This window comes from Muscardinus avellanarius (genome assembly GCF_963383645.1).
Source record: "Muscardinus avellanarius genome assembly, chromosome: 1".
Lineage (NCBI taxonomy): Eukaryota > Metazoa > Chordata > Mammalia > Rodentia > Gliridae > Muscardinus > Muscardinus avellanarius.
Genome location: NC_137786.1, coordinates 234,085,980 through 234,146,590, shown reverse-complemented (window position 1 = coordinate 234,146,590; position 60,611 = coordinate 234,085,980). Strand labels below are relative to the sequence as shown.

General features: G+C 58.2%; 7 protein-coding genes across 10 annotated transcripts; 3 read left to right on the top strand and 4 right to left on the bottom strand.

Annotated features, from left to right (window-relative positions):
* Positions 1 to 736: 736 nt before the first annotated feature.
* Positions 737 to 4,512, top strand: CORO1B (coronin 1B; the record flags this gene model as incomplete). Its single annotated transcript, XM_080713652.1, has 10 exons — positions 737 to 937; positions 1,288 to 1,410; positions 1,514 to 1,643; positions 1,833 to 2,014; positions 2,115 to 2,234; positions 2,649 to 2,753; positions 2,827 to 2,972; positions 3,220 to 3,277; positions 3,981 to 4,250; positions 4,387 to 4,512. The coding sequence occupies 10 exons, from the start codon at positions 737 to 739 to the stop codon at positions 4,510 to 4,512; spliced, it is 1,461 nt and encodes a 486-aa protein (XP_080569778.1).
* A 744-nt stretch (positions 4,513 to 5,256) lies between these two features.
* PTPRCAP (protein tyrosine phosphatase receptor type C associated protein) lies at positions 5,257 to 7,708 on the top strand (the record flags this gene model as incomplete). The annotated part of the gene is made up of 3 exons (XM_080693519.1): positions 5,257 to 5,296; positions 6,684 to 6,721; positions 7,103 to 7,708. 3 exons carry the CDS (start codon positions 5,257 to 5,259, stop codon positions 7,706 to 7,708), a joined length of 684 nt encoding a protein of 227 aa, XP_080549645.1.
* A 515-nt stretch (positions 7,709 to 8,223) lies between these two features.
* Positions 8,224 to 14,609, bottom strand: RPS6KB2 (ribosomal protein S6 kinase B2; the record flags this gene model as incomplete). The annotated part of the gene is made up of 15 exons (XM_080709677.1): positions 8,224 to 8,419; positions 8,672 to 8,784; positions 8,871 to 8,978; positions 9,064 to 9,141; positions 9,343 to 9,405; positions 10,079 to 10,186; positions 10,293 to 10,383; positions 10,459 to 10,549; positions 10,647 to 10,747; positions 10,836 to 10,893; positions 12,953 to 13,100; positions 13,655 to 13,723; positions 13,986 to 14,106; positions 14,206 to 14,246; positions 14,526 to 14,609. The coding sequence occupies 15 exons, from the start codon at positions 14,607 to 14,609 to the stop codon at positions 8,224 to 8,226; spliced, it is 1,470 nt and encodes a 489-aa protein (XP_080565803.1).
* Positions 14,610 to 16,677: 2,068 nt separating this feature from the next.
* Positions 16,678 to 22,164, bottom strand: CARNS1 (carnosine synthase 1; the record flags this gene model as incomplete). Of its 2 annotated transcripts, XM_080712274.1 has the most annotated exons (8): positions 21,900 to 22,164; positions 21,136 to 21,225; positions 20,393 to 20,880; positions 19,996 to 20,170; positions 19,819 to 19,904; positions 18,891 to 19,122; positions 18,526 to 18,806; positions 16,678 to 17,904 (listed from the first exon to the last, which is right to left on the bottom strand). In XM_080712274.1, the coding sequence occupies exons 3-8, from the start codon at positions 20,873 to 20,875 to the stop codon at positions 16,678 to 16,680; spliced, it is 2,484 nt and encodes an 827-aa protein (XP_080568400.1). In that variant the 5' UTR covers positions 20,876 to 20,880; positions 21,136 to 21,225; positions 21,900 to 22,164. The 2 variants fall into 2 exon arrangements, with proteins under 2 accessions (XP_080568400.1, XP_080568401.1); XM_080712275.1 differs by lacking the exon at positions 21,136 to 21,225.
* A 13,021-nt stretch (positions 22,165 to 35,185) lies between these two features.
* On the bottom strand, positions 35,186 to 41,866 carry TBC1D10C (TBC1 domain family member 10C; the record flags this gene model as incomplete). Its single annotated transcript, XM_080712485.1, has 9 exons — positions 41,654 to 41,866; positions 40,620 to 40,719; positions 40,312 to 40,419; positions 40,118 to 40,224; positions 39,819 to 39,933; positions 38,982 to 39,047; positions 38,671 to 38,860; positions 35,843 to 35,997; positions 35,186 to 35,533 (listed from the first exon to the last, which is right to left on the bottom strand). Exons 1-9 carry the CDS (start codon positions 41,803 to 41,805, stop codon positions 35,186 to 35,188), a joined length of 1,341 nt encoding a protein of 446 aa, XP_080568611.1. The 5' UTR covers positions 41,806 to 41,866.
* Positions 41,867 to 44,379: 2,513 nt separating this feature from the next.
* PPP1CA (protein phosphatase 1 catalytic subunit alpha) lies at positions 44,380 to 46,949 on the top strand (the record flags this gene model as incomplete). 3 transcript variants are annotated; one of them, XM_080705617.1, is made up of 7 exons in its annotated part: positions 44,380 to 44,434; positions 44,894 to 45,025; positions 45,178 to 45,408; positions 45,888 to 45,992; positions 46,327 to 46,550; positions 46,635 to 46,769; positions 46,839 to 46,949. In XM_080705617.1, 7 exons carry the CDS (start codon positions 44,380 to 44,382, stop codon positions 46,947 to 46,949), a joined length of 993 nt encoding a protein of 330 aa, XP_080561743.1. The 3 variants fall into 3 exon arrangements, with proteins under 3 accessions (XP_080561743.1, XP_080561742.1, XP_080561744.1); XM_080705616.1 differs by having other exon boundaries at positions 44,380 to 44,467; XM_080705618.1 differs by lacking the exon at positions 44,894 to 45,025.
* Positions 46,950 to 47,853: 904 nt separating this feature from the next.
* Positions 47,854 to 54,400, bottom strand: RAD9A (RAD9 checkpoint clamp component A; the record flags this gene model as incomplete). Its single annotated transcript, XM_080718664.1, has 11 exons — positions 47,854 to 47,949; positions 48,020 to 48,221; positions 48,948 to 49,085; positions 49,162 to 49,226; positions 49,294 to 49,403; positions 49,490 to 49,599; positions 52,303 to 52,402; positions 52,485 to 52,599; positions 53,716 to 53,844; positions 54,214 to 54,284; positions 54,367 to 54,400. 11 exons carry the CDS (start codon positions 54,398 to 54,400, stop codon positions 47,854 to 47,856), a joined length of 1,170 nt encoding a protein of 389 aa, XP_080574790.1.
* Between the last annotated feature and the right edge of the window lie 6,211 nt (positions 54,401 to 60,611).

Here is a 60,611-nt window from a genome sequence, read left to right as displayed (position 1 = left end):
ACTTCCTGATTCCCGCTTCCTGCTTCCCAGAGGCCGGGATCCCGAGCTGCCCGAGCTGCCGAGGCCGCCGCCGCAGCCCCCGGTGAGCGGTGACGGTGAGCGCGGCCGGGCGGGGTGCACGCGGGTCCAGGAGCCCTCCCCCCCGCCCCCCCTCGGCCCGGCTCCTCCGGGCCGCGCCCCTCGCCCCTCCTGGGTCGGGTCCCTGGGTGCGGGCTTCCTGGTTGAGCGTGGACCGCGCTCCGAGGCCACCGCTCTGGGGTGCTGGGCCGCTGGCAGCGCCGTCGCCATCCCCGCCGCGCCCCCCCGCACATTCCCTGGGACCCAGAAATGGGGCCTAGCCCGGCCCCTCCGTGCAGAGAACTTTCCAGCCTCCGCTCTCCTCCCTCCCCATCGCCCAGCCTCCAAATCCCTGGGAACCTTCGCGACCTACAGAGAAGCCAAGCGGTCTCCTTTGCGATCTCCCCCCAACACACACACACCCCCAAAGCCAGGGAGAGCCCTGCCAAGCCCCTCAGGGTTCCCCCGTGGTGAGCGCCAGGGATCAGTGCCTTTCGCCCTTCAGAGCCCCCCCCCCCCGCAGGGGAGGCAGCCAGGTCTGCACCCCGGGGGAACTGCAGCCGTGACCCGGTTCTGTAACTGGGGAAACTGAGACCCCGTGCGGAGTCTCCACTTCCCCTCTGGGAAGCCTGGGGCGGTTGAGATGGAGCGGTGATCCAGTCCTCTCTGCTCGGCAGACATGTCTTTCCGCAAAGTAGTGCGGCAGAGCAAATTTCGGCATGTGTTCGGGCAGCCGGTTAAGAATGACCAGTGCTATGAGGACATCCGAGTGTCCCGAGTCACCTGGGACAGCACCTTCTGTGCAGTCAACCCCAAGTTCCTGGCGGTGATTGTGGAGGCCAGTGGCGGGGGTGCCTTCCTGGTGCTCCCCCTGAACAAGGTGAGCCCTTCAGGGATGGAAGCAGGGCTGCGGGGTGACCGGAGGGACCTGGGCCACACCTGTGGGCTCTTCTACACACCTGGCAGCCCCGCAGTGCCCAGCCCCTTTCAGGGGCAGGTGTTATAATCCAGGTTTATTACCCTGAGGGAGGTGTTGGGGCGGGCGGATACAATGTTTGCTGCCACTGAGTAGGGGCAGGAGGCAGCAGCCATTTCCTGCTCACCTGGTAGGGGCACCCCCACATCTGGGCCCCCAGTGAGCGGGGCTAGGACCCCAGTTCCCTCTGCCGAGGGGACGAAGGCTCCGAGAGGGAGGGAGCCCAGGGGTTGACCGCCCTCTCCTACCGGCAGACTGGCCGCATCGACAAGGCCTACCCGACAGTGTGTGGGCACACGGGACCTGTCCTGGACATCGACTGGTGTCCGCACAATGACGAAGTCATCGCCAGTGGCTCGGAGGACTGTACAGTCATGGTGAGGCTCTTGACTGTCGAGGCCCGGGCCTGGGTGTGGCTCAAGGCTGTTGTAGCCAGGGGTAAGCAGAGGCCTCAGCCCAGCGTCCGCCTCCCTACCACAGGTGTGGCAGATCCCAGAGAACGGGCTGGCCTCCCCACTGACGGAGCCGGTGGTGGTGCTGGAAGGGCATACCAAGCGCGTGGGCATCGTCACCTGGCACCCCACAGCCCGAAATGTGCTGCTCAGTGCAGGTCTGGACCCCCCACGGCCCTCGCCATCCATAGCTCTGGCACCTGCTAGCAGCCTCCCTCTCTCAGGCCCATCTGACAGATGGGGAAGCGGAGGCCTGCAGAGGTCAAGACCTAGCTCAGTCCCAGGGGAGTGGGCTGACGACCCCTACTGCCTGCCTGGGCCTCAGCTGATGGCGCTCCATCCTCCAGGCTGTGACAATGTGGTGCTCATCTGGAACGTGGGCACCGCAGAGGAGCTGTACCGCCTGGACACGCTGCACCCCGACCTCATCTATAACGTCAGCTGGAACCGCAACGGCAGCCTTTTCTGCACGGCATGCAAGGACAAGACCGTGCGCATCATCGACCCCCGCCGGGGCACGCTGGTGGCAGTACGTGGACCAGGGCAGGAACAGGGGTGGGAGGCAGAGATGGCAGGGACAGACCCAGGGACTTGATGGGCATGACACTGGCCACCTGCCCATCCCACAGGAGCGGGAGAAAGCCCATGAGGGGGCCCGGCCCATGCGGGCCATCTTCCTGGCCGACGGCAAGGTGTTCACGACAGGCTTCAGCCGCATGAGTGAGCGGCAGCTGGCGCTCTGGGACCCGGTGAGTGGCTGAGGAGTCTGGCTTGAGGTGGAGCAGAATGGTGCCCTGGGCCTGCAAGCAGGGATCACCCTGGTCAGACCTGTGGTTCCCAGGTCCTCAGTTTGGTCCACAGCACCACACTTCTGCACAGTGACCACCAGGGGGCCCCATTGAGGCAGCGGTGGCGCTACCTGGTCCCGTTCGCCCCATGATGGGGGCTTTCTCAGTACCTGCTTCCTATCCTGAGAGTTACCTTAAGGCCTGCAGAAGGCTGGGAATATGGGCCCCTGGGACTGGAGAGCAGCCAAGAGGCGTGGTGGGGCACGCCATATAGACAAAGGCGTGGAGGTGGGCGAGAACCCTCCAGCATTTTGGGGTGGCGCTGGCTCAAGACGGGGGGCTTGTGGTTTGACCTGACTGTCCTCCATGTGCCAGGAAAACCTCGAGGAGCCCATGGCCCTGCAGGAGTTAGACTCGAGCAATGGGGCCCTGCTGCCCTTCTACGACCCCGACACCAGCGTGGTCTACGTCTGTGGCAAGGTGGGGCTGGGCACAGCTGGTGGGGCTGGGGAAGGAGTGTGGCCCGGTGCTTGAACCCTTCCTGTCCCCACAGGGCGACTCTAGCATCCGGTACTTTGAGATCACAGACGAGCCCCCCTACATTCACTTTCTCAACACGTTCACCAGCAAGGAGCCCCAGAGGGGCATGGGGAGCATGCCCAAGAGGGGCCTGGAGGTCAGCAAGTGCGAGATCGCCCGGTAAGAGGGGCGCCAAGGCAGCCGTCTGCAGGTGGGACTCGTCTGCAGGTGGGACTCGGGATGGGCAGCCTGAGAGCGGGGCTCAGCGGGGAGCCTGCAGGACTTGAGCCAGGGAGGCTGTGGGGCACAAGGCAGCCTGCCGGGGCCTCTGGTGGGAGGGTCTGGGTGAGGACTGGAAGTGGAGGGTGGGTGGGGCCAGCTGATGGGGGCTTCGCATCCATGGCGCCTGCCTCCCTCCCTCTCTCAGGTTCTACAAACTGCACGAGCGCAAGTGTGAGCCCATTGTTATGACTGTGCCGAGGAAGGTGAGCCCACCTTCCCCCTTCCCCCTGCTTCCTTCACTAGTGGGCAGGCGGCGCAGGGGTGACGGGTGGAGCCCGTGATGGGGGTGGTCAGTGAGCTGGACAGATGCCAGCATGCCTGAGGCCCTGCCTGGGATGAGCCCCGGAGACAGGCCAGGCAGTCGGGGAAAAGCGGCACCGTAGTGAGCCTCCTGCAGAAGGCAGGAGCGCTGGGGGGCGGGTCAGGCATGGGCATGGGCTGGGGCCAGACAGAGGGGCAGGTCTCCCACGAGATGGGCCAGGCCACACGTGGCTTGGCCTCAGAGGCCTGGCCAAGAGCCCTGGACACACACCCATTATTCTGCAGCCAGCATGTACTGAGCAGGCAGTCCGGTGCCAGGCACACCGTGGAGCAGGGCTGGAGGGAGGCTGAAGCTGCCCGCCCAGGAGCTCACAGCCCAGGGTGTGCAGATGTGGCCCCCAGAGCCACGAGGCTGGCCCTGGAGCTTGTGGGGCAGACTGGTGATTGGAAGTCCGAAAGATTCGGAGTGAGCAGTTGGCCACGTCCAGGGGAAGTGAAAGGCGGATCTGAGCTGTGAACAGCCCCCCAGGGCAGTCCATTGGAGGATGGGCTGGCAGGGAAGGCCAGAGGCCAGGAGAGTGACGAGGGGCTGCCAGGGCTCTGGTGAGAGGCCCTGGCTGACCCTGACCTCCCCATCTGCCGTAGTCCGACCTCTTCCAGGACGATCTGTACCCAGACACGGCTGGGCCGGAGGCGGCCCTGGAGGCAGAGGAGTGGGTGAGCGGGCAGGACGCCGGCCCCATCCTCATCTCCCTGCGAGAGGCCTACGTGCCCAGCAAACAGCGGGACCTGAAGGTCAGCCGGCGCAACGTGTTGTCTGACAGCCGGCCTGCCAGCTCCACTCGCCCAGGGGCCTCCCTGTCTGCCACCACCATCGCCGACACCGTCCCCAGCAGCGGCCTCAAGGGGGCCGGGGTATGTTCCCCCAGCCAGGGGGCGTATTGGGGAACCCCTGGTGTTGTCCAGGTTGCTGGGTGTCCTGGGCCCTTTGGCGCCTCTGCCTGGTGGAAGTTTGGGGCAGGCTGTGGCTGAGTCCCTGGTGTCCCCACAGGAGGCCGGGAAGCTAGAGGAGGTGATGCAGGAGCTGCGGGCGCTACGCGCACTGGTCAAAGAACAGGGAGAACGCATCAGCCGCCTGGAGGAGCAGCTCGGCCGCATGGAGAACGGGGACGCCTAGGACCACCGCCAGACTCGGCTCTGCTCACCTCCTCCCTCACCCCCTCTCGCTCAGCTTCTGCCCACAGGTCACACGGGCCTCTGGGCACATCAGGGGCCAGTTCACACCCTGCCCGGCCCCAGGCTGGCACCACCGCCTGGCTTCTGTCATGGTTACTGCAGAGGGTTTTTGTACCAAGGCAAGCTTGCTTATACTCTGAGGGACCATCTGCCCGCCTGCCCAGCCCTCTCTCCCGCCCCGGGGAAGTGCAGGGAAGGGCTCTATATTTTCATTCCAAATAAATTCTCTTTCTAAAAGCCAGGGTTGGCCTGTTGCTGCTGGGGCGGCACTGGGGTAGGGGGAGCCTGGAGGGTGGGGACAGGTGAGGCATGGGGGTCATGGAGTGAGGAAGGCCTGGGGCCAGGAGCAGCTCCTCAGTCATCACTCCCTGCGCTGTCAGGCAGAGAAACTGAGGCAGAAGACTTGTGGACACATCCAGGGTTGCATCCTGCTCAGTTGGGTGCCTGCCCCCTCCCTCTGGAGGCCTGGCCACAGGCCCTGCAGCCCCAGCCCCATCCAGAGAGGCCTGCTGGGATTCAGTGTGGGGCAGGGGTCCAGAGAGGCTGTGCACCGCCAGGAGCATGTGGCAGGCCGCAGTGGGCGGGGTATCGTGGACAGGAAGCGGAAGCACCGGTAGCCCCCAGCTACATCGCGGGCTCCGGAGCTCATTCCTCGCTCCACAGAGCCAGAGCCACCGGCCGACCAATGGTGAGCACCAGCCCGCTGGGCTCCTGGGCCATAGGAGGTGGGGGCTGGAATGTTGGGACCCTAAGAGCTAAAGAAGGACCCCCCAAATTGGGACCTGGGGCAGAGGCAAGACCTAGGAGATGCATGAGGCAGAAACTAGGCCTCTTCTCAGAGCTGGGATCTTTGAGACCCAGGTTACAGTCTCCAGGGCCTCATTCCAGGCCCTGCCCCACTTTTGAGACCCTTGGAGCCAAGTGTGGTGGCCCGGGGCCTGTAATTCTAGTACCTGACAGGCTAAGATGGGAAGATTGCAGGTTTGAGGACAGCCTCAGCAAACAGTGAGACTCTCATCAACCTAGCAAGACCCTGTTTTCAAAAAAAAAAAAAAAAAAATAGGGCTGGGAGTGTAGCTTGGAGGTAGAATGCTCCTAGGTTCAATCCCCAGTGCTACATGCATACAAAAAAAAAAAAAGAAAAGAAAAATAAGCCGGGCGTGGTGGCGCACGCTTGTAATCCCAGCATTCGGGAGGCTGAAACTGGAGGATCGCGGTCCGCAGGCAGCCTCAGTTACTTAGTGAGGCCCTCCGCAACTTAAGTGAGACCCTGTTTCAAAATAAAGAATAAAAATAGGGCAGGGGGTGTGGCTCAGAGGTCAAATGCCCCTGGGTTCCATCCCAGGCCCGCAAAAACAAAACAAAACAAAACAAAAAAAGCCCTTGGGATGCTGGGTGCTGGCAGTACATACTTGGCATCCCAGTACTTGGGAGGCTGAGATAGGAGGATCACAGTTTTGATGCTGGCCTCAGCAACTTAACAAGACCGTTTCAAAGTTAAAAATAAAAGGCTGAGGATGTAGGTCAGTGGTAGAGTGCCCCTGGGTACAATCCCCTGTACTCCCTCCCCCCTCCAAAGTGCTCTTGGTAGACTGTCACCTGGTCCTTTCCCAAGTTCAGCTTGGGCATGGCTCCTGCTCAAATCCCTGGAACCTAGGGGGCTGAAGGAAGGCTTGCACTCGGCACCCCTCCCCCATCGCCACACCCCCCACCTGCCTTGTTCCAACCGCAAGCTTCCTCTGTCAGCTGCGCCCGCCGCCCCCAGCCCAGGCCCTGCATGCTTGAGGCCCTCAGGGAGCTGAACGGAAACCTTGCAGCTGGGGCACCCCCATGGCTGGGAGGGAGGAAAGAGGGGCCTCTGGGACCCCCACCCTGGGCCCTAGCCAAGCAGAAGATGAACAGTTGCTCCTGGGTTGGTGGTCCAGACCCCTCCACTCCCACCTCCAGAAGGGCCAGCACCTGCGCCAGCCTCGAAGACCCCTCCATATCTCCCCCGCTCACCCTCTTCCCCAAGGCAGTTTTGATAAGTTCAGCCAACAGTTACTGAGCACCTACTATGTGTCAGGGTTTGGTTTTAGGTGTTTTTACCCCAAATTCCCTGTCTCCCCGCAGGAATTATCCTCTCCTCCAGGAATTATCCTGGAGGGGAGGTAAGGCAGTGGGAAAGATAAGTAGGGCTCTTTCCTGTGTAGCAGGAGGGCTGGAGAGTGTGGGTGGGTGGGCCACGGTCACACACTGGGCTAGCGAGGCCCAAGTGGTATGGGGGAAGGAAAGGCCCAAGCCTGTAGCTTTCAGGGCGGGGTGTCCCCTGCAGAGGGAGTGGCCAGGGCAAAGGCTCCAGGCAGGCACAGGCTTAGACCAAGAGGCTGGGCTGGATTAGGCCAGGCGCTTTACCAAATGTGGGCTTGGGCTTTTCTGCTTGTCTCCCCATTTTGCCTGAGAGGCAACTAAGGACCTTTGCAGAGAGAACAGGAACCGGTCTTGGTCACCTGCTCCCCGTCCTGGATGCCAAGCTCCCCTGTCTCCCACAGGCCCTGCCCCGTGCCCTCGGGCTCGGGTTGCTCCTGACCCTGCCAGGGGCCCTGGGCCTCGGGGGCGACGCGGACGAGAGCGTGGGCTCCAGCTCCATCACCGTGGTCTTGCTGCTGTTGCTGCTGCTGCTCCTGGCCACCGGCCTGGCCCTCGCCTGGCGCCGTCTCAGCCGTGACTCGGGGGGCTATTACCACCCGGCCCGCCTGGGGGCCGCGCTGTGGGGCCGCACCCGCCGGCTCCTCTGGGCCAGCCCCCCAGGCCGCTGGCTGCGAGCCCGCACTGAGCTGGGGTCCCCAGATGACCCAGAGCAGCAGGAGGGCGAGCAGGATGTGGAAGACGAGCATGTCATGGATGGTGGCTTGGGGGAGGCCGAGCCCCGGGAAGAAGAGCAGCCGGGTGGAGCGGTGCCCGACCCGGGGCAGGCTGGGGACACCCAGGACAGTGACACTGAAGAGGGCCTGGGCCTCAGCTCCCAGGGGCCGCTGGGCTCGGGGGACAGCGCGGAGGCCCTGCTGAGCGACCTGCACGCCTTTTCAGGCAGTGCAGCCTGGGATGACGGCACTGGGGCAGCGGGCAGCCAGGGCCTCCACGTCACAGCGCTATAGGACCGGCCTCCGCGTCCCATCCTGCCACGGCCTCCACTCTGCCTCTGCTTCCCAAACTGCCATGGTGGATCGCAGCTGCCCCAACCTGCCGTCAGCCCACCCTGTGAGGGGTACTTCAGACTGTCACGCCACTGCTTCCCAAGCCTGTGCAGCCCCCACCCCTCCAGAAGGCCACCTGCCCCTGGCACGGAGCAGCCATGTGAAATAAAACCTCTCCTGCCCTGTGGATCATGGTGCTGTCACGTCCCCTCCTCTCTAGGACTCTGGGCACAAACCCACCCGTCCCTGGAGTCCAACAGAGGCCAGTGGTGGCATGATTCTGTCCTTTAATTCTTCAGGGCACAGCTGATGTGGGGGTCCTCCTGCCAGTGGTCCTTGCTGTGGCCCTCCACATACATGATTCTGGGGTGCATCCACCCCCCAAAGAATGCTCACTCCTGCCCACGAGGCATACCCCGGGCTGGCTGCATGTACAGCCTGAGATGGCCCACACTGCCCTCACCCTGCCCATCTTCCTAGCGCCCAGGGCGCCCGCGGCCCCTCTTGGACTTCTTGGTGCCTGAGGGGGGCCGGATAGGGAGGGGAGCAGTGCTCAAGGGTGGCGGCGGCGGCGGCGGCGGCGGAGGCAGGAGCGGAGGTAGAGGTGGCTCCATGGGTTCTGCTGGGCCAGGGCTGGGTCGGAACCCCTCAAAGGGGGAGAACTTGAGGGGACTGCGGGGGAAACCGAGGCAAGAGTCAGAGGCTTCCGGGCTCTACTGGGGACACTGGCAGTAGGTCACGGAAGGTCAGGCTGGAGGCTCCACGAGCTGCCCCGCGGGCTGCCTCGTCACCGGTGCACGGGGACTAGGCCCCGTGTCCGTGGCAGACGAGGGGCCCGGGGCTCGCACTGGCTAAGGACCCAGCCAAGGCAGCTCCGGCTAGCTGGCCGCCAGCGTACTCGGGACCCCGCCCCATCATGCGTACCTGATGGGTGTCCGGGGGCTGCTATTGAGGCGCCTGGGGGAGCGCAGCTTGGGCTGGAAGGAGAAGCCCTCCTTGATGCTGTCCAGAACCGAGGGCGCCACGTACGTGAAGCCCTGGGGAGAGGCCGGGTGGCACTCGGTGTCTACCGCTCCTTAGCGGCGATCCCTGCCTGGTCCCCGGGCTCCCCGTCCCGCCTCACCAAGAAGGCCTGATTGGCACTTTCACTCAGGGCCGTGTCGTCTGGACTGTCCACTGGCGTCTGCCATGTGAAGCGGGTGTCAAACTGGCTCACATCTTCCTCTGACTGCTGCGGGCAGGGGTGGGGGTGGGGGTCAGGGCAGCCCATGGTGGGGCCCTCCACCCGCCACAGGACCCAGGGGACCCGTGCTCACCAGGCTGGGCCTGAAAGGAGGGTCCACGCGGCGGGCCAGGAGGTCGTCCCAGTTGATGTGCCGGAAGAAAGGGTGCCTCTGAGGGCAGAAAGCACCCCCAAACATGCCTGCCCAAGCAGTTCGCCCTGCCGACCTCCCTCCGTAACCTACTCAGAACCCTCGTTTGGGTCCCAGGCTCACCTGTACATCAGCCGCATTCCCGGGACAACCCCAAGCAGTTCGCCCTGCGGGGCTCCCTCCGTAACCTACTCAGAACCCTCGTTTGGGTCCCAGGCTCACCTGTACATCAGCCGCATCCCCAGGACCACCCCCAATCCGCTGGCTGGGATTCCGCTTCAGAAACTGTAGGAGTAGGGCAGAGCGTGAGGGTCTGGAGAGGCTCGGCTCTCGGGCTGGCTGGGGAAGGGCAAGGGGGGACAGGGATGGAAACGCCTGGGGAGCATGGCCTCTACCTATGCAGCCCATCAGACTTTCAGGGCTGGGTCTGATGGCACCTTTGCAAAGGCTCCTAGGTTGTTGGTGTCACCCCAGGAAGGATCCAGGCTGAAATTCTGGCGGCACCCTGCCCTCCCTTTTATGCCCAACTCGGGCTTCCTCAAAGGAGAGGGGCTCGCCAGGAATGCTTTGCCAGGGCCAGCAGCTGGTCTTTTTTTTTTTTTTTTTTTTTGGTGGTACTGGGGTTCCTGGAAGCCCTTCTACCTCTGGGCTACACTCCCAGACCTATTTTATTTTTGGAAACAGGGTCTCTTATGCCAGCGCGGCTGGCTTCGAACCTGCGCCATCCTCCTGTCTCCGCCTCCCAAGCACGGGGATTACAAGCGAGCGCCCGGCAGCGGCTGGTCTTCAGCGCTGAGGCCTGGCCCAGGGTCTTGGACCTCAAAGTGAGGCTCCATTTCCTCCCACAGGCACGCTACACGGCAGAGGTGGCTCTGGCTCCTCCGTAGCCCAGGGATACCAAAGGGTGTGCAGAGTGGCCAGACTGGGAGGGGATGACCCTGGCAGGAGGGAGCCCCACCTTTTTGACAAGGTCTCTGGCATCTGGGGTGAGGTAGGGCGGCAGCACCAGCTTCCCCCTGATGATCTTGTCCATAGTTTTCTTCCGGTTCTCTGCGGTGAAGGGTGGCTGGAGGAGGCGGAAGGTGAGGGGGCCTGCGGGCCTCCCACCAGGGCCCGCCCAGCCTGGGAGGGGGACCCCACACCCACCCTCCTCCCTAGGAGGCTGGACTTGCCGATCCAGTGAGCATGTCGTACATCAGGGCCCCCAGGCTCCACCAGTCCACTACCCGGTTGTGGCCACTGCGCACCAGGATCTCGGGGGCCCTGGTGGAACTGTCAGTTAGGCCAGGTCCTCTCTGGCCGTCCTTCCGACCCCGGGGCCGGCCAGGCGCCACTTACATGTACTCGATGGTGCCACAGAAGGTGTGAGTGACAGCGCCATCATGAATGGACTCCTTGCAAAGACCGAAGTCTGTCAGTTTGATGTGGCCTGCAGAGGAAGGTTTGGCAAGGCGCTCAGGACCCCGCCCCGCCGCCCCGGCCCGGCCCTGCACTGCGCGTGCGTGCAGCCCGGCACATGCGCACACCCTGGCCGCTGAGCATGATGTTCTCGGGCTTGAGGTCCCGGTAGATGACGCCTTGGGCGTGGAGATGGCCCAGGGCCAGTGTGATCTCTGCCAGGTAGAAGCTGCAAAGACAAGAGAGGGGGGAGGTGCGGTGAGGAGGGCGGGACGCGGCCGGGCAACCCATGGAAAAGGGGCAGACTTCACACCCACCAGGCAGTGTCTTCCAGGAAAATGCCCTCCCGCTCCAGATGCGTGAAGAGCTCGCCACCTGCGACACAAACACATCAGCAGCCGTATGCGGGGACCCGGCCCCGCTGCTCTGTCGGCGTCTCCGTTTCTTCTTGGGAAAAGCGGGGCTCATAAATCCCGCCCTACCTGCCTCCCAGAGCTGCCGTGGGGATTCAATCAATTCAGCAAACATCTACCGACGCCTACTCGGTGCCTGGCCCTGTGCTGGGTGAAGCTGGGGGCAGAGATGAGGAGACCCAGCCATTGCCCTCAGGACGCTCAGTCTGATGGGGAGACAGACATGCGCACACCGCTCTAGGATGCCAGGCTGAGGCGGCAGCTCCGAGCGCTTGGCCGGAAGGACCTCCCGGCACACACAGGGCAGATGAGGGTGACCCCAATGCCAGAGGCAGATGCACAGCGCAGGGAGCCTTTCCCAAGTGCTGAGATGGAAGGAGGGGTGCGGAGCATGCAGGCAGAGGCTGGCAGGGTTCAACTGGTAAAAGCTAGTTGGGCGGTGGCGCACGCTTGTAACCCTAGTACTGGGGAGGCTGAAGGAGGAGGATTGAAGGTTCAATACCAGCCTCAACAACTTAGTGATGCCCTCTGCAATTTAGTGAGACCCTGTTTCAAACAAACAAACAAAAAAAAAAAAAAAAATAGACCGGTCCGGGCGTGGTGGCGAACGCCTGTAATCACAGAGCTTGGGAGGCTGAGACAGGAGGATCGCACAGGTTCGAAGCCAGCCTCAGCTACTTAGTGAGGCTCTCAGCAACTTAGTGGGACCCTGTTTCCAAATAAAATATAAAATAGGTCTGGGAGTATAGCCCGGAGGTAGAAAGCCCCTGGGTTCCATTCCCCAGTACCACCAAAAATAAAAAAAAAATACACTGGGCGTGATGGTGCACACTTGTAATCCCTGTACTTGGGAGGCTGAGACAAGAGGATCACACGTACTTAAGCTACTTAAGTGAGGCCCTCTGCAACTTAGTGGGACCCAGTTTCAAAATAAGGAATAAAAACACTGGGCGTGCTGGGCGTGTGGCACGCCTATAATCCTAGCATTTAGGAGGCTGAGACAGGAGGATCTCAGTTCTGGATAGCCTCAGTTACTACTCAGTGAGGCCCTTTGCAACTCAGTGAGACCCTGTTTCAAAATAAAGACCCGAAACTAGGGCTGGGTGTAGCTTGGAGATAGAATGCTTCTGGGTTCCATCCCCAGTACTGGGGGGAAAAAAAAAAGCGCACGCTTGTAATCCCAGAATTTGGGTGGCTGAGACAGGAGGATCACAGGTTCATGGACAGCCTCAGCTAATTAGTGAGGACCTTTGCAACTCAGTGAGACTCTGTTTCAAAATAAAGAATAAAAAATAGACCTGGGACGGTAGCTCAGAAGTAGAATAACCCTGGGTTCCACCCCCAGTGCTGCAATAAAAATAATAATAACAACAACAAGGAATAAAATATAGGGGGGCGGTGTAGCCCAGAGGTAGAATGCCCCTAGGTTCAATCTCCAGTAGCACCAAAAAAAAAAAAAAAAAACAGGACAGGCCTAGACACCAAATCATGGTGTGTGTGTGTGTGTGTGTGTGTGTGTGTAGGGACAGGCCAAGGAAGCCATGCTCCTTCCCATGTGTCTGGGAAGCTGCAGTATGTCCTAGGAAGATGCCAAAAAGCAGGTGATCTGGGGCTTTAAGTCCAGTTAAAAACCAACTGTGCTCCCTCCCCCCACACCTGAGCCCCAGCTGGGGTAAACGCTGACACCGCAGAGGATGTATCTAGATGGAGCCCTGCCAGGCTGCAGGGCTCACGGGGGAGAGGACAGCACAAAAGGGGAGCAGAAATGAACAAAACCACCCTCTGGACTTGTTCACAAACTCCCATCATCCCCCTCCACTCCCAACACAGGCGAGGTACACACCGGGCACTGGACAGACGTTTGCTGAATGAATGGATGGATGAAGGGACAGACGGACAGATGGATCGATGGACAGGTGGGGGGACACCTAGCCATCCTCCACAACCATGCCACTCGGGGTTCCCCGAGCCCCCAGCACTTCCCGAGCTGGCCCCCAGCCCAGCCCAGCCCACACACCTACCGCTGAGACACTCCAGGATGAGGTAGAGTTTGCCGCCCGTCTGGAAGGCATAGGCCAGCTCCACAATGAAGGGGTGCTTCACGGACTCCAGAATGTTTCGCTCTGCCCGGGTGTGCGCCGTATCCTTGGCATTGCGCACAATTTTGGCCTAGAGATGGATGCAGTGATCGGTGGGGGTGGGGCAGAACTCCTTCAGCCCCCCAGCCATTACCCTTCTCCGCTTTTGCCTTAGGTCCTGTTTGAGTGTTTTGCAGTAGAAACCTCAACACAGAACATAACTGCAAATATATGATTGGGAAAAAGAGGAGCCAGCCAGGCGTGGTGGCGCACGCCTGTAATCCCAGCATTTGGGAGGCTGAGACCAGAGGATCCCTGTTTCAGACAGCCTCAGCTACTTAGCGAGGTTGCAAATTAGTGAGACTTTGTTTCAAAATAAAAATTAGTGAGACTTTGTTTCAAAATAAATAATAGGGCTGGGGTGTAGCTCGGATGTAGGATGCCTGTGGTTTCCATCTCCAGTACCACAAACAAAAAAGAGATAAACCTTCAAGTGGGGAAACAATATACAGGCAGCAGATAATAAACCTTCAAATGCTGAAGACAGGGACTATCTCCATCACGTCCACTTCGGTTTTCCCCAAACCTGGCCTAGTGAGCTGGGAATGGCAGCCACTCAGTACCTGCTGGCGGCCAGTGACTCACCTTCCTCAGGACTTTCATAGCATATATTTTGCCCAAGTTCGTGCCTTGCACCTTTCGTACCTGGAACACCTGTAGGGCAGGGGAGACAGGATCAACTTCCCTCCCTGCATCCTATCTTCAAGAAGCCCCACCCTGAAGCTTGGCTTTAGGACCAAAAGGCCTAGGCTCACCCAAGGGTGGGGTAAAGATCTCCACTCTGATTGTGGGAGGACCTGCCCTCCGCTCCTGTATGTTTCTAGCTCGGAATCCCATCAGAGGCTCTGATGATTCACAAGTCTAATCTGTGTGGAGAGTCAGCTGACCCTGGCTGGGCCATGAGGAGGGTCCCTACCTTGCCATAGCCCCCCTTGCCCAGCACTCGCAACAGTTCAAAGCAATGGGGCCCAATGCGCTCAGGGCCCTGGTTCACGCTGGTCTCGGTCAGCTCCACCTCTTCATAGTGTTCCACAGGCCTATGGACACAAGAAGTTAGCCCTTGACCCCCCCCCCTCCGTGTTCCCCAAATCCCCTTCCCTGCTCCGTTCCCCCCCCCCAGCAAGACCCTCACTCACTCCAGGCCAGCAGCCCTCAACTCGGCAAGGGGACACACGTCCTGTGAGAGACCGAGGGGTAAGACCAAGGGAGGTGCGAGGACACCTCCTCCCACCCCGGGCAGGGCTGCCTGGCCCACGAGAGAAGAGGACGGGCAAGGGCTGGGGAGGAGAGGAGAATCCGGGCCAGGGGCTGCGGGCCGCGAGAGGTCAGGGTGAGTGTGGGGCTCAGCTTAAGAGGGGCGCGATCCGAGAAGGACCGCAGTTTGCAGGGGTCGGAGCCCACCCGGGGGGTGGGGAGCCGTGGTTCTGGCCCAGTGGCGACCAGATGGAGCACTCACCGCAGGGCTGAACTCCGGCTCGCCCTCGCCCTCGCCCTCACTGCCCTCCTCTGTCTCCAAGTCCAGATCGAACACGGCCGCCATGGCCGCGCCGGCCCCGCGGGACCCTTGGCCCTAACCTGGCGGCACTCTGACTGACAGTCCGGCCCGGGACTTTACGTGATCACTCCGCGACCGCGACGGCGCGCTTACATGACGAACAGTAGCTTGGCCCTCTGTCGGGCAAACAGCTTGGCCTGGCGGGGAGGAAAGGTGGCGCCCGCCGCAAGGCCTCACGGGAGTTGTAGTTCCGGGAGCGGGGCCGGCTCTCCAGCCTGCCGAGCGGGTCGTACTTCTTGGGACCCTGTCTTCCCAGCACCGTTCCCGCGTCCGCAGCAGACGGGAGCGTCCCGAAGGTACCCACTGGGCCCTGGGGAGAGTTCAAGTTTGGATGGATAAGCTCAAAAGTGCACGCAGGTGAGACTGTAAGTACAACCCTGCACTCTGTTGGAACCCTGCACTGCCAGAGTGGCTGGGTAGAGAGGCAGGTGTGCGTCTCGCCGTTCACAAACGGAGGGGGATGCATTAGGGGCTCCTAACTTGTCTCTGGCTCCAAGTACTGCAGGTTACCTTTATTGGGTGACCAGTTCACAGCTAGGCCCTGTTGCCAGGGTCCTGCCCTAAAGGGCCTGGGGCTCCTCGATACAGGCTCTTGTTACTTTGATCATGTTTAGCAATTAGGCCGGCGGGTACAGAACGGACACTCAGTAGAACTTAGTTGAAAAGATGAACTGACACCAAGCCTGGCCTGTGACTTTCAATCGGGCATGTATTGGGGTTGGATGGGGCTCTGTCCGGGATGAGTGTGGGGCAGACCAGGCCTCGGTGTGATTGTTGGGGCTGTTTGAATGTACAGAGGAGAGGTTGGGTCTGAACTCAGACGGAAAGAACTTGGGGGTTTCCACGCTAGCCGAGGGTTATATGGTTGGATGTGGCTTCTGGTTGTCATATCACCAAAGCGATCCTTGGGTTTGGGCCCCGATGTCGGTATAGGGCATGGGCCAAAGGTCGGCCCAGAGGTCCAGCCAGTGGGATGGGTTTCTCTCAGCCCCAAATACTGCAGAACCCCCTACTTACACCCTCCTTTCCCCTTCCTACCCTCTCTACCACCGCCTTGCTGAGCCTGGGAGGAGTCGTCCAGGAGAGAGAACCCAGGCCAAACTCCAGATGTTTCACTCGTCCATAAGCCTTTATTCAGGAGGGAGCTTGGGGAGCCGTCCACAGCTCATGTGCTGGGCAGAGCCGGTTCTCCAAGCATCTTCCTTGAATGAGGGAATTTAGGTGCCATCTGCCAATGCTGGTTAGGTGTGCACTGGCGCTTGGTGGAGAAGGCGCATGGTGCAGGGGAAGGAAATATTTGTGAGTCTCAGAGCTGCTTATGAATGAGAGTCGAGAAGGGCAGGGGTCTGGAAGCCCACTGGGCATGTAAGACTAGTAAACGCAGAAGCCTGGCTCTTGTATCAATATCCACCGTGGCGTGCCCTTGCGGACAAGGGTTTTTTTTTCTCTCTGAACCTGAGTCCTCGTCTGTAGGATGGGAGCCAGAGTCTGCCTGGAGGTGTGAGGGGAGAGAAGCACTGCTCACCGCAGGCCACCTGCTTCTACCGCTGACCACAGGCCAACTGAGACAGAGGCACTGCCAGAAGTTTTCAGAAGGCTCTAGAACTATCCTGGAATTTGGCTAAAGGAAAGCCAAGGGGCTTTTAATTCAGGTTGTCTTGGGATCTGTCCATAGCTAGAGGCCCAGCCAGGTTCCCTTCTCCTAGAGGGCGGGAGAGGAGGGCCCATTCCCAGCTGCGGTGGGCGGTGGCAGTGTGCGCCTGTGCCTGCTATTACTTCTCCAGGGCTAGAGTCCTGGGGCAGTTGTGGGTTGGACTGAGACCTCTGGGAGGGCAAGAGGGCCCAACAGCCCCCTAGAAATTAGTATGGCCTCTGAGCCCAGCAGGCTTTGGTGTCAAAACGGCCCTGCCACTCTGGGACAGACCTGAGGCATGATTAGGGGCCATGCCAAGGGGTGGGGGGAGGGGGGAAAGGGAGAGGCAGGGCGAGCACCGGGAGTGGAGGGCACCACGACCCCTCCCCAGTACTTCCTCCCTGCCCCCTGGCCCCAGTGCTATTTGAAGTGAGACAGGAAGTGGGCAACTGGGTAGTTGGGCCCATCAATGCCCAGGCCCTGGCAGAGCCCCAGCAGGCGGAGGCGGGCTTCAGCGGGGCTGGGCCCAGCGCACGCCACGCTGCAGTAGGGCTCCTCATACTCCCCAGGTACCAGGGCCTCTTCCAGCAGATTGAGGCGCAGCAGCCCCTGATCATGCAGGGCCTGCAGAGTCTCTCGGCTGGCAGTGGAGCTCAGTGCCTGCAGGTGCTGGGACACCAGGCACATGACGCCCACCAGGTGGCCACGAGCACGTGGGTGGGTAGGCAGGGCGGGCCGCAGGCCGCAGGCCACCATAGCAGCGGCCAGCAGCAGATCCACGCCGTACAGCTCCAAAATCCAGTCACGCAGGTAGAAACCGCCCATGCGGGGGTTGATCTCGATGAGCCGAGGCCCCGCCCCAGTCAGTTTGAGCTCCACATTGAAGACCCCATCCAGCAGCCCGCAGCCCAGGCAGCAGCGGAAGGCTGCCTGCACTATCTGAGCCTCCTGCTCCGGCGCCAGCCCAGTAGGCATGCAGGCCGCTGTCTCCGTGAAGCCAGGCAGCCTTGTGGGGCCGTTGTCAGAGACGAAGGCAGCCAGCAGCTGCCCACCGAACAATACCAGGTCTACGTCATGCTCAGTACCCTCGACAAATTCCATCAGCAGCATGGCGTTGCCCCAGCCCAGGCCGATGCCTGGATGGTCAGCCTCTCCCTGCAAGTCACGGGCAATCCGGGAAAAGTGCTCATGGCACTGTGGCGCATCCTCTACCAGCCGCACGCCCACTGCACCTGCGCCGAACTCCAGCTTCATCACACCTGGCAGGGGTACCTGGTGGACGGCCCTCTCCACGTCAGCCTCACTCTCCAGTGGGCAGCAGGCCACGGCGTGGAGAGAGGGTGCGGGCCAGGGCGGGCCGTGGCGGCGCAACAGGTGCAGCTGGGTGCGGCTCTTCCGTTTGGCCAGGCCCATGGCTGCAGGGGGGCTGCAGCGCAGACCCAACTCCTGGCAGAGCAGGGCTGTGAGCACCAGGCAGTCATCCCAGTAGGAGAAGCAGCCGTCCAGTTGCAGGCCACGCGCCCGTACCAGCTCCGCCAGCAGCCGTGCATTCTCCTCGTCCTTCTGGTGCTCCGTCACATCGAAGTGGATAAAGGTCTGCACCAGCTGGGATGCAAAGTGGTTGGGGTCCGACTCCACTAGGTGCAGCTGCGGAAACCACGGGAGGGAGGACGCCCAGGTCAGCAGGTACTGAGTGCGGAGGGGAGAGGGTGGGCTCAGGGCCTCCCGTATTCCGGGCACCTTAGGGCACCACGGAAACAGGCCGCGGAGGAGGGAGAGGAGGTGGCCATCTGCACCGGAACACTCGCCTCAGGAGCGGGTGGCATTCCAGTCGGATAACACTACAGGAGGTGGGAAGCGGAGAGGCAGCGGAGGCTGGTTGCCCAGGGCGCGATGCGTCGTAGGGAGAGGAGAGGAGGCCCCCGTGGTAGACTAAGGCCTTCTCTAGTTCTTGTGTATTCAACGGGGTTAAGAATGTCTACCCACCCAGCAGGCTCTAGATTCTGTATTATGAGGCCATGGCTGTGCACCTGACTTGAGACCTCTAAGTTCCTCCCCAGCACCTCCGCGGGCTCCGGGAGCCCAGTGGCAGGAAGGAGCTCAGCGCCCTAATTGCTGCCAGGGAGCCGGCCCTGCGCAGCCCCGGTGTCTAGCAAGGGAGACGCCCCGGTGCTATTGGCCCCGCCCCAAAGGCCAGCTCCTCCCCTCACCCAAGGCCCCGCCTCCACGGTTTTACTCGCGCCCGGCCCCGCCCCAAGCCCCGCCCACCTTGAGCCCGTAGTCGCGGGCCGCCTCCCACACGAACTTCTTGCTGACCCCGCCCGCACCGACCAGCAGGAGCTGCTTGCCCTGCATGAGGACGCGTGCGGAGCGTCGCAGCATGGTCTCCACGAACGGCGCGGCCGCCGCCTCCTCGGCCGCCGGCCCCAGGCGCCGCGCAGCCCACATCCCCTCGAGCGCGCCGCACGCCTCCAGGCACAGGCCGCAGTTCAGCTCCAAGACCACCGGGGTCAGCTCGCGGCCGACCACTGTCAAGGCGAAGTCCACGCCTAGGCCGGAGAGAGGGCGCAGGCTCAGCCTGGAAGGCCTCGGCCCTAGGGCGTCCCCAGTCCTCCGGGGCTGCCCGCACTTACCGAGGAAATCAGTGTGGACCTGGCGCCCACCACGCTGCTCGGCGCTCAGGCCGGCCTCCAGGGCCAGCACAGCGGCCAGCGCAGCCTCAGCGGCCACCTTGACGCGCTGCCGCACGACCGCCACCTGCGTCGCCTCGCTCAGGCCGCACTGGGCCAGGGCCACCTCCAGCGTCCTCGGCAGGGAGTTCTGGTGCCGAAGAGGCCGGTCCCCGCGCCCCAAACCGCACACCACCTAGGCAGGGCACAGTTCAGGGGGCCAGCCCCGGAGGAACCTCCCAAGACTGCCCCTCCCTTTGCCCCATGCGTCTCTCCCCTGCACCCCTCACTGGGCTTTGAAGAAGCCCCATCTTCCAAACAAGACAAAATTGCAAGACTGCCCTCCCTCCCACTGTGTCTGGTCCCCAGGCCCTTCCAGAGACGCATCACCCAGGCTTCAAGGCCCAGTGGGGGTCCCTGTTCCCTGAGGGCATCAAGCATGCTTGCTGCAGGACCTGCAGCCACCCCGGTGTGCTCCAGCCCCAGTGGGCTCACTGGAAGCCTCTCTTTCACCGGGGCCCTGTTGCAGTGGGGTTTAATGTCTCCCTCCTAGATTGGCCAGGGCTGGGTCCCCAGGCCTTCTTGAGCTCCCCAGCTTGGAGAACCTTTGTATAGGAGGATTTCAGGTACTGAAAGTTTATCAGAGACCCTAGGTCAGCCTCTTCTGCGGGCAAGAGCACTCTGGGAAAGAAATCAGCCCCTGGGGTCCTGGGTCCCAGCCTGGAGCTCAGCATAGGGGCAGAGGGTCGAAGGTGAAAGAAAAGTGTCATCAGCCCCAGGAATCCCAAGAGGTGGCCAAGATCCCCCCAAAGATTCTGTCCTCACTGCCCACCGGCCCTCATCAGGTGAGTAGGGCTGGCAGGGTCACGACCTGGACCGGGGCCACGCCCACCTTGCTCAGCAGGGGCCTGTCACCCTGAGTGCGACACACCACAGCACAGATCCGCACAGCCAGCTCAGGGCCGGGTGAGGGACCGCCTGGGGGGAGATGGAGAGGTCTAAGCCCAGCACGGAGTGCCCAGGAGGCCGCACCACACTCCCACCCCTGGCTGGCACGGGTGGCTCTCACCTGGGAAGGGCAGCTGAGCAGGTGGACACATGGCTTCCACCAGGACACCTTCCTCCTCCTCCAGCTTCTCCAGCAACGCCAGCACCGTGTCCACCACGGCGCCTGGATCTGCCCGTGAGTGCAGACGCAGTGCCCCTCGCCCCCGCCAGCGCCAACCACTGGGATTCACAGCCACCTGCAGCAGGGAGCGGAAAGGGACATCCTCGCCACCACCCATGGACCTGCCAACGGGCTGCCTGGACCACAGATGCCCATGAGTAAAGTGAGCTAAGAGGGGCACTGCACCATGGGGCAAGGGGCTAAAAGCTGGGGACAACTTTCCAGCAGGACTCGGTAATCACACACAGGTCCTCCACCCTGCATCTGCACAGACCTCGGGTAGGCAGGAGCCTCTTACCCGCAGGGCATCTCCCAGGGCCTCGGACTGCAGAAAGGCCCCGACTTCCTCCTTCACCAGGGTTTCCTGGCCCTCTTTCCCAGTCAGCTCCACTAGCCGTATTCCCGGGCTAGCATCCCCTCCCCTCAGCAGCCCAGGAGGCTTGTAGGTGAACGCCAGGGTAGCTGGCACGGCCACACCGCCCTGCTGGGACAGCAGCCGCCTCATCAGCAGCCGGTCCTCCAGCAGCCGGGCCAGCTCCGCCGAGGCTCCTGTGGGGCAAGTCAGGTTTCGGGCCAGCTCGGCTGCCTCCTGACCCCGGCCAGGCCCCAGCCCAAGGCCTGCCAGGAAGTAGGTGGCACGCCGAGGGGGAACAAAGTCATCCAGGAACGTCAGGCCTCCTGGGTGGAAGCTCACAGCCTTGGAGACCAGCAGGGCCGCCTCCCCCGGCTGCCCGGCCGCCGGCACCTTTGCCAGCCACGCAGGGGACAGGCAGAGGAGCATGTTTCCTGTAGGCAGAGGGAGGCAGCGGCTGGCTGGGGAAGGCTTAATGCCCCAGTGCCCTCCGCCTCCAGCCGGGGCCCCGGAGTCCTTGGGGGGGGGGGCTGTCAGTCCCAGAACCCACCCCTACTCCGGAGCACGCCAGCTCGGTCCCGTGGAATGCACGCAGTTGCCAAGGTTGGAGGGTATTTTGGGATGTGGCTGGGCCAGGGCGGGGCTGCCCTTTCTGGAGGAGGGGGCGGGGAACTGGGGCGCACACTCACCAGGGCTCTGCACCCCACCCTCCAGCAGCACAGAGAGAAAGGTGCTGGGGGATCCCAGAATGCACAGGGTCACCTCTGCCCCGGGGCAGCCTTGGGGGAAGACAACACACCCAAGCTCACCAGGGCTCCCTTGCTGCCTCCGTCCCCTTCCCCCTCGCCCTCAGCCCCCTCCTGCCCAGGGAGCAGATGACAAGATGACAGGGGACAGAAGGGAGCTGCCTGCTAGCCTGTGAGGCTGGCTCCCTTATCCCTGCAGCTAGTCCAGGTGGCAACACAGGCTGGGTGACCAGCGCCTGGGTCTAGGCTAACATTTCAGTTTCTTCGTTAGTTTCTCCGGGCCTGTTTCCCAGCCTGCCCAATGGGCCTAACTCTGATTCTCATCTGTGCTAGCTGTGAACTCTCTGTCCACATGAAATCATCTGTGGCCACCTGATACAGGAAACAGATAAAAGCGGGGAGGGGTCAGAGGGTCCTGAGTGCTCAGCTGCCTCCTGGGCATCTCCCAGGACATTTCTCTAGAAGCTTCGGCTCCACTGACCACAGTTTACAAGTCCCAGGCCTGGACCCCTGTGAGCAGGGACCCCTGTGCAGAGCCCCAACCTCTGGCCTGCCTGGTGCCAGCTGCCTTTGCCATACCTGCCTGCCCTGAGCCACCCAGCTTGGCCTCCCTGCCTTCAGAGGGCACTGGAGCCCGGGGAAGTGGGAGTGACTGGGCTGAGGGCCCCTCCCTGAGGTGTGCCCCCCTCCGTGGAGCCCTCAGGCACCTGTGCGGGGCACCTGGCTGCGGTCCTGGGTCTCCGGAAGGCCAGCTTGCTGCAGACAACTCTGCAGGAGGCTGTAGTAGTAGACAGTCCAGGCCTGGGCCTCGGCCCCCTCGGGGGAGCCTTTGCAGTCCAGGCCCACGTCCCGGCGCCAGGAGCCAGGGAAGCAGCCTGTGGGTGGCAGGCCAGAGCCCCAGCCCCATGGGCTCTCCTCGCCATCCGGGTCCTTGGAGCCCAGGGGGCAGTCCCACTGGGGACCCAGTGGATCCAGAGAGAACTGGGGGGGGGGGAGCACAGTAAGTCACCCAACAGCATAAGCCCCCCAACTTGGGTCCATTCAAGGGGCCAGGAGAGGAAGGAGCTGGGTTGTGGGTGAAGGCCTGCCCAGGGGATTGTGCTTTGTAAACTGAGTTATGGAGCCCTAGGGCAGGAGAGCAGGGGACAGGGTCCCACTGTTTGGACCACCCCCCATCCTACACCAGGGTCTGCCCTGGCCTAGTCAACAGAGGCAAAAGAGTTTTTCGTCTTTTTTGTTTATCAAGGCAAGCCCAGATCCCCGAACAGTTGCCTGGCGTGCGGAAACTGTGCCATAAATGTTTGCTGACTGAAGAATCCATGACAAGTGGGCCCAGCAATCACTCTGGGGCTCCCGTTTCTTTCTCTCCAAGCCCCGGTGACCCAACTGCTGGCACGGAGTCTGCCATGGGGAGCCTCTCTCTGGCCATCCCTAGGCCGGCCTTGAAGACCTGTGCCCAGCCCTGGGCGAGGCTCTGGGAGCGGAGGCTGGTGCTTTTGTTTTTAGGTGTTTGCAATCCTGGCGCCGCTTTCGCTGCAGCAATCCAACACTCCTGCCTCTCTTTGAGGCTGGCTGACTCCCACGTGGGGCATTAGTCTTTGTAGTGCCCTAGCCTGGACAGGTGTGGCAGCTGGGCCTGGTGTGGGGGGATGAGCTGGGCCACCTTGGGCAAGGTCTCTCTGGGCCTGGTGGGTGCCCGCCCTGTCCCACCCCTGAAGTGCCAATGGGCCGTGGACTGGGAAAATCACTTGGTGGTTGGAGACAGTGGCTGCAGCCAGGACATCAGAGATCTGGGCCCCAGAGCTGGGCTTGAATCCCAGAGGACGGGGCCAAGCTCTGGGCCTCTGTGCCCTCTCCTAGAAGGGGAGGCACCTGAAAACCCAGACTGTGGGCTCACTGTGTGCCCCCAAATGTCAAGTCGTGCTAGGAACATGGGTGTTCCGCAGATGCTACGATATGAATGAATGTCAGGGGGCTGATAGCGCCCACCTCCCGGGGCTGACCGGGGACAGGTAGGTGCCTGGCACAGGGCAGAAGTCAGCGGGTAGAGCCGGTTATGGGTCTGAGCTGTTCACACGGGGCACCCTCAGGGTTAGGCCTCCGGGGACCGGTCACTGCCCTCTGGGCCCTCCCTCTGCCCAGGGCCTTGGGCTTTTGGGGAAGGGACCGCAGAAAACTCACCATCTCACTGGTGGAGAGGCTGAGACTGAGGGCAGAGCCAGAGGGACAGAGAAAGCAGGCAGTCAGGGTGGCCGGCCTTGGGAGCAGACCCCTGCCCTCCTGCCCCTGCCCGGAGATGGCTAGGCTGCTCCACCCCCGCCCCAAGAAGGAGGGATTACTGTGGTAGGCACCCCAGGGGTCCTGCACCCCTGAGCTCAGGCATACCAGCCGCGCTGGGGGTCCTGACTCCGCCCCTTCAGGGGGGCGCCCAGGATCCCCGCGAGGGTCCCAGATTAGTATCGGTCCCGATCCCGCCGCCCCTGCCCGCAGCCCCCCTCCCGGGCTCCCACCGGCAGGCCGGAGCCGGGGTACCTGCGGGCGAACAGGCGAGCGGGAGAGCTGGGAGGCGCGGTTGGAGCGGCGACGCGGCTTCGGGATGGGGCGGTGGCGCTTTATATAGCGCACCAGGGCGGGCCCAGTGCAGGGCGAGGGCAGCCCCGCCCCTCCGCCCAGGCCCCGCCCCCTCCCTGCCGCCCGGGCGGGGGGCTGCAGAGCCGGTCAATCCTACCTGCCCGCGGAGGCCGGGGGAGGCAGCCCGAGGGACAGCAGGGGATCCTGACAGATAGACTGTTTTTTTTGTTTGTTTTTTGTTTGTTTGTTTTTTGCGGTACTGGGGATGGAACCCAGCGTCATTCTACCTACAAGCTATACGCCCAGCCCTATTTTTTATGCTTTTTTTTTGGGGGGGGGGTGATACTGGGGTTCCTGGAAACCCTTCTACCTCCGGGCTACACACTCAGACCTATTTTATATTTTTATTTGGAAACAGGATCTATTAAGCCAGCGAGGCTGGCTTCGAACCTGCGCGATCCTCCTGTCTCCGCCTCCCAAGCGCCGGGATTACAATTGTGCGCCACCACGCCTGACTTATGCTTTATTTTGAAACAGGGTCACACTGAGTTGCAAAGGGCCTCGCTTAGTAGTAGCTGAGGCTGTCTGCCAACCGCCATCCTCCTGTCTCAGCCTCCCAAATGCAGGGATTACAAGCGTGTGCCACCACGCCTGGCTTACAGATAGACTTTTGGCAGAGGGCCAGGAGCAATGGACAGGGACTGTCCGAGGGTCACGGGTGCAGGGCTGCGCTGAAGGAGAGACAGAGACCCAGAATGCAGGAGAGGAGGAAAGAGAGGAGGGGCAGGTGGGGCGAGCCCAGCGAAAAAGGCTGGTACTAAAGCCACAGGGGCGCAGGACGTGAGCTGGGCCCCAGCCTGGCCCTGTAGACAGAGACCTGAGCACCCCAGCACCCCAGCTGTCAATCAGCCAGGAGCGCTGCACCCTACTGCAGACTCCTTGAAAGGCCGCCTTGGGCCAGGCCCTTGGCACACCTGTGGGGTCCCCTATTCACCTCTCCTCCCCCGTGTCAGGCTGGACACTCGGGAAGATGCCCCCTGGAGAACAGTCCCAGATCCCAGGCAGCTCTGCCCTGCCAGGGGCCAGAGAGAAAGGCAGAGTGGTGGTCAGGAGGGAAGGGGCAGCCAGACACAGGGGTTCCCCTTCCCTGACACTGAAGAGGAGCGTCTGTAAGGTCTGTTCTGCCTTCAGCAGGTGACCGCAGTTATATCCACAGGCTCCCCATGACACATGCACTTACCTCGAGGCGCATGCCTCGCTCACGGTGGGTTCCAGTCCTAGCCGTGGCTGGGGACCTGGGCACCTCCCTCTTCTGTCAGGTTCCTCCTGCTTAAAATGGGTCCAGTTCTCCCTAGCATGGTGGCGCACGCTTTTAATCCCAGTGCTTGGGAGGCTGAGACAGGAGTATTGCACAGGTTCGAAGCCAGCTTCTGCTACTGAGTGAGGCTCTCAGCAACTCAATGAGACCCTGTTTGTAATAAAGTATAAAATAGGTCTGGGAGTATAGCCCAGAGGTAGAAAAGCTCCTGGGTTCCACCCCCTGTACCACCACAAAATAAATAAAAATAAATAAAATCCCTACTACTCAAAGGGGGTAAAAATGTTTAAAACATTAAATATAAAAATAAGAGAATAAAATAGGGCTGGGAGCAGCAGCTCAGAGGTAAAATGGCCCATAGGATTGAGCCAGGGTCCGCTGTTGTCTGCAGCTTTTCTACCTCACAGGGCGTTCAGACCCCAATCCCCGGTTGCTGCTAGAGCATTGGAGGCTGGGGGAGCGTACTGAGGGGTCAGCAACACTTGTGGGGACAGAGGTGGCAGCTTTTGCAACTCCCTGTAACTCATACACGGCAGCCTATGAGGACCTGCCCTGTCTACCACAGAGGGACTCACTCAGGTTCCCCTAGCCTGGCCCACATTTCCCACCAAACTTCCTAGAGCTGGCGTGGCTCCCCCAGCTCTAGGCCCACTTGTGGTCCTCCCTGTCACTGCCCTGACTCTAGGATGGGGTAGCACCCCAGAGGTGCTTCACACACTGCCTGACCTCCCCAGTTATCCCGCAACGGGGCAAGGGAGGCTCATGGATACCATCCAAAGAGCTTTGACACTTAATGGGTTGTTGCCTCTGGGAACTAGGGTTTCTCATCTTCAAAAGGGGATTTTCAGCTGGCTGTGGTCCTGCATACCTGTAATCCCAGTACTTGGGAGGCTGAGACAGGAGGATCGTAGGTTTGCGGCCAGCCTCAGGAATTTAGTGAGACCCTGTTTCAAAAATTTTTAAATGATAATAAAAGCCGGGCGTGGTGGCGCATGCTTGTAATCCCAGCATTTGGGAGGCTGAGACAGGAGGATGCAGTCCATGGACAGCTTCAGATACTTATTGAGGCCATCCGCAACTTATCGAGACCTTGTTTCAAAAGAAAAAACAAAAGCTGCACACTTGTAATCCCAGTACTTGGGAGGCTGAAATAGGAGGGGCACAGGTTCCCAGCCAGCTTTAACTACTTAGGTGAGGCCCTTTGCAATTTAGTAAAACCCTGTTTCAAAATAAAGAAATAAAGAATAACAAAAATAGGGCTGTGAGGTATAGCTCGGTAGTAGAATGCCCCTGGCTTCCATCCTCAGTTCTGAAAAAAAAAAAAAAAAAGGGGGGGGGATTATCATGTATACTTAGTCCGGTCCCACTGGGCAGGGAGCACCGGGTGGTCAGTAAGCATTAGGATCCTATTAGCAGGTGTTTCTTTTTTCTTTTTTTGTTATTCATTCTTTTATGTATGTATGTATGTATGCATGTATTGAGGTATTCCAGATTGAACCCCGTGGCATTCTACCTCTAAGCTACACCCCCAACCTGATTTTATTTTTTATTTTGAAACAGGATCTTGCTAAATTGCGAAGAGTCTTGCTAAACTGCCCGGGCTGACCTCAAACCTGCAAATCCTCCTGGCTCCGTCTCCCAAGCCCTGGGCAGGCTCGTGCCACCACCACTGGCTGAACTGAGAGAAACTGCAAGGTTCTAAACTGACTTAAAAGGCAGAGGAGGAGCCGGGCATGGAGCACACGCCTGTAATCCCAGTAATTGGGAGGCGGAGACATGCACAGCTTCAGCTACTTACTGAGGCCACGGCAACTTATTGAGACCTTGTTTCAAAATAAAAACAAAAGCCTGGGGCGTGGTGTCAGTGGTGTCGCTTGCTTGTAATCCCCGCACTTGGGAGGCTGAGACAGGAGGATCGCACAAGTTCAAAGCCAGCCTCAGCTACTTAGTGAGGCTCTCAGCAACTTAGTGTGACCCTGTTTCCAAATAAAATTAAAATAGGTCAGAGGTGTAGCCCGGAGGTAGAAAAAGCCCCTGGGTTCTACCCCCAGTACCACACACACGAAAAAAGTCAAAATAAAAAACAAAGCCAGGCATGATGGCACATGCTTGTAATCCCAGCCTTTGGGAGGCCGAGACAGGAGGATCAAGGTTCGCAGACAGCCTCAGCTACTTAGTGAGGCCCTGTGCAACTCAGTGAGACCGTTTCCAAATTAAGAATCAAAACTAAGGCTGGGGGTGTCGCTCAGAGGTAGAATGACCCTGGGTTCCATCTGTAGTACCACAATTAAAAAAAAAAAAAAAAAAAAAAAACGGAAAAAAAGGAGAGGAGGAGAATAAGTAAGAGAAGTTGATCAGCTGACAGCTTTGAGCCAAACCAAACAAAAAATGTTTTACTATTTTTTTCAACTCAAAGCCCCAGGAGTTGGGCCATCAATGTGCCATTGCTCCTCTTTTTCTTCCTCCTCCCCCTCCTCTTCCTGTCCCTCCTCCTCCTCCCCTCTTCTTCCTCTTCCTCCTCCACCTCCTCCTCTTTCCCCTCCTCTTCCCCCTCCTCCTCCCCCTCCTCCTCTCCCTCCTCCTCCTCCCCCTCTTCTTCGTCTTCTTCCTCCACCTCCTCCTATTTCCCCTCCTCCTCCCCCTCCTCCTCCTCCACCTCCTTCTTCTCTAGGTATATGGTAATTAAAAGGAAAAGTAAAACCTCATGCCCCTGACTGCCCCTTTTCTGTTCCCCAAAACCTAGCCAAATCAAGAACACAACGAGAAACCAGGTGTGGTGGCGCACCCTTGTAATCCCCGCACTTGGGAGGCTGAGACAGGAGGATCGCACAAGTTCAAAGCCAGCCTCAGCTACTTAGTGAGGCTCTCAGCAACTTAGTGAGACCCTGTTTCCAAATAAAATTAAAATAGGTCAGAGGTGTAACCCGGAGGTAGAGGCTCCTGGATTCCATCCCCAGGACCATAAAAATAAATAAATAAATAAATAAATAAATAAATAAAAGAATATTGGCTTTATCTCATGTACACTGGGAACTAGGGCAAATCAGTGTTATCTTTAGGAAGGTTGTGTGTGTGTGTGTGTGTGTGTGTGTGTGTGTGTGTGTTGCTCAGGCATTCTATGTCTGAGTTATATATGTGTGTATACATATATATATATATATATATATATATATACTCTATCTATCTATATATATATATATATATATATATATTTTTTTTTTTTTTTTGCAGTACTAGGGATTGAACCCAGAGGCATTCTCCTTTGGAGCCATACCTCCAGCCAGATTTTTTATTCTTTTTCCTTTTCTTTGTGTGTGTGATACTGGGGATGATACCCAGGGGCATTCTACCTCCGGGCCACACCCCCAGCCTAATTTTTTTATTCTTTCTTTTTTTTTTAACTTTTTTTTTGTGTGGTACTGGGGTTTCTGAAAGCCCTTCTACCTCTGGGCTACACTCCCAGGCCTATCTTTATATTTTTGTTTGGAAACAGGGTCTCTTAAGCCAGTGAGGCTGGTTTTGAACCTGCGCGATCCTCCTATCTCTCCCTCCCAAGCACAGGGATTACAAGCGTGCGCCACCACGCCCGGCTTTATTCTTTATTTTGAAACAGGGTCTCACTGAGTCGCAAAGGACCTCACTAAGTAGCTGAGGCTGGCGGTGAACTGCGCTATTCCTGTCTCAGCCTCCCAAGTACTGGAATTACAAGCATGTACCATCATGCCTGGCTGTGGCTAAGCCTTTGCTGGAGTATCTTTCTTTCTTGATTTCTTTCTTTCTTTTTTTTTCTTTTTTTGGTGGCACAGGGGATTGAACCCAGGGGCATTCTACCTCTGAACTACACCCCCTCAATCCCTTTTTATTTTTAATTTGAAACACGGTCTCACTAAGTTGCCTAGGTCCTCACTAAGTAGCTGAGGCTGGCCACGTGAAGTGCTATCATCTGGTCTCAGCCTCTCAAATGCTGGGATTACAAGCGTGGGCCACCATGCCTGGCTCCATCCCCAGTACGGAAAAAAAAAAAAAAAGAAGGTAAGTTCCTGTGTGTATAAAAAGGAATAGCGATGGTAACTTCTTTTTGGCTTTGATAATTATTTGTAAGACCACTGTCAATCAATCGTGCTCAAAGACAGACTGACTACTTAGGCTGGCAAAGCTGAGCACATTGGCTCACTCCTCCCCCTGGGGGGTGGTTAAGGGTATGTGGCACCTGTGGGAGGCCGTACTTCCTCTTGCCTGGAGGCGTGTGGTACTGGTCCTGCGTGTGCTTGGTTATGGTCCCTCCCTGCTTCCTGGAGGCGTGTGGTACTGGTCCTGCGTGTGCTTGGTTACGGTCCCTCCCTGCTACCTGGAGGCCTGTGGTACTGGTCCTGCGTGTGCTTGGTTTCGGTCCCTCCCTGTACCTGGAGGCCTGTGCTGTGCAGTCTCGTGCTCTTATGCAGGTCACTGGAGCTCTTGCCAGCTGCACTGCTGTCCTGGGACTGGTTACACTGTTATCCTCGGAGACATGCGGAAGATGGGCAGATGGTGTTCATGGAGGGTGAGTGCATCCTCACTAAAGGGAGTACAGGGACGTAAAGCCCATGTCCCTGAATACCTCCTTTTGCTCCCACATAGCTAGCCAAATTAAGGCAGCCATGAGACACGCCTGGCCGGGAAAGTCCCGACACACATTCCTCGAGGCCTGGCTCCGCTCCCGAGCAGCGGGAACCGGGCTGGCGAGCGGGTCCGTGGGAAGCTACTTTCTTGCACCTGCGCCAGGCAGCGGCTCCCTGGGATGCTGTCCTGTGAGCAGACCAAGCGAGCTGGGCTGATGACGTCACGGCCTCTGCAGCCTCGACGGGAGCCCCTGAGAGGGTCAGAGGAGGAACTGGGGCACCGCAGAGGGGCAGCCATCACTCATCCAACCAGCGCCAGCGCCGCTGGGGAGGGCGGGAGGCGCTGCTTGGCAAAGCCAAAGGCCGCGAGAGACGGACGCGCCGCCTGGCAGCCCGCCCCTACTTGGTGGAGCACGCTGACCCACTGTAAGCTGCCCCAGGAAAGCTGAGGTCTCTGTGCTGTCCCGGGCCTTTTCTTTGGCCTGTCTGCAACCTACCCCACTGTCTTGGCACAGCTGGGCTGTAGACATAACACTGGGTATTAAACCCAGGGGCATTCTACCACTGGGCTATGTTCCTGGACTGTGTGTGTGTGTGTGTGTGTGTGTGTGTGTGTGTGTGTGGTGGTACTGGGGTAGAACCCAGAGGCTTTCTACCTCCGGGCTACATTCCAGACCTATTTTCTTATATATTTTTTTAATTTGGAAACAGGGTCTCATAAGCCAGTGCGGCTGGCTTTGAACCTGGGTGATCCTCCTGTCTCCGCCTCCCTAGCGCGGGGATTACAAGCGTGCGCCGCCATGCCCAACGTCCCAGCCCTATTTTTTATTCTTTATTTTGACCACATACTCTGGCTTTTTAGATGTGGTAGACTTTTTCCCAATTGGCCGCTAGCCTTTTTCGCTGGTGGCTGAGGGAGCTCATTCTGTACCAGTTTTTTTTTTTTTTTTTTCTGGCTAGCACATTAATGGCTAAATAAAACCTTTCATTGCAGAGCTGTCTCTGTCTCAAGAGTGTGTGTTTAACATAAGCGACGGGAGGCAAATCAGGGCTGGGCAGATTCAGCCCAGGCCTACGGCACTGGGACTCGGTGCAGGTAGGCAGGCAGGGTGGCCCTGCTCTGTCCCTGGCAGGAAAGCTGGGTGTCACTCAAGGCCTAGCTAGGCCAGGTACCGGTGGGTCAAGTTTCTGCCAGGCTGGACTGAACAACAGTCATTGTAATAACGAGACTGATAAACTGGACTTGGTGGTGCACGCTTGTAATCCCAGCATTTGGGAGGCTGAAACAGGAGGATCCCAGTGTGAGGACAGCCGCAGCTACTTAGGCAATTTGCTACTCAGTGAGACCCTGTTTCAAAATAAAGAATAAAAGTCGGGCGTGGTGGCGCACGCTTGTAATCCCCACGCTTGGGAGGCGGAGACAGGAGGATCGAGCAGGTTCGAAGCCAGCCGTGCTGGCTTAAGAGACCCTGTTTCCAAATAAAAAAGTATAAAATAGGTCTGAGAGTGTAGCCCAGAGGCAGAAGGGTTTCCAGGAACCCCAGTACCACCAAAAAAATAAAAAATAAAAAAATAGGGTTCGGGGTGTCACTCGGAGGTAGAATGCCCCCCGGGTTCCTTCCCTAGTACTGAAAAAAAAAATGAGACTGATTGAGTATTCTTTTGTGTGTGTGTGTGGTGCTGGGGATTGAACCCAGGAGCTTTCTACCTCTGAGCTACACCCCTAGTTTTTATTCTTTATTTTGAAACAGGGTCTCACTGAGTTGCAGAGGGCCTAAGTAGCTGAAGCTGTCTGCGACCCCAATCTTCCTGTCTCAGCCTCCCAAATGCTGGGATTACGAGCGTGCGCCACCACGCCTGGTTTAGAGAATTCTTTTGTTTGGGGGGGTCCTGGGAAGTGAACCCAGCATATCATACCACCAAGCTGTATGCAGGCGCTTGGCAGGGAGAGCGTGGAGAAGGGGAACCTTTGCAGGCAGCGCAAGGTAGACTGAGTTCTCCCCCTATCCCCGGCGGGGATCCATCCCCCACGCAGGTAGGTCTTCAGGGTGCTGCAGGCCCACAGACATCCCTGGTGCCCTGCCAGCTTCCCTATCCTGAGCCCCTTTCCAGGCGGGTTTGCCAGGAGTTGCTGGATGTGCTGAGGATAGTTGGGTCTTGACTGCACATGGACCCGGCTGAGCAGTCACTCCCCGTCCCACCACGCTGAGCACCCTGGTGGGCGCTTGTCGCCTGGACAAGGAGTATCTCTTCCCAGCTAATGAAAGCTGCTGCAGGGCTAGTGCAGCCTTGGGGAGGAGCGCCCTGAGAAGGTGTGCACGTGTGAGTGTTCACATGAGGAGGCGCCGAGTCTCTTCTGGTCCAGCCTCTCAGTTCAGGTTCCAGTGTAGATGGTTGATCATGAAACCTGTAGGAGGTATGCCCAGAAAATGCTTCCCAGAATTCTGGGCGTGGTGGCACACCCCTGCAATCTCAGTACTTGGGAGGCTGAGACGGGAGTATCACAGGTTTAAGGCCAGCCTTAGCAATTTAGCAAGAACTGTTTATTTATTTATTTATTTATTTACTTACTTACTTAATTACTTACTTACTTACTTACATATTTAGTTTTGTGGTACTGGGGATGGAACCCAGGGCCATTCTACGTTTGAGCTCCAACCCCATCCCTATTTTTTATCCTTTATTTTGAAACAGGGTCTCACTAAGTTGCAGAGAGTCTCACAAGTTGCTGAGGCTGGCTGTGAACCTTCAATCCTCCTGTCTCGGGCTCCCGAGTACTGGGATTACAAGAGTGTGCCACCAGGCCCAGCGGCAAGACCTGGTTTTTTTTTTTTTTTTTTCTTTTCTTTTGAGGTACTGGGAATGGAACCTAGGGGCATTCTACCTCTGAGCTACACCCCCCAGCCCTATATTTTATTCTTTATTTTGAAACAGGGTCTCACTAAGTTGTAGAGGGCCTAAGTAGCTGAGGCTGGTTGTGAACCTGTGATCTTCCTGTCTCAACCTCCCAAATACTGGGATTACAAATGTCTGCCTAAGCCAGGTATGGTGGCGCACGCTTGTAATCCCAGCATTCAGGAGGCTGAGACAGGAGGGTGTGGTTCTTGGTCAGCCTCAGCTACTTAGTGAGGCCCTTTGTAACTCAGTGAGACCCTGTTTCAAAATAAAGAATAAAAAATAGGGCTGGGGGTGTAGCTCAGAGGTAGAATGCCCTGGGTTCCATTCCCAGTGCCACAAAAAAAAAAAAAAAAAAAACAACAAGTGTGTGCCACCATGCCCAGCATCAAGACCTGTTGTTTTTGCTTGTTTTTTGTTTTTTGGTTTTTTTGCGGGTTTAGGGATGGAACCCAGGGGCATTCGACCTCCAAACTACACCCCCTTCCCTATTTTTTATTCTTTATCTTGAAACAGGGTCTCACTGAGTTGCAAAGGGCCTCAATAAGTAGCTGAAGCTGTTCACGAACCCGATTCTCCAATCTCGGCCTCCCAAATGCTGGGATTACAAGCGTGTGCCACCATGCCCGGCTAAGACCTGTTTTAAAATGAAAAATAAAAATAAAAAGGGATAGGGGTGGTGTAGCTCAGAGGTAGGAAGTCCTGGGGGTTCAGTCTCCATCCAGAACCGAGAGAGAGAGAGAGAGAGAGAGAGAGAGAGAGAGAGACAGACAGACAGACAGACAGACAGACAGACAGACAGAGAGAGAAAAGAGAGATCGCACGCGCGAGCCGGGCGTAGTGGCACATGCTTATAATCCCCGCGCTTGGGAGGCTGAGACAGGAGGATCCAGGTTCGAAGCCAGCCTCAGCTACTTAGTGAGCCTCTCAGCAACTTAGTGAGACCCTGTTTCAAAATAAAATGTAAAATAGGTCTGGGAGTATAGCCCGGAGGTAGAAAGCCCCTGGGTTCCATCCCCAGTACCACCAAAAATAATAATAATAATAATAATAATAAGCCGAGCCTGGTGACACAGACCTGTAATCCCAGTACTTGGGAGGCTGAGACAAGAGGATCGCAGGTTCGTGGCCAGCCTCAGCAAATAGTGAAACTTGCATTAATCTAGCAAGACCCTATTTCCAAATGTGAAACAAAATCGGGCTGGGTGTGTAGCCTGAAGGTAGGATGCCCTTTGGGTTCAATCCCCAATAACAACACACACACACACACACACACACACACACACATTTTAAAAGGGCTGGGGGTGTCACTGGGAAGTAGAATGCCTCTGGGTTCCATTCCCAGTACCAGAAAAAAGAAAAATAAGAACTTAAGAGCGAGGGCCAGAGCTCACTGGACTCTACCCTGCTGTCCAAGGCACCATGATGCCGCATCCAGATTCCCCGGCTCTGGCTTGGGCGTTGTTGAGAGGGCTCAGAGAGCTGCCGCTCCCTGGCTTGGGCCGGACGCCTGTTGCTGGAACATTCCAGATCCAGATGCTGACAGGGCTGCGCGGGTTCCCTGGCTCGGCCACTGGGACTGGCAGGGCCTGGCCCCCAGATCCTCCCTCCAGGCTATCCTGCCTCGTCCCCACCTGCTGGGGAGCGGCCTGGGAGGCTGGGCGCCAGGGACACAGGCTGCATCAGAGCCGCCCCGTTGCCTTGACGACGGCTGGTGTCCCAGGCACCCCAGGCACCCACGGGGGCAATTAGTGAGTGTGGGAGGGGGTTTCCATGGTGGCGGTCCTGAGGGGAGCACTGGGCGTAGGGAGGGACAAGGGCCCGGCAGGACCTTTCTCCTTTGTCCTGGGGACACTAGGCCTTTGTTCTTGCCTGGCTCCTGTTGACAGATGGGACCAGGAGCATGGGTTTGGGGGGTGGATGGGGTTAGAGTCCCCCACCCCAGGGAGTCCTGAGCCAGCCTGGGGGAGGGGAAGGAGGGGCAGAAAAGGGGCTAGAGCTGCACCCCTGGGCCCAGCCTCCTTTGGGGAGCCTTCTCTTTCCAGTGCAAAAGCTGTACCTACCCCCCCCAAGAGACTGGGGCAAGACTGCTTATGATTGGCTCTTCTGCTGGTAAACACCTTCCCCAGCAGCCAATGGGCAGCCTCGGTGAGTCCCTGACCGGGCAGGGGTTGGGGGGATGGGGAAGACAGGGCTGGGGGTGGGGTGAGGTTAAGAGGGGCAAATCCAGGGTCTGGGGTGGGGAGACTTGATCCGACTCCATCTACGCATCTACTCAGTCAGACTTTATTCCAGGGCCCTCACAAGCCCTTGGGGGGTCCCTCATGCAGCCAGAGCCTGAGGCCTGCAGTCTGGGCCCTGGGAACGGAGCAGGAGGACTTAGGTGCCAGCCCTGCGTCTGGGTGCCAAGACAAGTCTGTGGATGCCTGGCTGGCGGAGCTCCCCTCTGTGACCTTCCTTGGTCCTGTGCCTTTATCCTGTGGGGCCTCTCCCCTCCCCCGCTGCATGGGCCTTGCTGAGTCACCAGATCCCAGCAGTAAAGTTCAGTGCCATTTGTGGGGTGCGCCAGCCATGCAGGTGACTGAGACTGGGGGGTCAATCCATGGTGCCCTTAGAAGCGGGTGTCCAGGAAGGAGGCGGAGCCTCGATGGGACCTGGGGGGGCCTTCAATGGGGGACCCCCAGTTCCGAGTCAGGAGCCCATGGAACGTCTTGCCCCGGGTCTGGGGTTTGCGCCGAGGTGGCCTGGGTTCCTCTGGGGGCTGTACCACGATTCGGGGTACCTCAGGCTTGGCACCGCCCCGCGCTCCTGCCAGCTGCTGGGCCTCGAAGATGGCCTGGGCCCCAGGAAGGCGGGTCTGTGGCTGGGGGGGCGGCCCGGATGGTGACTCGGCCAGCTGGGCCAGCTGGACCCTGATTTCCCGCTGCAGGTCCCGCTCGGACAGAGCCACGCTGTGCACCTGCGGGGAGCGGTTGGTGCTGAGTTTCACGTGGACTGGAGGGAGGGCAGGAAACCCTCAGGTCCCCGCGGGGCGGCGGGCGGGCAGTACACAGCCCCAGGAAGTGGCTAAGGGCTGGGGGACTTGAAGACAGCCTTGCTGGGAGAGCTGCCGCAGAAAGCCACCCAAGGCCTGGGATTTTGTCTTTCTCTGCAGTGCGGAGGACAGGAGCTGGGCCTGCTCTTCATTCTGGCTTCCCGCTCTGGGACTCGGTTTCCCCAGCTGTGCAGCAGGGACTGGCCATTGCGGGGGCAGGCAGGGGACGCTCACCTGGGACATGAAGACCTCCTCCTGCAGCTGGGTGGGGGGAATGGCTCGAAGGGCACCAAGCGTCTCCAGGAGCCCCGGGCAGGCCATGCGCTGCTCCGCCGTGCCCAGCGCCAGGCGCACCAGCGTCAGCCCCACTCGGAACAGCACCTTGGCACCTGTGGGCCAGGGGCTCACTCATCGGAGGCCGGCTTCGCCTCTCCTCCGTGTAGCACCTGAGCCTGCCTGCAACCACACTCCTTCCGTCCTGCGGCTCTGCCCCAACCCCAACTCACAGGCAAGACCGTGATGTGGGGCGCACAGGACCCTGCGCCGTTCAAGTTGGTCTCAGGAGCCCCAGACAAGTTTCCAGGGCTCTGGCAACCTCGAGTCAAACCTTCTCGGCCTCACCTTCCTTGGGTACCCCTGAAGGCTTTTCTAGCTTGCATCTTCAACCCTATGCTTCTTGAAAGATTCTAGGCAAAGCTTCTCTCACACCTAAACCGAGAGGAGAGTGCACATGCGTGCGCACACACACACACACACACACACACACACACACACACACGTGGCCTTGTGCCAATCCTGAAGCCTCACAATCCCTTCCTGGCAAGCTCTAAGAAGGCAGGGAGTCAGGTGTGGTGGTGCACACTTGTAATCCCAGCATTCTGGAGGCTGAAACCGGAGGATCCCGATTCTCGGACAGCCTCAGCTACTTAGTGAGGCCCTCCTCAACTTAGTGAGACCCTGTTTCAAAATAAAGAATAAAAATAGGGCAGGGGATGTGGCTTGGAGGTCAAATACCCCTGGGTTCCATCCCCAGACCTGCAAAAAAAAGAAAAATAAAAAATAAAAAGAAGAGCAGGCAGTGCGGCCCTTGACAACTGTGACTTCTAAAGGAAAAATCGCCCTTGCTAACGCCATCATCGCCGTTAAAGGGAGCACCATGCTTATCCCCCTCAAGGCCTGAGGCTGGGAGGAGGTAATACATGGATGGTGACTTGGACACCTGCTGTCACAGCTCTAACCCGGGCCTCGCCCTTTGTGGAAGGCCTGAAACTGGCCAGGTGCATAGCAGGTGCTCAAAACTAACTGGTTTTGCCAGGTGTGGTAGCTCAGGCTTGTAATCCCAGTGCTTGGGAGGTTGAGACAGGAGAATCGCTCAGGTTCGAAGCCAGCCTCAGCTACTTAGTGAGGCTCCCAGCAACTTAGTGAGACTGTTTCCAAATAAAACATAGGGCCGGGAATAGTGGCACACGCTTGTAATTCCAGCATTTGGGAGGCAGAGACTGGAGGATCGTCGTGGTTCGTGGACAGCCTCAGCTACTTAGTGAGGCCCTCTGCAACTTAGTGAGACCCTGTTTCAAAATAAAGAATAGGCTGGGCGTGGTGGCACACGTTTGTAATCCCAGCATTTAGGAGTTTGAGACAGGAGGATCGCAGTTCACGGACAGCCTCAGCTACTTAGTGAGGCCCTTTGCAACTCAGTGAGACCCAGTTTCAGAATAAAGAATAAAAAATAGGGCAGGGGGTGTCGGAGGTCGAATACCCCTGGGTTCCACCCCCAGACCCGCAAAAAAAAAAAAAAAAAAAAAAAGAAGATGGGTGGCTGATGGGGATTCTGAGGCAGAGCCTCACAGACCAGCACGCCCTCTCTGCCACGTCTGTCTCTGGTTTCGCCTGTCCGGGCTCTCCTTCCTGCACCAGCTATAGCCTGGGTCCTACAGACGTAGCCTTCCTGGCCCCCAACCTCCACCAGTGCCCCTTCACATTTACCTCCAGCCAGAGCATATTTATTTATTTATTTATTTATTTATTTATTTATTTATTTATTTATTTTCAGTACTGGGGATGGGATTGAAGCCAGGAGCCTTCTACCTCAACCCTATTTTGTTATTCTTTTTTTTTGGGGGGGCAGGTCTGGGGATAGAACCCAGAGGCATTTGACCTCCAAGCTACACCCCCTGCCCAATTTTTTTTATTCTTTATTTTGAAACAGGGTCTCACGAAGTAGCTGAGGCTGACCACGAACCTGTCTCAGCCTCCCAAGTACTCAGATTACAAGTGTGCGCCACCAAGCCCAGCAAGAGCATATGTGTTTGTTTATTTTTGTGGTACTGGGGATTGAACTCAGAGGCATTCTACCTCCAAACTACACCCCCCCAGTCCAATTTTATTCTGTATTTTAAAACAGGGTCTAAGTCGCGGAGGGCCTCACAAGTTGCTGAGGCTGGCTGCGAACCTGCGATCATCCTGTCTCAGCTTCCCAAGTGCTGGGATAACAAGCGTGCGCCACCACGCCCGGCTCAGAGCATCTGTAAAAACAGCAACTCCTGCTGCTCCCCTGACACTTAGCCACACCCTTTGTCTTATTTTCTTCACGGCCCTTATGACCTTCTATAAATATCTTATTAATTTGGCCACTGTCGTTTCATTCCTGCCCCCATCAGAAGGAAGGTTCCCAGCATTCAGGGATTCCTCGCTGCCAGGGCCACCGTGGCCTGGTGCCTAGGGGTGCCCAGCACTTGTCTGTGGGCTCCAAGGAGGAGCACCTCCCACCGAGGGCCACGTCCTAGCCAGACGCCACGCGCTGGGACCGACCCCGCTCCTGCTCCATGGATCCCCCACTGAAACCTCCCTGGCCTAGCCCTGCTCCTGGCCCCCCACGGTGGTCCTCCTCTGGGAGAGGGCTCTGTCCCATTACACGGGTGATGCGCCACCAGGGCCACACCCGGCCCCCTTTTAGAGGCCCCTAGAGGCCCGGGAGTGGCAGTTAGCCAGCAGAGCAAGCTCACAGCTGGCCGGCTTGCTCCCCAGGACACTGGGAGGCCCAGCCCGTAAGCCGCACTCACCTTCGCTGAGGAAGGTATCCCAGACGCGCAGCACCGTGGGGAAGGGCAGGGAGCGGGCGAAGAGGCACAGGAACCACTCAGGCAGGTAGAGCAGGGGCCCGACACCCACCTGCTGCAGGTGCTTGTGCACACGCGGGAGCAGCCGCCGCAGCAGGGCCACGAACACCTCGGCGTCCAGCCGCACGGCCTCCTGCGGCCGTGTCCATCAGTCCGGCCGGCTAGTGCCGCCCGGCCCCCCTACTCCCCAAGCCCAGGCTTCTGCCCCCTCCGTCCCCAGTCCCCACCTTCCCTGCCCCATTCCAGTCTCTCACCATGTGGGGCCCGTAGTAGCCGGGGAGGTAGACCTCACAGATCTGCACCAGGCACCAGAAGGCCTCCTGGGGACAGAGGACAGGCCTGTGAGTGCCCACTGCGGGAGGGGTGGCGCAGGGGAGCAGGGGCACCCTGGGGAGCCTGGACTCAGTGCCGCCCCTGCCCTGCTCACTGCCTGGGAGTTCATAACACAAACCCCTCCATTTTTTTTGTGTGTGTGTGTGTGGGGGGGGGTCTGGGGCTAGAACTCAGGGGCATTCGACCTCTGAGATAAACCCCCCGACCTACTTTTTATTCTTTATTTTGAAACAGGGTCTCACTAAGTTGCGACGGCCTCACTAAGTAGCTGAGGCTGTCCGAAAACCGCGATCCTTCGGTCTCAGCCTCCCAAATGCTGGGATTACAATCATGCCCCACCACGCCCGGCTGAAAACCCTCCTTTTCACAAGACAAGGTCTACCAATGGGCTTAGGGGTTCAGTGTCACAGGCTCAGGGTGATAGTATTGAGAGGGTCCCCAAGTTCACGTCCTGGGTTCCTTGGGTAGAACAGGGTTAGAGTTCACAGCCGCAGGACTCAGAATCGGGAGTCACAAGACCAAGGTAAAAATGTCCAAGTTCTTGTATGACCAGAATAAGGGCCAGGGCTTGAAGGTCACTGAGTTGGTGGTCAGGAGGTCCCAGGTCACTAGACAAGGTCCACTAGACAAGGACCCTAGCTCCCCGAGGCTGGAGTTCCTGAAGGTGTAGGTCATGGGGACAGAGCTCAGGATGACTAGAGACCCGGGTCACCCAGGGATCGAGGCTCAGGGTCTGCAGCCGGGTTGAGCTCACTCACCTCTGGGGGCAGGTGCATGAGAAGGACAGCAGCCACGGGGCCCTGCGCCTGGCAGTAGCCCTGTTCCGGCCGATACAGGGTGTAGGCCTTGAGGACCTGCAGGAGCCCCTGTTGCCTGTGCCAGAAGACCCCGTCAGGCTGGCCCTCCGCCACCCCTGCCCCGCCTGGGGGCCTCTGCCCGGCCATGGCCTCCCCGGGCCTTGCTGGGTCCCCTGACATGCAAGGATATAAAGTCAGGGTAGGGCTACTGAAGCATCTCAGGGAACAGGCAGGGGTCCCAGGCACTGCTGGCCTCATACCCATGACCCTGCGGTGACACAAACATCTCATGCAGCGGGAACTGGCGGTGCAGGTCCCTGCCAATCGTCTCCATCCACTGTGGGTCTCCTGGGGCCTCCGCCAGCTCCTATGATGGGACAGGAAGGTGGAGCGAGGCCTCAGGGGGACAAGGAGCTCCAGGAAGGGGAGGTGGGGCCCCTGGCAATTCCCTCACCTGATAGGTGCCAGGGTTTTTCTTCTGACACACATGGGCCCCACACAGCAGGGGCCAGCACCGGGCGCGCAGGGCCGAAGGGATGCCCTTCCGGCACTGTATCTTTACCTGCAGAAAAGGCCGAGGGCTCTGTAAGGCCAGCCTTGCTGGCTCCTATTGGGAGGCCCCAAGCACAACCTCCTGTGACCAGGGGGCCACTTGGGTGACAGGAAGCAAAGGTGGGAGGGGCTGGGACACAGCATGGGTATATTTGGCCAAGGCGTGGGCCAAGGGAAGAGCCTGGAGGGCCGAGGGCCGTTCCCCCTCACCTTCTTATACCGGCGGGACATGGTTTTCTCCCAGTGTGAGGTCATCTCCACCCACTTCATCTCCCTCTGGCGAATGAGGTCTGCAGGGAGGTGACCTGGCCTGGGGACACACAGCGCGAGCATTCAGGAGCTGGCGGCTGCTCCCCGGAGCCCATATCTGCCATGTCCACATTACTTAGGTGAACCCTTTGTACCCAAGGCCCGGGGTTGTCTGGGGAGCCCTGAATGACCTATGACCCAGGCGCTGCCAGCGGTAGGCATGGGGACAGGGAGGATGTGGCTGGGCCACATCACAGGGAGGATGAGCAGAGGAGAGTGAACAGGGTGAGTGTGCGTTGGGGAGGGGTGGGTTGGCTGTCACCCAGGATAGGGACATGGACAATTCACAGGGAAGCTGGCTGGACAGAACCCTGGGCTGGAAGCCAGGAGTCCTGAGCCTGAGTCTGTTTCTGTCTCTGGTCTGCTGTGTGACCTACAGCGAGTTTCTTTCTGCCGCTGGACTCGTTTTCCTGTTTGTATGATGGGGAAGAAGTTCTGAGATTCTTGGACCAGTGGTCAAGAAGGAAAAGGTGTTCAGCCCCAGGCACAGGCACACACTCTTTGAGGTTGGGGTACAGGAGACGTACAGGGACCCTCTTCCTCGTCCCATCACCATCCTTCCTTAGGATTTCTTTTTTTTTTTTTTTTTTTTTTTGGTGGTACTGGGGCTCCTGGAAGCCCTTCTACCTCCGGGCTACACTCCCAGACCTATTTTATTTTATTTTTTAAATTTGGAAACAGGGTCTCTTAAGCCGTCGAGGCTGGCCTCGAACCTGCGCGATCCTCCTGTCTCCGCTTCCCAAGCGCGGGGATGACGAGCGTGCCCACCACGCCCGGCTCTGAGGATTTCACCCGCAGCCTGAGGAGAGCCGGTGTCTCTGGCCGGGTCCCTACTGCCAAACCCTCTTGAGGCCCTTGAAGTTACGCCTCACTCTAGAATTTAGCCCTCTGTCCCCATCTTCAGTCCCTAAACCCCACCACGGTGCCTCACTTACCCTGGCTCTGCGGAGCTGCCCCCGATGAAGCCATAGCGGTCAGCCTGGCGATATGGGCCAGGCCCACTCAGCTCTGAGTCGGATCCCAGAGAGCTGGAGTCATCCTGCAGCTCGGACAGCTGCGCCAGGTCCTCCCCCAGGGCCCGGGCCATGGCGCCCCGGTTCCTGATGCCACAGGCTGCAAGAGACAGGGAGGCCAGTGTGAGGCGCCACTCCCGGTCAGCCTGGGGCCTGTCTGTGGGGCCAGAGGGGCAAGGTTTTGGGGGACCTCACCAAGCTGCCTGGCCTGGCACACACAAGGCCTCACTTTTGTTGGGGAGTGGGCTAGGCCCTGGAGTGCCAAAAGGACCAGCCCCAGGCCCAGCCCTTGTCCCCAGCAGCTCTGCTCACCTCCCTGCTGAACCTCACCTCTGCCCCTTACTTCCTCCTGGGCCTCAGCAACCGGTAGGGGGCCCCTCCCAAATGTGGGGTCACCCCTTCCTCTGTGAGGCTCTTCCTCCCTCCCTGGGCGCCCCTGAGCCACAGCTCCGCCCATCCTCCCTGGGGCTGAGCGTGTGTGTGCCCCACCAGGGCCTGCCAGAGGTGGAGAGCCAGGGAGCCTCCAGTCTCGAGGTTCCTGGCGTGGAAACCGTCCCACTCAAGATTCCAATAAGATTTATGGCTTATGCGATGTTTGCTGTTCACAAGTAATACTTTTAACATGCACACAATGCAAAATTGTGCTACCCAAAAGGTAATTCTAGGACTCATAAAAAATGTTAACTGAAAATGTTGGGCGTGGTGGTGCACGTTTATAATCCCAGAATTTGGGAGGTGGAGACCGGAGGACCACGGTTCCCAGACAGCCTCAGCTACTTAGTGAGGCACTCCGCAACTCAGTGAGACCCTGTTTCAAAAGTTAAAAGACCAAAAAGTAGGGCTAGGGGTGTAGTTCGGAGATACAGTGCCTCTGGGTTCCATCCCCAGTACAGCAAAACATATACATATATATTAACTGAAAGCCACACGTGGTGGTGCACACCAACCCAGTACTTGAGAGGCTGAGACGGCAGGATCACAGGTTCAAAGACAGCTTCAGCAAGTAGTGAGACTCATCAATCTAGCAAAACTCTGCTTCAAAATAAAAAGCCGGGCATGGTGGCATATGCTTGTAATCCTAGTACTTGGGAGGCTGAGACGGGGGACAGCAAGTTCGAGGCCAGCCTCAGCAAATTAGTGAGGCCCTCTGTAAGTTAGTGAGACCCTGTTTCCAAATAAAAAATAAAATAGGGCTGGGGTTGTAGCTTGGAGGTAGAATGTCCCTGGGTTCCATCTCCAGTAATACACACGTGCACATGCGCGCGCGCACGCGCACACACACACACACTGAAGTCTGGCGTGGTTGTGTATACCTATAAACCCAGTACTTGGGAGGTTGAGCTAGGAGGATTGTAGGTTTGAGGCCAGCCTCAGCAATTTACTGAGGCCTCAACAACTTAGGGAGATCCTATTTCAAACTAAGAGAAAGTAAAATAGGGCTGGGACACACACAGAGTTCACTGAGCAATGTGGAGCAAAATGCGCTCAGATTTCAGTGGCAGGTGTCCTGGGGCGTGGGCAGCTGCGCTCGGGTGGCTGCGAGGCCTAGGCCTCCTCTTAATCTCTGAGCCTCCGTTTCCTTTTCTGCACTTTGAAGTCCAAACACGGAGTGGAAGGTGATTATTATTATTTTATTTTTTGATTTTGCGGGTCTGGGGATGGAACCCAGAGGCATTTGACATCCGAGCTACACCCCCTGCCCTATTTTTTATTCTTTATTATGAAACCGGGTCTCACTGAGTTGCAGAGGGCCTCACTAAGTAGTTGAGGCTGTTCATGAACCGCGATCCTCTGTCTCAGCCTCCCAGATGCTGGGATTACAAGCGTGCGCCACCCAGCTTTGGAAGATGGTTATTATGGTTATTAATATGCTCACACTACTGTCCTACCCAGGGCAGAATGAAAAGGGCATTTATTTATTTATTTATTTATTTGTGTGTGTGTGGTTCTAGGGATGAAATCTAACTCCGACCTATTTTTTCTTGTGTGTGTGGTACTAGGGGGTGGAACTGGGTGGAACCCAGGGGCTTTCTACCTCTGGGCTACACCCCAGCCCTATTTTGTAATTTATTTGGACACAGGGTCTCGCTAACTTACAGAGGGCCTCACTAATTTGCTGAGGTTGGCCTCGAATCTGCAGTCCATCTATCTCAGCCTCCCAAGTGCTAGCATTACAAGCATACGCCACCATGCCCGGCTTTTTATTTTGAAAGTCTTGCTAGATTGATGAGTCTCACTACTAGCTGAGGCTGGCTTTGAACCCGTGCGATCCTCCTGTCTCAGCCTCCCAGGCGCTGGGATTACAAGCGTGCGTCGCCACGCCCGGCTCTGTTTATCCTTTGAAAGAGGGAAAAAAAAACCTGCCCGGGGCTTCCGGCCCGAGTCCTCTGAACCCGGCTGGGCGACTCCTCTAGGGCGGAGCCAGCCGCCCCGCCCACTCCCCGCGGCCCCGCCCCGTCCGAGGCCCCGCCCCTCCGCTGCGCCTCTCGCCGGGCGGGGGCGCTCGGGCGCCGGGGACGCGGGCGCGGCGGGGCGAGGAGGCGGGGCGCGGCCGGGGCGGGCGGAAGGAGCCAGGCCGGAAGGCGGCTGCGGGAGGGCGGGAGGCAGGAGCGGGCCCGGAGCTGCTGGGCCGGAGCGGCGGCACCGCCATGTCCGACAGCGAGAAGCTCAACCTGGACTCCATCATCGGGCGCCTGCTGGAAGGTTGGCGGGCGGGGGGGGGGGCGGCCCGGCCCGGCGCGGCCCGGAAGTGCGCGGGCGGGCCCGACCCTCCCCGGCAGCTTCGCCTGGGCGGGGACGGGCCCTCGCGAGGGCCGCGGGCGCCTCGGGTCCCGGGCGCTCCGGCGGCGGAGCAGCCCCCTCGCCGGGGCCGGGGCGCCCGGGGCAGGGGGACCTTGGAGCCAGCCAGGAGGGGCCCCCGCGCTGGGCGGTTGGGGTGACAGGCCCTTGCGCACCGCAGCCATCCCCCGCTCCCCCGCTCCCCCCTCTCCCGGCCCGAGGGTCGTCGGGGTCCCGTCTTGGGAGGTTTGAGACGAAGGTCCAGGAGGCTCCATAGCAATAAAGCCTGGCCCCGGCGCCCGCAGAAGTGTCCAAGGGGCCACCCGCGTCGCCCACCGCGTCCTGTCCGAGGTGCCGGGGTCTGACACGCCATTCCGCCCCCAGTGCAGGGCTCGCGGCCTGGCAAGAATGTACAGCTGACAGAGAACGAAATCCGTGGTCTGTGCCTCAAATCCCGGGAGATTTTCCTGAGCCAGCCCATTCTTCTGGAGCTGGAAGCCCCCCTCAAGATCTGCGGTGAGCCCCTGCCCGGGCCCCATTTTGGCTTCCTGCAAGTGACTTTGTTTACCCCCATCCAGGTTCCTTTATCCTGCTCCCTTGAGCCCATTCCCGGCCCTGGGTTCAAGTTCACACCTTACATCTAGCTTACCTGGCTCCCTGGGTCACAGGTGACATCCACGGCCAGTACTATGACCTTCTGCGGCTGTTCGAGTATGGTGGCTTCCCTCCGGAGAGCAACTACCTCTTCCTGGGGGACTATGTAGACCGAGGCAAGCAGTCCTTGGAGACCATCTGCCTTCTGCTGGCCTATAAGATCAAGTACCCCGAAAATTTCTTTCTGCTCCGAGGGAACCATGAGTGTGCCAGCATCAACCGCATCTACGGCTTCTACGATGAGTGTGAGTGGTCTGGGTGTGGAGGGTTGCGGGGGCCACAACTGCCTGCCCCCGCTTTATGGGACCCACACAGAGCGGCCGAAGCCTGGGTCATTAGTTCCTGCCTGGCCCCCAGAGTGGGCTGCTGAGTGGATTTTGCCCAGAGAATGTTCAGTAATGCTGCCTCTGCCCCGCCTGGGGATCCTCCGCACGGGATATGTTACTTAGGCGCTTAGGATGCGGGTGTCAAGTGGGCCTGCTCGCGGTGTGGGAACAGGTGTTGACCCCGAGGTTGAGCACTTTGGATCTTGAGTTCCTGTGGATTCAGGTGCTTTGGACTCACTCCTGCAAGGCCAGTGGGGAGTGGGGGTGGTGCTTTAGCCTTCCTTGCCTTCTAGTTTCTCCTCCCAGCAAAGTGCCCTGGAGGGCCCTGAGAGCCAGGCTGAGGGTGGGGTGGTGTGGGCAGGCCTCCCGTGAGCCATCCTCTGCTTCCCTCCGGGCAGGCAAGAGACGCTATAACATCAAACTCTGGAAGACCTTCACCGACTGCTTCAACTGCCTGCCCATCGCGGCCATCGTGGACGAGAAGATCTTCTGCTGCCACGGAGGTGAGGGTGGTCCTGCGGCCAGGCTAGAGGAGCCCAGGCCACAGCCAGGACTGCTCCCAGCGGCCCCCGCAGCTCCTCCTTGCTTCCTACAGCAAGTCCCTTCCCCACTGTCAGCCTGCACTTTCCTGTGGTGGCATCCTGCCCGCCACTCCCTTATCTCCTTTCCCCAGGGAGCTCTGGGCTCCTTGAGGGCAGGGACACCTTTGCGCTTGTACTTGGGACTGAAAAAGCCAAGGGGTGAGGAGTCCAGTCTGGGAGAAGGGCTACCGGGGGCAGGGGGGCATTCTGTTCTGGCTTTGAGGCTTGAGGCAGTGCCCTGTCCCTTGGTCCCCAGGCTTGTCTCCAGACCTGCAGTCCATGGAGCAGATTCGGCGTATCATGCGGCCCACAGATGTGCCTGACCAGGGGCTGCTGTGTGACCTGCTGTGGTCTGACCCTGACAAGGACGTGCAGGGCTGGGGCGAGAATGACCGTGGCGTCTCCTTTACCTTTGGGGCCGAGGTGGTGGCCAAGTTCCTGCACAAGCATGATTTGGACCTCATCTGCCGGGCACACCAGGTGGGCTGGGGCCTGGGTCCAGGCAGGAAGGGGGACCATGCGGGCAAACTTGCAGACCTAACAACCCCTCCTGTCCTCTCCCAGGTGGTAGAAGATGGCTACGAGTTCTTTGCCAAGCGACAGCTGGTGACACTTTTCTCAGCTCCCAACTACTGTGGCGAGTTTGACAATGCCGGAGCCATGATGAGTGTGGACGAGACCCTCATGTGCTCCTTCCAGGTGGGCGCGGGGAAGAGGCTGGCGGGCCTGAGGCTCAGCGCCGCGAGCCTCACCGACTGTCTCCCTTAGATCCTCAAGCCCGCGGACAAGAACAAGGGGAAATACGGGCAGTTCAGTGGCCTGAACCCCGGGGGCCGGCCCATCACCCCACCTCGCAACTCCGCCAAAGCCAAGAAGTAACCTCCGTGTGCCCCTCTGCCCCGGAAGATGGACCAGCCGTCAAGAAATCATGCTGCCGCGGGGGGCGCATGCCCCTCGGGCCCACCCATCATGGGAACATGGAGCCTTGGCACAATTTTCTTTTTTTTTTTAATGAATCAATAGCAGCGTCAATCCTCGGGGCTCCCTTCCACCCACACCTGCGGTGGCTGCAAGTGAGATCCCGGGCCGAGGCTGCAGCTCAGGGCAATGCAGGCCAGATCGTAGGTTTCCGGCCGTGCTTGGCCGCAGGGCTGGCAGCCGGATCCTGGGGCAACCCATCTGGTCTCTTAAATAAAGGTCAAAGCTGGATTCTCACCATGGCCTCTGTGTCCCTTGTCCCAAACACTAGGCTGGCAACCCTTCTCCACAGAGCCACTTGGGAGGGCAGGCCAGCTGGGCACCGGGCCAGCCAGCGCAGCCACACGCTCAGGTCCAGAGGCACTTCCAATTCCAAGCTGGGGCCAGAGTATTGGAAAAGCGAGAAAACCAGTCTGTGGAGCCAGAGGGTCCCAAAGATGTGCCCAGTGTTTAAGGGGCGGTCATGATTGGCAGAGGGCAGATCAGAGCAGCTTCTCAGGGAGGTGAGCCGGAAGAAGGCAAGCTTCCAGCCCCAGCCAGATGGCTGGAGCCCGGCCTTCAGGGTCTACGATAGTTAACTAAGAGGCGAGGAACCTCCCGGCAGGTGACAGCTCAGCACGGGGCCTGGGAAGAGACATGATTGGTCGCAGGGTGGGGGGTGACGGGCTCAGGCTGGGCTCGGCTGGACAGCTCTGCAGCAGACTGGGGGGGCTCTGCCACCGCAGGACCCAGCCCCAGCCCTCCCGTTGGCTGGGCTTCCAGTCCCCAGCCTTGGTCCCCAGCCTTGGACAGATGAGCAGCTCTTTCAGCCTTCTCCGTCACTGTCTTCAGCTAGCACAGGGCTGGGGCCCTGCGGGGAGTACGCGGGGGCCAGGATGGAGCCAAAGAACAGCGAGCGGAACTGGAGAGAGAACAGAGGAAGCTGGTGGGCTCTGGAGGCCGCTCCCCCGTCCCCCCACCGCTACCCTTACCTTCTTGGGTGGGGGAGTCCCAGGCACTGTGCTGGGCTCCGTGTCCTCCTCCGAGGGGGAGCCAGGGCCACAGGAGGGCTGGGTGCCAGGTGAAAGGGAAATGGAGGGCAGTGCCCGGGAGACCTCGCCACCCACGGTGGTTTCCATGGCGATCATGTAAGAGTCAATGTCGTCATTGGCAAAGTCATCCAGGTGGGGTGTGCTGTAGGCAGAGGGGGGCGGCAGTGAGGAGCAGGGCTAGAACGGGGCGCAGAGGCGGCCCCACTTCAGAGAATTCGGGGGCTCTGGGCCTCAAGACGGCCGGTGAGCTCTTGATTTTATTACTTCCCGCTTTGGCTGGAGAGAGAGGATGCAGGGGTTAAGTGGGGGCTTCCTGGAGGGGTGGGCCTGGAATCCCTTTGATGGGAGTTCTGGTGGGGGCCTAGGGCGGTGTCCTGGGGCTAGTTCAGCTCAGCTGGGGGAAGGGAGCAGCAAGTCCTGCGAGTACGGCCACATGGGGCCCAAGCCCCCACCTTCCCAGGGGACAGGCCGGGCGGGGGGCCAGACGCAACTTCCTCTGTTGAACAGGCCCATCTCCCAGCCCACCTGCCCTTCCAGCCACCTGCTTCCCCCACCCCAGCAGCCCTTTTCCTCCTTGGCCTGGGAGGAGGCTCAGAGGCAAGGCCTCAGCCAGAAAAGGAAGCCAGCAGGACCTTGGAGACCCCTCCCCGGGGGGAGGGATCTCAGCACAGCTGACCAGGAAGGCTGGGCCTCGGCTGGAAGCGGAGAGCACTGTAGGGGCTGGGGCCGAGCAGGAAGTGTGCGCGAGGGGGAGCACACGCACATGTGAGCACGCACATGTGCGTGCGGGGGTGCAGGGGCTGGAGGCGGCAGGCTCGGCTGGGGTGCGCAGAGATGGAGGGGCTGCCGTGGGCTGACGGGCCCTCACCTGTGAGCCGGCAGCTGGGGTGCTGGCTGGTGGAGCTTCGGGACACCCAGGCCCTGGGAGTGCAGGTCCAGCTCTGAGAGAGTGGCCAAGACAAAGTGACTGTCCAGCAGAGAGTCCTCGACAGTGAAGATGGCCGGCCTGGACAAGGGCCCTCGTCAGCCGTTCTGCTAGGCTCCCGGCCGGGTGCCCTCCCCGCCTGCCCAGGCTGAATTACCTGCCTGGAGTGTCGAAGTAGATGCTGAGCGGCAAGTTTGCCGACTCTGCAAAGCTCAGGAGGCCCTGGCGGGAGGAGCAGGTGGTGAGGGCCTGCGCGGCCCGGGGCAGGGCGGGGTGGGGGGAAGCTTACCCGGAATTCCTTGAGGCAGAAAGTGATGGCCACCCCCTCCGGGGCCTGCAACTGCTGGAAATCCTCCTCCCCGAGGCTCATCTCGGTCACCATGGCTTTGACACTACTGTCTGGGGGGCAGGGACGGGAGGAGTCTGGGCTCAGGTCCCCGGGCGCCAATGCCCTCCCACACCCAGGCTGCGTCCGGCCTCCTCACCTGCCTCCTCCTCCTGGTGGCTGCGCAGGAGGACCCTGCGGCCGCGGCCAATGCCCAGGGTCACTTCGGCCAGCGCGGGAGGGAAGGGCAGGACGGCCTCCATCAGGACCCTGTGAGGACAAAGTGTTATATCCAGGGCTTGACTTCAGGCTGAGAAGTAACCCCTACCCGGTCAGAGCTTCCAGGGCAAGGGAGAGCAGGGACAGAGCCCGGGGAAGCCGCAGGAAGGGTGGGCAGGCGCACAGGGCCGAGCGCGGGTGGGTCACCACACTCATGCCAGCCCTAGAAACCTGGCTCTCAGGCCCTGAAATCCTTGGTGGTCTGAGCAGGGCGTGCATGGTGGTGCACTCCTGGAACCCCAGCATTTGGGAGGCTGAGACAAGAGGGTCACAGGTTAGAGGCCAGTCCCAGCAACTATGCAAGGCCCTCAGCAACTCAGTGAGACCCTGTTTCAAAACTTAATATGGCTGGGCATGGTGGCACACGCCTGAAATCCCAGCATTCGGGAGGGTGAGAAGACAGGAGGATTGCAATTTGAGGACAGCCTCAGCTACTTAGTGAGGCCCTTTGCAACTCGGAATAAAAAATAGGGCTGGGGGTGCAGCTTGAAGGTAGAATGCCCCTGGGTTCCATCCCCAGTACCACACACACAAAAATTTAAATAATAAAATAGGGATGGGGGTGTAGCACAGAGGTCAAACACTCCTAGGTTCAATTCCCCAGTACCAAAACAGAAAATTAATCCTTGTTTTCTTTTTTTTTTTTTTGCGGGTCTGGGGATGGAACCCAGGGGCATTTGACCTCTGAGCTACACCCCCTGACCTATTTTTTATTCTTTATTTTGAAACCGGGTCTCACTGAGTTGCAGAGGGCCTCACTAAGTAGCTGAGGCTGTCCGCGAACCGTGATCCTCCAGTCTCAGCCTCCCGAATGCTGGGATTACAAGCGTGCGCCACCACGCCCGGCTTAATCCTTGTTTTCTAAGGATACACACTGCTAAATTTGTGAGGGAAAGTGTACTGGGGACTGAACCCAGGAGCATTCTATCTCCAAGCATTCTACCTCTGAGCTACACCCCCAGCCCGATTTTATTTATGAGGCTGAGATCACAAGCGTGCGCCACCCCACCCGGCTCCTATTTTATTCTTTATTTTGAAACAGGGTTTCACTAGGTTGTGGAGAGCCTCACTAAGTTGCTGAGGCTGGCCACAAACCCACGATCCTCCTGTCTCAGCCTCCCAAGAACTGGGATTACAAGCGTGTGCCACCATGCCTGGCTGATACTGCTAAATATTTACAGATAAAATGACATCTGGAATTTGTCTCAAGACAACTGGGGGCAGAAGCTAGCATCTACTTCTGCCATGTTTGAAATTGTCCATAAGAAAAACAGAAACAGTGGCTCATTGCTAAAAAAAGAAAGAACAGCCCCCAATGAAGACCAAGGTGACCGTCTCCCCGTTCTGCCCAAGGACTCCTGAACACGGCGAGCTCAACAGAACTGCAGTAAGCTGACCTCGAAGGGGCCTGCAGTCGTCACGGGCAATGAGGGGATCCGGGGGCTACTTGAATGAGCAGTGTCTGGGGCGGCCAGAGCCTACTCTTCCTCAGTGCTCGATGGCCCAGAACAGCAGTATCTTCACAGAGGATTGTTCAGGAGCCCTCCAGGACCCCAACCTCCCTGTCCAGCTTCCTGCCTTGGCCTGGGGACTCCCCAAGGCTACAGCTTGGGCAGTTAGGAACAGAGGCTGAAATGAGGACAATCTCAGAACAATGGCCAGGCCAAAGGAGGGCTTGGAACCTCTCAGCCACAAGGCTAAGACCCAACTCAAGTCAACCAGACCACCTGTCAGCAGGCCATTAGATACCTTTTTTTTTTTTTCTTTTTAGGTGGTACTGAACCCAGGGGTATTCTACCTCTGAGCTACATCTCCATCCTTTTTTGTTTATTTTTATTTTATTTTTTATTTATTTATTTTTTGGTGGTACTGGGGTTCCTGAAAGCCCATCTGCCTCCGGGCTACACTCCCAGACTTATTTTATACTTTTATATTTTTGGAAACAGGGTCTCCTAAGCCAGCGGGGCTGGCTTCGAACCTGCGCGATCCTCCTGTCTCCGCCTCCCAAGCGCGGGGATTACAAGCGTGCGCCACCACGCCCGGCGCTTTGTTTTATTTTTAAATTCTGAAACATTTTGGTCTCACTAAGTAGCTGAGGCTGGCCTTGAACATGTAATCCTCCTGTCTCAGCCTCCAAGCACTGGTATTATCACCAGCTGTGTCCCAGATCTCCAGGGTCCCGGCTGGCCAGCTGCCCTGCCAGCAAGCCTGCCTCACAGATAAACTCGTTAGAAGAGGAATGAGCGTGGGTGAGTGGCAGGCCTTGCCAGCGAGCAGGACCGGGTGAGGAGCACCTGCTCTCCATCCTGGCCTGCTTTGAAAAAGCCAAGTAAGGCCCCGTTTCCATGGGACTGGGTGAAGACCTGCATGTTCACAGAAACCCTGCAGGTAAAATGGAAAAGGTGCCTTTGTGTGTGTGGTGCTGGGGACTGAACCAGGAGAACCTCTGAGTCACACCCCCAGCCCTATTTTATTCCGTGTTTTGAAACAGGGTCTCCCTACATTGCTGAGGGCCCGCTAGGCTGCTGAGCTTGGCCTTGAACCTGCAGTCCTCCCGTTTCAGCCTCCCAAGTACTAGGATTACAGGAGTCCACCACCCACCCAACAAAGGTGCCTTCTTAAATGGACCATTAAAATGAAAGGAGAGGAGGAGAGAGGCGGATGGGGCTGAGCCTGGAGCAGGGGCGCACTCACCGTGCCGGGGCGCGGAGCACATGGGGGCACGAGGCTGGGTTGAAGACCGCCTGCAGGGATTCACAGTCCTGGAAGGACAGGTTGTGAGTCCTCCTCACCCCTGGAAGGGCAGACAGGGTCTCAGTGGCTCTCGCCACCCGCGCCGCAGACCTCAGGGCCCCGGCCGGCCAGCTCGCACTCACCATACTTGCAATGCAGCTGGATCACCAGGCGGCTGTTCCTGCCGATCAGGGAGATGCTGCACTTTTCCACTGTCTTCTCTAGCATAGCCAGAGAGCGGAAGACGGACAGAAAGGACTGGGTGGGGAGACACATCGGTCAGCGCTGCGCCTCCGCGGACGGGCTCTCCCGTGCCAGGCGGGCCTGGCTCTCCCTGGCCAGCAGGGGACACTGGGAAGGGGCTCGCCCAGGACGTGGGGCATCTATCTGCCCACTCTTGGGCCTTTTTCGTGTTCTTCCTTCCTCCTGGAGAGTTTTGCAGCTCTCTCTTTTCCTTTCTTTCTTGGTGGTACTAGAGATTGAACCCAGGGACATTCTACCTCCAAGCTACACCTCCAACCCTGTTTTATTTATTTTTATTTTTATTTTTTTGGTGGTACTGGGGTTCCTGGAAGCCCTTCAACCTCCAGGCTACACTCCCAGACCTATTTTATATTTTTATTTCGAAACAGGGTCTCCTAAGCCAGCACACACAGCTGACTTCGAACCTGCGCGATCCTGTCTCTGCCTCCCAAACGTGGGGATTGCAAGCGTGCGCCACCACGCCTTATTTTCTATTTTGATACAGGATCTCACCAGTTGCTGAGGGTATGGCTAAGTCACGGAGGCTGGCCTCATACCTGCAACCCTCCTATCTTAGCCTCCCAAGTACTGAAATCACAGGCAAGAGCCACTAAGCCTGGCTCTGCTTTCTTTCTTTCCTTCTTTTCTCTCTCTCTCTCCCTCTCTCTCTTTTTCTTTTCTGAGGTACTAGGGATTGAACTCAGAGGCATTCTACCTTCAAGCTATACCCCTAGCCTGATTTTCTTTTTGTGTGTGTGTCTGGGGATGGAACCCAGGTCCATTCAACCTCCCAGCTACATCCCCTGCCTATTTTGTATTCTTTATTTTGAAACAGGGTTTCACTGAGTTGCAGAGGGCCTCATTAAGTCCGTGAACCACGATTCTCTTATCTCAGCCTCCCAAATTCTGGGATTACAAGCGTGAACCACCACAGCCAGCTCCCCTACTTTCTATTTTTTTTTAATTTTTATTCCTGATTTTGAAACAGGGTCTCACTAAGTTGCGGAGGGCCTCACTAAGTAGCTGAGGCTGGCCATAAACCTGCGATCCTCCTGTCTCAGCCTCAGGACACTGCTAGTGAAGATGCCCGGGGTGGGGCAGTGCCACCTGCTAATGGTAGAAAGATCTTACCTTCATCAGAATCTTACAGCGCAGCGGCTCCTGACCAGGGGTGGTCGCCTGGTACTGTTGGAAGAAGAGGGGGGCAAAGAGGAAGCAGGCATAGGCTGATCGGGAAGAGTTCACAGTCCGGAGGGAGAGCTGGGCCACAAAGAGCAGGGACTGGTCAGGCGGCGGCCTTCGGGATGTGCTCCCTCACCTCTGCCCTCATCGGCCCCTCCTGCCCCTTGGAGGAGGCGGGCACCTTGCGGCTGGCCTCGCTCCGCTCCAACGGCCTGCCCTCCCCCGTTATCTCCACCCTGCCAGTGGGCGCTCCAGAGAGGACAGGTGCCTCGGTGCACGCACAGGTCTGGGAAGGCGGCTGGGCCCGAGCTGATGCCCCAGCGACCTGGAAGGAAACTGAAACTCTGCCGGCAGAAGCGCCTGCCTCCATCCTGCCTGGAGGAGCCAGGCTGAGCCCAGGCCGCCAGCTCCCGGGTGGAACCCCCTGCCCGTACCCCAGCCCCTCACCCCGTCCTCCAAGGGTTCCAGGTAGAGCTCGTCCCCAATACGGGACAGGGAGTGGACGGCCTTGCCGAGCACTGCGGGGAGGAGAGCAGAGAGGGGTTAGGCAGGCGCCCCTGGCCAGTTCACGTGCCCCGCCGCCACGCCCATCCAACTCACCCTTCACGTTGCCACCCGTGACCATGCACTTCATGCTGCCCGCAGCAACGAACCCGCGCCTAGCCTGCGATCGGGCAGACACTGGGGGCAGGCGGGCGGCGTGCCCCGCACCGGGTCCCAGGGGCCAGCGCCCCGGCCGCCAGTTGCCTTCCCGCGCGCCGCCCCCAGCCAGCCCCGCCCCCGCCCCCTTATTGGTCCACACGCAGGCGCCTCCGTCACGTGAGAAAACGCTCACAGGCTCCCGCGTCACGTGACGGAGCAGGGTCTGGGGCCCGCCCCCGCCACGTGACCCGGGACCGTGGGCGCCTGCGCGGAGGGCCCAGGCACCCGGGACGGCTGCGGGACTCGAGGCGGCTCTCCTGGGTCACTAACTTAGTACCGAGTTCCTGGGCGCCTGTGGACGGATAGAGCCCAAGCAAGACCATCTGCACCCAGCCCTGGTCGGGGGCTGGGACAAGAGAGCCCAGAGCCGACTCCAGAAAGAGGTTAAAGTAACTTGCCGCAGGATCCTCTTTTTCTTTTTTATTACTCTTTATATTTTTTATGGTAGTAGGGGTGGAACCCAGGGTCTTTTCTACCTCCAGGCTACCCTCGCAGACCTATTTTATACTTTATTTGGAAACAGGGTCTCGCTAAGTTGCTGAGAGCCTAAGTAGCTGAGGCTGGCTTTGAACCTGTGCGATCCTCCTGTCTCAGCCTCCCAAGCGCAGGGATGACAAGCGTGCGCCACCGCGCCCGGCTCTAGGATCCTCTTTGATACATGGAAAGAACAGAAGATTCCCTGGGCGAAAGGGGTGGGAGCCTGCACCTGGCAGAGGGAGGAGGCACCAGAGCAGAGGCACGGAGTACTCCAGAAGGGGAATCCCATCGAGCTTTGCAGAGGGGCGGGGGTTTGGAAAGCCCTGAAAATGGATTAAGAGGGGTCGCAGTAAAAAAAGACCCCAGACTCTGAAAGGGGGGCGTGTTACTCAGCTGGAAATCCTTCCCCTTGCTAGGGCGTCAGCGCCCCTGTGTGTGGAAGAGAAGTCCAGGAGTGTCTTGACCCCAGCTCCCCGCAGCATCACGTGGCATGGCTCTTCCCGGGGTTCTGGAGGGTCGGTCTGTATTCTGGGCCTGTTTCTCCCATCTTCTTAACCCTCCGCCGGCCTTTCTTGCCAGCCTTTGCCCCTTCCCTAGAGCCCAGCTGGAGGAAGTCGCTGTCCCTTTCCCCTCAGAGCAATCCGTGCAAAAAAGACAGACCCTTGCTGGGTATGGTGGCGCACGCTTGTAATCCCCACGCTTGGGAGGCTGAGACAGGAGGATCGCGCAGGTTCGAAGCCAGCCTCAGCTCCTTAATGAGGCTCTCAGCAACTTAGTGAGACCCTGTTTTCAAATAAAATATAAAATAGGTCTGGGAGTATAGCCTGGAGGTAGAAAGCCTCTGGGTTCCACCCCCAGTACCACCCTCCGCCTCTGCAGAGTTGTCCCGGTGCGTTGACTCTGCCTCCCACACGGCTAGCAGCTGGGCCCTGAGCTCCATCTCCAGGCTCCCCGCCATTCTCTCTTGGATGACTGCTCTCGGTGGCCTGCCCTCCGCCCTGTCCCAGCCAGTGGCCCTCCTAAGATGTGGAATATTGCCTTTCCTCTCTGATGACAGCACGTTCCAGTGCTTGCCATAAACCCAGTCTTTCTTGCAGGTCCGTCCCGCCCATCTTTCTACTTGGCTGCTTCCCTGGACACCCTCGCTGCCCTCAGTCCTCAGCCCCTCCTCACCAGCCTTTCCTTCAGCACCCGCTCTGGGATTGAACCCAAAGGCACTCTAACTCCGAGCTATACTCCCAACCTCCCCCCTCCGAGCTACACCCCATGCCCTGTTTTTTGTTTTGTCTTTGTTTTGCGGTAGTGGGGATGGAACCCAGGGGCATTCTACCTCCGAGCTACGCGCAGACTATTTTTCATTCTTTTTTCTTTTTTGCGGTACTAGGGATAGAACCCAGGGGCATTGTGCCTCCCAGCTACACCCCCATTGAAACAGGGTGTTACTGAGTTGTGAAGGGCCTCGCTAAGTAGCTGAGGCTGTCCAGAAACGGCGATCCTCCTGTCTCAGCCTCCCAAATGCTGGGATTACAAGCGTGCGCCACCATGCCCAACTCTGTGCCCTGTTTGAGTTGCAGATGGCTCTACTAAGTAGTAGCTGAGTCTGTCCCTGAGCCTCCTATCTCAGTCTCCCAAGTACTGTGATTAGAAGCATGAGCCACCATGACTCTCCCAGCCCGTTTTATTTTATTTTTATTTTATTTATTTATTTATTTATTTATTTATTTGCATTATTGGGGATGGAACTCGGGCATTCTACCTCCGAGTGACACCTCCAGTCCTATTTTTTTATTCTTTATTTTGAAACAGGGTAGCCGGGCGTGGTGGCACACACTTGTAATCCCCGCTCTTGGAAGGCTGAGACAAGAGGATTGCACAGGTTCAAAGACAGCCTCAGCTACTTAATGAGGCTCTCAACAACTTAGACCCTGTTTCCAAATAAAATATAAAATAGGGCTGGGAGTATAGCCCAGAGGTAGAGAGCCCCTAGGTTCCACCCCCAGTATACAAAAAAAATTTTATTTTAAATCCCTTGCAACTCAGTGAGACCCTGTTTTAAAAAAATAAAGAATAAGCCGGGCATGCCGGGCGTGGTGGTGCACTCTTGTAATCCCCGCGCTTGGGAGGCGGAGACAGGAGGATCAGGCAGGTTCGAAGCCAGCCTCCCTGGCTTAAGAGACCCTGTTTCTAATAGCCGGGCATGGTGGCGCATACTTGTAATCCCAGCATTCAGGAAGCTGAGACCTGGAGGATCGTGGTTCGCGGACAGCCTCAGCTACTTAGTGAGGCCCTCTGCAACTCAGTGAGTCCGGTTTCAAAATAAAGAATAAAAAATAGGGCAGGGGGTGTAGCTTAGAGGTTGAATGTCCCTGGGTTCCATCCCCAGACCCGAAAAAAAAAACAACAAAAAAAAAAAAACGAGAGACCCTGTTTCCAAATAAAATATAAAATAGGTCTGGGAGCCAGGCATGGTGGCACACGCTTGTAATCCCAGCACTTGGGAGGCTGAGACAGGAGGATCGCAGAGGTTCGAAACCAGCCTCAGCTACTTAGTGAGGCTCTCAGCAACTTAGTGAGACCCTGTTTCAAATAAATTATAAAATAGGGCTGAGGGTATAGCCCGGAGGTAGAAAGTCCCTGGGTTCCACTCCCCAGTACCACACACACACACACATAGGTCTGGGAGTCTAGCCCGGAGGTAGAAGGGTTCCATCCCCAGTACCACCAAAAAAAAAAAAAAAAAAAAGAATAAGATGGGTGTGGTGGCGCACACTTGTAATCCCAGAACTTGGGAGGCTGAAACAGGAAGATCTCACAGATTTGAAACCAGCCTCAGCTACTTAGGTTCTCAGCAACTTAGAACCTGTTTCCAAATAAAGTATAAAATAGGTCTGAGAGTAGCCTGGAGGTTTAAAGCCTCTGTGTTCCACCCCCAATACCACAAAACAATAGAAAAAAGAAAGAAAGAAAGAAAGAAAGAAAGAAAGAAAGAAAGAAAGAAAGAGAGAGAGAAAGAAAGAAAGCTGGGGCTGGGTGTGTAGCTCGGAGGTAGAATGCCCCTGGGTTCTATTCCCAGTACTGGGGGAAAAAAAAACACAAAAAACAGTGTAATGAAGCACACCTGTAATCCCAGTACTTGGTAGGCTGAAACAAGAGGATCGCAGGTTCAAGGCCAGCCTCAGCAACTTAATGAGACCCTGTTTCTAAATAAAAAATAAGAAATAGGGCTGAGAGTGTAGCTCAGAGGTAGAATGCTCCTGGGTTCAAACTCCAGCATCACACATTCACACACACACCAAAAAAATAAAATAAATACAAAACTAGTATGGACGCCAGGCGTGGGTAATCCCAGGAGGATTAGTTGGGTAATCCTTGGGAGGCTGAGACAGGAGGAGCATAGGCTCCGTGCCAGCCTCCAGGCAGAGTGAGCGCCAGGGCTCTGGGACTCTGCTGGGCCTTGGACGAGCTGCCCCTGTACAGAGTCTGGGCTCCTGAGCTGGAAGAGTGGGGGCTACAACCTACCCAGAGACACTGACAGTAGTCAAAAGACCCCCAAAGTCCATGTGAAGTTATCCCTTGGAGAAAGGCCAGGAACGATGGCATCAGGGCTCCTGGTCAGGGGTATCTGGGAGGGCTGCCTGGAGGAAGGAACTGTCGGAGGGAGGGAGGGAGCTGGAACATGAAGAACTATTTGACCAGAAAAGCACTGAGGTGAGGATAAGGTGCCCAGCGCTGCTCTGTCCCCCGCGGGATGGCCCACGCAGCCCCGCTCACAGGTCCAAGACCACGGGTGAATACTCCTGCTGGGAGTTTGGCCAGATTGGGGTAACTAAAACAGAAGGGCAGAGGAGTTTGGGGCTGGGGTTCACTGCTCTGCTCCGCTTAGTCTGTGCACACACGGGGAGGGTATGCGTGCTGGGGCCGGCACCTGAGCGGCCACGGCACTCTGAGCTGCTGGGCACCAGGCTGGCGGGCGCTGCTCGGCCGTCTGCGATGCCCGTGCGGCGCAGCAGGTGCTGCCAGCCCCTCTGCCAAGCCCTGCCCCGGCCCTCCTGGTTCCCTGGCATCTCTCCTGGCAACCAGAACAATGCATGGCTCATAGTCATGTTTTACCACCTGTGTGTTGAATGAAGCACCAGAGCATTTACGAGACTTGAATCCAGGATGGTCTGTTGAGGTAGAGGGTGAGGATCTAGGTCCCGGCCCGCCTCGTCTGAATCCTGGCTTCATCCCCGGCAGGCTGCGGTGATGAGTCAGGTACGGAGGGGTGACGCACGCCCGGAATCCCAGTCAGGAGGTTGAGACGGGAGGATCGCACACGCTCGTCATCCCAGTATTTGAGAGGCTGAGACAGGAGGATCGCAGGTTTAAGATCAGTCTCAGCTACTTAGTGAGGCCCTCCGCAACTTAGACCCTGTTTCAAAATAAAAAATAAAAACGAGGACACCACAAAAGAACGGAAGAAAGAAAGAAGAAAGAAAGAAAGAAAAGAAAGAAGGAAAGAAAGAAAGAAAGAAGGAAGGAAGCAAGCCAGGCATGGTGGCACATGCTTGTAATTCCAGTACTTTGGAGGCTGAGACAGGAGGATCACAGGCTCATAGCCAGCCTCAGCTACCTAGTGAGACCATTTTTCTTTTTCATTTTCTTTTTTCTTTTTTCTTTTTCTTTTGCTTTTTCTTTTCTTTTCTTTCTTTTTTTTTCAGTACTGGGGATGGAACATGGAACCCAGGGGCATTCATACCCCAGTCCTATTTTTTTTTTTGAAACAGGGTCTCACTGAGTTGCGAAGGGGCTTGCTAAGTAGCTGAGGCTGGCTGCCGTGAACCACAATCCTCCCGTCTCCGCCTCCTGAACGCTGGGATTACAGGCGTGGGCCATCACATCCAGCTGAGACCCTGTTTCAAAATAAAAATTAAAAATAGGGCTGGGAGTGTAGCTCAGGGGTAGAATTCCCCTGGGTTTAATCCCCAGTAACACAAAAATTAAATAAAATAGGTCTGGGAGTGTAGTTCAGTGGTAAAATGCCTTGGGTTCAATTCCTACTTCCCCTCATTAAAAAAAAAAAAAAAAAAAGAAATTGTGTGATAATGGACAAGCTGATGTTCTCCCAGGCTGTATCCCAATCTGTTCATTGGGAGTAATAATGGTCCCTACCTCCAAGGACTACTTTGAGAACTCACTTAGTTAAAGTTTACAAAGCTCTTTGAATCTTCTGGTGGTGTTGCGACCACAATTAGCACCACCGCATCTCTGGCGTGCCCCTCACAGCGGCCTGCCATCAGAAATCAACTGAGCAGGTCATTCCCTTGGTCAAGCCAGGGTGAAGTGCGAACCCCAGAGGAAACGCTCCCCAGCAAAATATGAGAGGAAGCCGGGCGTGGTGGCACACGCTTGTCATCCCAGCACTCGGGAGGCTGAGACGGGAGGATTGCGGTTCGTGGACAGCCTCAGCTACTTAGTGAGGCCCTCTGCAACTCAGTGAGACCCGGTTTCAAAATAAAGAATAAAAAATAGGGCAGGGGGTGTAGCTCGGAGGTCCAATGCCCCTGGGTTCCATCCCCAGACCCGCAAAAAAAAAAAAAAAAAAAAAAAAAAAAAAAGGAAAGGCTTTGGAGTCTGAGAACTGGAAAACCTTCAGAGGATATGTGTGTGTGTGTGTGTGTGTGTGT